The sequence below is a fragment of the Salvelinus sp. IW2-2015 genome, linkage group LG11, assembly GCF_002910315.2.
Source record: "Salvelinus sp. IW2-2015 linkage group LG11, ASM291031v2, whole genome shotgun sequence".
Taxonomy (NCBI): domain Eukaryota; kingdom Metazoa; phylum Chordata; class Actinopteri; order Salmoniformes; family Salmonidae; genus Salvelinus; species Salvelinus sp. IW2-2015.
This window is the reverse complement of record NC_036851.1, coordinates 14,958,504-15,030,592: the sequence shown is the minus strand read 5'-3', so window position 1 is coordinate 15,030,592 and position 72,089 is coordinate 14,958,504. Positions and strand designations below refer to the sequence as shown.

Sequence of the window (72,089 nt, the reverse complement as noted above, 5' to 3'; positions counted from 1 at the left end):
CAACATAGTCAGTTTGCTGTTTAATGTTTGATATCAGCTACTGGTAGCTAAGTTGCTACTAGCTAGCCTTGTTATTATGCCAATAGTTATCTAACCAATAGTAGCAAACCTAAGCCCTAGTGGCGTAGCTCGCGTTACCAACTTGATAGCTGTTTAATCCTCATTGTCACCTACGATACAGCCGGTTGGTTGCATACATTCGCCCGTATACCTTAAAGTTATAATGAGATTTGTCACATTAGTACGTATATTATTCATTGCAGTTCGAATAATTATCGAATTCATGTTTACACCTAGCTACACCACACAACAACCGCGCCGCAGGTTCGAAACTAAAAGTCCCCGCCCCTGCGTGTACGTAATCATCAAAAATGTACGTTCAGATTATCTCCTGTATGCTTTCTTTCAGTCTGATTTTGCCGTGAAGAGATACTCCGAGATTAAAACCCGTGCATTCTTTAAAACCTGAATAGTGTGTAACCGCAACACAAATAGCAGCTAGGCCCGTTGAAAATATGAACGAATCTTGCAATCAATGCCAGCAAAACCCTCGTGGAGTGAAAATATACGCATTCGGGAACGTATCAATACGAGCGAAAATGTGGAGAAAATACTTAATTCCACAAGATTCAATGATAGCGAAACAACTGGGCGTATTCATACGCCGATTCTGTTGCAAAACGTTTTTAAAACTGAACGACAACGCGAATTTGTCGAAAATAAACTCGTTTCTTGCAAAATGAAACGTGTACTAATGATATGTACCCCTGTACCTTCTCTGTCAGAAAATTATGTGCTAGCCACCCAGAGAGGGGTATTATTTACACAGTGACAGTAAACGGTTTATGATAACGTTACAACATTCAATATGCATTTTAACTCGACTCTAAGAAATTAGAGGTAGCTATGATTTAAGAATATTTTGTGTAACTACACGCAGGAAAATTCCTCAGCTGTCTTAAACATACCTATTAGCTGCATATCTAAGCAGCTACGTGATGATGTTCATAACTAACTCGAGTAGACCAGGCCTGTCGTTCCAATGTGAACCAAATTAATAGTGGGCAGAACAGCAAGGAGAGGGCAGAGCCAAGCAGGAGCTAGCGAGATCCTATTGGCGCGTTACAGGATGTATTGCAATTTCCGTTAGGGAACTCTTACTTTTGTGAAAGCGCATTGTGTGCAATAACTCAATTCGCCCTTGTACTCCCAAACAACGCAATTTTGAAACTTTGGCTGAGTAAGGCTACAAAACGTCCACTCTGTTCGTAACAATTGATTTTTGGAAACAGAAAACTGTATGAGATCACATGTTCATCAATGAGACATTTGAAGAATGTAGCAAGGCCAAATCCATCTCGTTCCATCTTCTCCCACTGCCGGCAACTGGCTTCCTCTCACCACCATATTTGGTAGTGAGTGAAACGCCAATCGGATGCTTCACATACATCTGGTGAATATCTGTCATTGTTCTATCTGTTGTGTCTCAGCAGATCAGGAACAGCTCAAAGAAGTTCAGCTCAAGTTGTTAACTATTTGGTTTTACATATTGCCATAGAGAATGATAGAGGCCTCTAGTGGCCAAAAGCTGTATTAGCATTGGCACCGCAGCGCCATTGAGCGCTTCCACCATTTATGTAGTCAACAGTGTGGACTCCAACTTCATTGGCTGATCCCTCCTGGTGCCCTGTTGGTCATGTCCAACGGGTCATCAGAGGGATCAGCCAATCGTGAAGAAGAAAATGTTACTTAAAATGGAGATAGGCTCAATGGCACTGCTCATGCTGTCACATACACCATAATGGCACAGGCACAATATGAGGCCTCTTTCCATCTCTAGAACATGTCACACAGAAAAACTGTCAGTGTATCATACTCAAAACTTGAGGCAGGATGCACAACAACACTATGCTCATACGGAAACTCACTGTTTGTAAGCAAAATGTTACCTCCACCCCTCTGTGATGTTGACAGACTTGGTATCTACTATCTTGTGTTTCAGGTGCTTCTCCGGTAGTTACTTAATAGCAGTGATGGCTGGGAGACGTCCAACAAACAGGGTGTACCATGGAGAATCCAACAGAATGGCACCAATGGACCGTCTCTGCAACGAGAGGACTGAAAGCCCACCACGGCCTGGTGAAGGCACAGAACCAGGTGGGCAAGGCAATTATAATGGTGGCATTGTGCTCCAGCAAGCAATGTCCACTTAGTCTACCTACTGTAGATGTCATTTACTACAGAACAGTTCCCTTTGGAAACAAAATCCAGTGATTGCCCTGAACAATGAAATGAATAGTTCTCTAATTGAAAAATGTGGCCACTTGAACATAGGCTAAATTGGCTGCTTCAATAATTCCTCCAATGAAAACAGGAATTAGATAAATTATTGGATATTGATATTTCGTATTGGAAATCGTTTAGAAAAATACTGTACAAGCCACATCGCTATGATACGCTAACGGCTTCGCTGTGTCATAATTTCCCAAGAAGGACAGCAGCAGTGAAAGAAACTGTTGCATCCAGTCGCCTGAGTAATGAGCAAACGGAGCAGCTGCTTCCCAACTTTCAAAATAGGGGCAAACGTTTTTGCACCCCACTTTCTTTTCTTTTTTTTATCAGAAAATCCTAATCCATTGTCATTTGTAATTTCTTAAATGAGTAATGTTTGAGATAGTATGTATTAAAATGGAAATTAACAGATTGCATTGCACCCTGTCCCCCGTCGCTCAAGATGAATGTTTTGACCACTGGAAAGTTTTGCTCACTAGCAAGCGCCACGATTTAGTTCAGTGCAATTAGAAGCACTAGTTGCGCTGCTGTGTATTAAAATGAAAAGGCACCTGCAAAAAGAAATAGTAAAAAAAAAATCTATTTTGTTGTGCTGTTGTACATTTGTATCGTTGTTTCATCATTTGAGCACGTGCATCATGAGCTAATCATTGTATAATACTTTGACTGTAGCTATGTATCGCGTAAATGGCCAATGAAAAAAGCACAGGATAATTTATACCTCCTTAAAAACAAACTGCGCTGCTTGGCTTGGTAATTAATATAGAAAAAATAAACAATTTCTACCCTCTTTGCATCAAATATGTATGCTACTGAGACAAGTCATTAAAAAAAATCATGGACTGTAACAGTGCTTCAAACAAAAGTGCCAAAAAAAGTCACTGTTGGGAAAAACAGAACGTCAATTAATGTGCTTGCTGAGAGTGAAGGAGTGCTGCATCAGATGACCGCCCCCACAATCACCCGACCTCAACCCAATAATTGAGATTGTTTGGAATGATTTGACCCGGCGTGAAGGAAAGCAGCCAACAAGTGCTCAGCATATGTGGAACTCCTTCAAGACTGTTGGAAAAGCATTCCAGGTGAAGCTGGTTGAGAGAATGCCAAGAGTGTGCAAAGCTGTCATCAAGCAAAGGGTGGCTACTTTGAAAGACTCTCAAATATGAAATATATTTGTTTCACACATTTTTGGTTACCACATGATCCATGTGTATTTCATTGTTGTTGAGTCTTCACTATTATTCTACAATATAGAAAACAGTACAAATAAAGAAGAACCCTGGAATGAGTAGGTGTGTCCAAAGTTTGACTGGTACTGCATATAAGCTGCCCAAAAAAATGCTCCATTTGATACTGATAAATAATAATTGTTTGCAATATTGTTTTTATGTGAACATGATCAATGACCAAATTTAATGCAAACTCCACAGTTTGTATTTTCAAGTTGACAGTTCTTGTCAAAGCCCTTCCAGATAACACTTTCATATTGAGAAAGAAAATAGTTAAAAGATAAATCAAGTTCACATTTGTAATTGTAGTACATTATTGTGGATCGCATTATTTGACAAAAATATGAAAACTCAATGTGCAATTAACCACTCTGCCTACATGACATATTACCTCAATTACCTCGACTAACTGGTGCCCCCGCACATTGACTCTGTACCTGTACCCCCTGTATATAGCCTCGCTATGTTGTTTTACTGCTGCTGTTATTATTTTACTTTTATTTTCAATTTTTTTACTTATCTATTTTTTATTTAACACTTTTATTTCTTAACTCTTAAAGCATTGTGGTTAAGGCGTTGTAAGTAAGCATTTCACTGTAAGCTCTCCCTTTGTATTCGGCGCGACTGTGAACAATAACATTTGATTCTTCTTGACCTACCAAGTGCAAAACTCTAATATTATTATTACAATATTATTCCTCCCATTTTAAAATTATCATTTTATGTGTTCCTGGCACATTCTTAACAGTTTGGCCTGTCAATCGAGCACTGTGGTGGGATTGTCAGAAGAGAGCAGGATATTGTGACAGTCACTGAGTTGTAGGGTTTTAGACCTGTCAATCAATCACTATGGGTGGGTTTTCGGGAAAGGTGGGGATGTTTGAGTCTGGTTCGTAGGTTTCAGACCTGTCAATTCATATTAGGGGTGGGATTTCAGGAAGGAGTAGATTACTAATCTAGTCATTAAAACACATTTCAATATAATGAGTTTGACAAAACCTACGAAAAATTATTGTGTTCTGTTCAAAATATGATTCCCCCTGTTAAGAAACACTGTAGAATTACAGGAAGTTTATTAAAAAAAATGTTATGGTGAGGTCCTTTTCATAAGGAGTTATCTCAAAGCTCTACTGAGGTAAAAACAAAAAACATTATATACAATAAAAACAACATTACATTTAGAATCACAAGGCTAAAATAGCAATAGTGCGCTAGTGCTCAATACATAGATTGAGACTAGGTAGCAGTGATGCTGGAGACGTCCATGAAAAACAGAGCAGAGAAAACAGAGTCCCGTTTTAAAAGTTCAGAGTGTCAGGGAGAGCATTCCATAGGCGAGGGCAAGGAGCAGAAGCTCGGTCCTCATAGTTGGGACGTTTGGGACTTGAAGCAGTAGGAGTGGCTGGAAGGAAGTGCAAAGTAGCTCGCTGATTAAGATATGGTCGCTGATTTGCTCACCTCACCCAGCTCAACCACATCTCCATCACACAGAACTACGACCTGGACCGCCTACTGACAGGCTCGAGCATCTCACGGACAACTGCTGCGTCTGTTGGACCGTGACCCGGCCTGCTCGTCAGCACTGTCATTGCCTCCCCTTGCCAGCTCCACCAGCACTTGGTCTCCTCCAGCCTGCAGGCTGCCAGACCAAGAACCTGGTCTTCTCATCCTCCTAGCTGGGATGCCTGGTCACCCTGGTACGCAAGAAGGACCAGTACCTGCACCATATGGACCTGCACCTGCTCTTCAACCTGGGGCGTCATCTTTCCACGAGGTGAAGGCTGGACGCCCATCTGCCACCCTAAGTTCAACACTGCTGGCTTCTTCCACACCCACCATTCTTACCTGAGCCGCCTCTGACCTTTGCCTCATCCTGTGTCCGCCGACCGGGAGAACTTCTTTAACCTTTTGATTGCAAGCACCGCTTCCTGGAGCGCTGAGCCAACGCACTGCCTACAAGCCTTGAAGGAGGCGTTGAAGTGCCCCACTACTCTGTCAGCCAGGTCAGCATCCCAGAGCTCAGGCACTTTCTGTACAAGTCCAAGACCTCTGGAATCTACACATGTGAGTATGACGGTTATGTAATGTACAACAGGTTCCCAAAAATGTTCCACTCAGGCCCCCTTTCAGTATTGGGAACATCCCTCCGCCCCCCCCCTGCATGCCATGTCTATTTCTATGGCACAAGCACTTTCATGTACAAACTGTTCACACCCCTCATTGGGAATATATATTCCTGCAATCTACACATTTTGTCATGGGGTGCAGAGCAAATGTAGCAGTTTTAAAGCAAATTTTCTTGCAATTCTATACATTTGCGGATGTCTAATGTGTGATATTAAAGTGACTCAAACATTACAACAAATTCTATGGGCTAAAAACCTAGCTAAAAATGTTAGCTGACATGGACTAGTTGATGTGGACATTTCTGACAAGTTATAAATAGCTCTCTATGGTATGTATGACTGACATGACAAGAGATAACACTACCCAATTTTTGAAATTGCTCATTGTGCATTCTACTATTAAAACTTTCAAGAGTAAGTTGAAAGCCGGACTGAGTTCCTTTAAAAATAAACAATAATACAAATATTTTTTTGGGGGGGTTGGGGAACACAGTTTGGAGCCACTGTGTACACCATCACGGCTTATACGTTTATAGCCCACAAAGATCTCCGCCACGGCACAACCCAAGGGGGGCGCCAACCGACAGGAGAGATCACGTCAGTACTCAACCCACTCAAAGACGCACCCCTCCTAGGGACGGCATGAAAGAGCACCAGTAAGCCAGTGACTCAGCCCCTGTAATAGGGTTAGAGGCAGAGAATCCCAGTGGAGAGAGGGGAACCGGCCAGGCAGAGACAGCAAGGGCGGTTTATTGCTCCAGAGCCTTTCCGTTCACCTCACACTCCTGGGCCAGACTACACTCAATCATATGACCCACTGAAGAGATGAGTCTTCAGTAAAGACTTAAAGATATGCAGCAGACATTTCTATTAATAACAATGCCGAAATCTGTGATGGTGTCCCAATTGCTATAAGATGATGATTATTTGAAACTGTAATAGACCTGTCATTGATTTGCCATATGTTAATAATTATAATGTGCCCTGCCAACGTATTGCCACGGTCCGTGCCATGGTAAAACGTGCACTCCTGTAGATCTAAAATAATTGCATAGTMAACGTTTTATCTAGGTGAGCCACACAACCAGAAAAACAAGGTGAAGCAATTCAGGCATTATTGAAAGTCASGACAATCCCTGTCCAAGAAGAAACATAATGTYTATAGTTGAGAAAATAGATTAAGCAAGCAGTAGGGATTTATAATTAAATGTGGAGTGGAGCTTTAGCTATAGGTACGTGATTACAACGTGGACGGGTACCTTCAAAATTATTCAGCAATCATAATTTATTCGAAAAACAGTTTCCATCATCATTTGTTGCAATTAAGAAAGCCAGACAAAATAAGAATCCACCCGTTGAGCAGATAAAAATGTCGATGTTTAGAACAGTTCTCTTATAGTTGCCGTTTCTATTACACYTCCTAATGTTGTTGTTTTTTTTGCGACTTGCTTTTGTCAAATAAACGTGGGTCAATGGAAACCTGCCTTATATTGTCAAAAGAGTCCCTAATGGTTAGCCCATTAATTGATGAAACCAAGAAAGATTAATCTCACTTTCTGACTGTAATGCAGTTAGCCCCATGCACTCTACTTACAGTATATGCACCTACTTTAAACACGTACTTCTATTAATTCCACTCTTTTGTTTATCAGCATACTCAAATGGGAAAAGTCTACAATGATTACTGTTGTGTTGCTCAGAAGAGTTGTTTTAATTATTATTTGTGTCTTTATTTGTTGCTTGGGTTTTGGATCAAGGATTTCACTGTCAAAGGTGATGTGCTTGGGAAAGTATCTTTATTTTAAGATGGGAATCTCTGAGTTGTCTGTAATAGTAGGATTTTTTAGTTTACATGCCTGCTCTGCTTGGTATAGTGGGCTATCAAAAAAGCTGAAAGAGAGAATGCAGGTCATGCAAAATAATGTTATCAGGTTTATGCTGAATGTCCCCGCTAGGACCCACATYGGGGTYCAGGAGTTCRGGGAGGTGGGCATGTTGCCTTTMGAGTCCAGAGTGGACCAACTTAAACTTAATCATATYTTTYACWTCTTAAATYATCYTGCCCCAGGTTARATGAAAAACCACATTGATATGGTCTATAACCAACACAGTCACAATACCAGAGCTAGTGTTATGTCTTGTAAACTCCCAAGAGTAAACAGTACTGRGAGGAGCWCGTTTTTCCATACAGGCATTTGTCTATGGAAWAGCRTTCCCTTSGAGATCAAGCACATAAAAAGTAAAAGTAGCTTTAAAAAGCAGGCATCGTTTTTCATTTGGACAAGGCTGTCTAAGTAAGGGAAACCACTCCACTGCCCCTTGTGCCCCCTACTGCTGGMCAGGTGTATTTATTTGAAGGATCGYTATGATGMGAAATTAATAGATTGTTTTAATGTGAAATMAATATGGTTTTGTWAGGTTAGGGAGAAGTGCAGTGAATAGTGKCACATTTTAGGATGTCAATATAAATGAATGTATTTATGGTTGTTTGTAATTTGTCTTTTCTTTTAATCATTATATGTGTTCTTGTTTRTACCATCGAGGACCACTTTAGAACAAGCGTTTTAATTAACACTTTCAAGTGATATCCTCTGGGTCAACATTGTACATTTTGTTGTATATGTCTGTTGCKCAAAATAAATTCAATACATCGGGTTGATAAATTTTGACATTCACAGTCAAGGTGATTCAAAAGCTTTCCCTTACTTTTCATGCCAAATTGCCTTTATAGTTGTGCTAATGGTGTGTGATGGCTGGAGCTTGTTAGAGTTTTATGGTATTGTAGCTGCTTCAAGTCTAGCTCCTAGATCTAACATTTTACCCATTTGTCTAGAGATTAATTGTCTAATATTATGATAAATAATCAAATAAATTATGACATTTCATGTGTACGTGTTCATCTCTGAATACAACACAGTGTGAGGATTTTGTCTGTAGGCTATCATAAGACAACTGGCATCAGATATGACCTTTGGTTTGATTTAGTAACTATTTAAGCGGCAATCTGCTTGCCTGGCTACCAGACTCCTTGCTCCGGCCAAACGCTAGGCTACGCCCAGAGACGTTAGTTTCTTCTACGCAATGAGCCTTGATCTGAGTACCTCTCCGACCCTTCACCGAATGCGAACACGTTCTGGGCCATCTGATTGGTCCAGAAACCGATGGGTTGGGCCATAGCCAGAACACACGTGGGAAAAGTGGTGGTTTGAAAATTCTTCATTGGCTTTGATACTCTGATTGGTTAGAGACGATCCAATCGCTGATTAATTTGTTTTGTACAACGCCCTTCTTGCCCTTCATCACCACAAACAACTTCAATGATGGCAGTCTCAGACTAAAGTATGTAGTGAACGACAGAGCAGCGGAAGATTTTAGTGTGAGTTGTCAGGCTAGCAATCTGCAGTAGCTACATCCATTTTTGGACTTGTAATATGAATGATCTGTACCCATTGATTCTTAAAGAATTTAACTTATAAATGCCCCATGAGCTTAGTTCAACTGTCGTATTCAATCTGAACACAAACTATACGCTTGTTTTACTCCAATGTTTCTAAACAAAGTAAATGTAAACAAACACAATATAGCTTCAAAACYTGGTTAAAACTATAATTTTGATATCATGGATGGTCAGTCCTTGCATCCATAGCTCTGTCTATAAATGTGATAGTGGTTACATTTCTCTCCTCAGCTTTTTAGCGAAGCAGTGGCAGGGGACACTTATTATTTTATCTGCTGTTGCCGCTTTAACCACATAGGCTACTTACAAGAGACAGTATAGACTTCATATGGGCAAATAAAATTCAATCAATAAAAAGGAAAGTTTTACATCTTCTTAAGTCTGAGGGTGGTTGTAACRTTCCAGACTTGGAATGGTATCAACATGTCACCCAAGGCTTTTACTTGCGACATATAATTAAATGCACTAAAGAGGAATAATGGGTACATATTGAAGATGCGCATGCTCATCCCCAGGATCTTTTTATGTGGATAAAGGATAAAGCTAAGAACATTAACAACTTCATAGTTAAGAACACTATAACAACATGGAWGAAAATTAAACGTATTCTCAAAAACCAATATAACACCCTAAAAACAAAACCTTAACAAAACCTTTCAGAATTCCCCAATACATTGYTCCACATTGAAGACTAAAGGCATAGAATCCGTAAATGACTTGGTAACAGGAAATACACGTATTTCCATGACAGAATTAAAAAGTAATTTTGGACTGACCAATAGTTTCAAATATTGTACATGCAACTTAAAAGTTACATATCACAATATTTTGATTGGAAATCTTTTGGACAACAGAGCAACCTTGAGGGACTCTCCYGAGGAGCAATGGAACTTCCTGTACTACTCTTGGCAGGAATCCAGATTATTTTAATGATTCTTATTCCTGTGTATATGAAGATACAGTATAAGTTAATGTATATTCTATATGTGATATGATCTTTAGATGGTATTTTTCATGATGTACAGTGTGACCTATTAAATGGGTCAAGATTGGCATCATACTCCTCAAGTTCATGAAAGGCATTCAATTGAACAGTTTTTGGGTGTCATCCATTCTCTTGCTGACTCGGGGAGTAGGCTAGGTATAGTAAGAGTCAATTGAATTCCMTGGTGGTGGTAAGTCTAGGATTATGTTTTCTCTTACAGTAAGTGCATGGACATGACAAGGATGTCATACAAAACCAGGGTGTCAGAGTTTAAGGGTCTGTATTTAATCAAGCAATGGTTTGTCTCAACCTGCTCAATTTGGTTTACACAGGAGCAGAGGAGGGTTTATTTTGATTCCAACATACAATAATCACTTATCACTAAATATATCCTTTAACTGTGTTTTCATGTGCAAACAGGTATCTAGACACAGATAAATCCATTGACCACATAATGCAAGCTCCACAACATTTTTCTGGCCTGGAGATACATGTATTGCCCAGTCCAAAGCAGAGACATTATTGTGTGTTCAAGTTATTTTTCTTATCTGCTTGGGGGTAGTTGTCACGCCCTGACCTTAGAGAGACTTTTTTATGTCTCTTTTTGGTTTGGTCAGGGTGTGATTTGGGTGGGCATTCTATGTCCTTTATTTCTATGATTTGTGTTTCTATGTTTTGGCCGGYTATGGTTCTCAATCAGGGACAGCTGTCTATCGTTGTCTCTGATTGGGAATCATACTTAGGCAGCCCTTTTTCCCACCTGTGATTGTGGGTAGTTATCTTCYTTAGTGGCACTATAGCCCTGTAAGCTTCACGGTTGTTTCTTCGTTTCTTGTTTTGTTGGCGACATTTACTAAAATAAAATAAAATGTACGCTCACCACGCTGCACTTTGGTCCACTTCTTTCGACGGCCGTGACAGTAGTTGATCCCATTTGRACACTTTCTTTATATCTCACATGATCCAGATTACATATCCATAAAAGGGTGATTTAGGCTTCATCAAAATTCTTTAGTTGTCACCTTATATTTAGCAGTAAGCCAAAAGTGTCTTTGAAATCTTATTTGAGTCAGAAAAGGATGTTCATATGATAGGGAAGATATATAAAATCTTGCAGAGAGCATATCCAACTAACAATATCTTAGAACAAATATATAAACTATTGGAACCAAGACTTAAAAAGAACTGATGTTGGCACAAGATGGAGGGAAAGTTGGAACATTTTATCCAGTATAAACTAATGTATAGAATGTATTATACAAGAGACAAAATTCACAAATTCTACAGCACACTAGTAGTAATGTCTTAAGTGTAAAACCAATAATGACTCAATAATCCATGCTTTCTGGGAATGCTATAAAGTCTGGAAGTTGTGGGTGGAGCTAGAACGTTGGCTSTCAGAAGTATTACCAAAGATATTTATCGCTAACCTAAGACAGTTCACCTGTGTCATTTACTGTGGGAGAAGCATAGTGAGCAGAACAACAAGGAGGTGGGCAAAGCCAATCACMAGCTTCTGAGATCCAATTGGCGTGTTGTAGCATGAATTGCATATTTCRATTAGGGAACGCCTCCTCAGTGAAGTGTGCATGTGCACAAACTTAATTCAACCTTGCACTCCTAAACAACAATTATTATTTTTGTTTTACTTTGGCAAAGCGTCAAGTCTATAAAACTTAGTGCACTGTGTTTGTAACAGTTTCTAGTTTTGGAAACTGAAACATTTATTGAGATCAGATGTTTCATTGATGAGAAGATTTGCAGAATGTTGGCCCAGTTTCAACAAAATCCATCCTCTCCCATTACCTGGGACTGGACTTCRTCTCACTACCATATTTGATGGTGAGAAAAAACTTTCTTCTGCTTTGGGACTGGACCCCATTCCACTATTTAGCCCTATCTAATCCTATTCCAGGCCAATGTTCTGCAAGGACAGAACACTACCACTTAACACCCCCAACAAATCTTCTGCAGTAAAACTTTGCAATCCCAAGTAATTGTCTACAGCTGCCACCACAACCTCAACCTCTATAGTTCSATTTCTGCAGTACTGTTGACAATCATGGCTATGAATGCTAAGAAACCCACCTGACCGAAGCACATATTATTCCCATCCCTCTCTATTGGTTCTCTGACTATTCACAGGAATCCTTTCAGGATCCCTTACCCTGTACCCATCTTCCTCTACCACTCTCTTCACTGTTTCAGCATATGACACTTTCTGTACTACTCTGACCCTGGTAACCTCAACCTGCCTTTCCCTCACRGGACACCTCTGATCTCCAGCCCCATGGGTACCCCCACAGCTTACAAACACACAACTTTCTCCACCGATACTACACATRCCTTAATCTCATGCCCTRCCYCACACTTCTCACATCTAGTAATCTCCCACCTGCACACTGCTGCAACATGAACATAAGCATGGCACCTAAAACACTGTAGTATTTTCGGAACAAAAGCTCTCACAGGATAACGAGAAAACGTTCTAAACGGATGCTTCAGCTTTATAGCCATGTGACCTGTCTGGGTTACCCCTTCTGTCTGTGGTATTACAATGCATATTTCAAGACATGGCATATGGGGGTGTAGTGAGATACCCAATGGGCTGGATGATTTTCTTCTCATCACACATCTTGAAAAAACTTTTACAAAAAACTTGGAAGTCAATCAATCCGCCATCATTGACACAATGGAAAATCMAATGATTTATTATTGAAATATTGAAATAGCATGAGTGGCCAAGGAAAAGTAATTGGTACAATTTAAGGCCAAGTGGCAAACAATAATGCAGGCACTAGTGATAAGGGTGTTTAGGATATATGTATGTGTATATATATTATTTATTAGAAAAATAAATAAAAACACATTTCAACCACACATGTGGATACAATGTATGTAAAAACCATTGAATTTAACACAAAAAAGTGTTGAAACGTATTTACATTGTGGTCCTCTTGTTAACAAACTACATCATCCATCAATGAACAACAAATTAAATATAGAAAACGAATGGAGTTGAGGCAGCTTGGAAAAGTCAGTATGGCTTGAGCAGAGGGTGCATCGATGGTAAACCTACATTAGAGCCATGGAGCAAGTCAGTCTGTCAGACAAGCCAGGAGCTCTTCATCAGGGCCCATGGCTTTGTCCAACATTCCCAGTTCCTTCAGTACCGCTCCTCCCTAGGTAGCTGATCCTTCATTGCCAACAGTAGCACCCAACTGGGTGATTTATCGGCTGCAGTAAAGAACCAGAAATTCAACCACACATCAGCGGTGGTCAGGAACAGTRCCTCTGCCTCTCTAACATCTCAGACACAGCCATCTTCACCTTCCAACCAGCAGGTGTGACAAAGAAGCAACAGCTGGTCAAATGGATTTAACATGAAAGTCTTTTAACTTTGACKTTGAAGACCACCACATATCAAGACAGATGTTTTTTTCTCTAAAAAATAAAGTCAAAATAAAAACAAATAAAACTAAGTTTGAATGATACTGATGGTAACGTTGTTACATCTAATGCCTGTTGCCTGAGGCTGATGCCATGTAGGTGTTTGTACACTTGTACACATGCATATACACATACTCACATTCAAGCGCACACACGTGCACATGCACAGACGCACATACAGTACACACATGTAAATAGTGTCATACATGCACTGGAGCGTATTCAGTTGGCCTTGTTGTTAGGGTTTTTGCAGTCCTTCATGTTTTTTTGTTTTGCATTGTTTTATGTTTTTCTTAGTTTTTCTCTTTTGTTCATTTGTTGGTATGTTGGTGCATTGTGGGACGTGGCTGGGAGTGTCTTGGAGCTGGGTAATGGATTCATTATTTTATTTTTTGGGGGGGGGGGGGCTGTGTGTGTGGGGGGGGGGGGGGTCGTTTGGTTGAGGGGCAGCTCTCGGAAACTGTGGTGGGGGGCTGGTGGTTTGGAGCTTTAGGTCGCTAGGTTCGGCCCTCGTTTGATCTTTGTGGGAGATCTGTCGACGTGCCCTTGAGCAGGGCGTTGACCCTGGATGCTTCTGTGGGTCGCTCTGGATGGGAGTTAGATGACTGAATGTAATGTAAATGTTGAGTGACTTCACTGCAAGTAGATTGTATGTTTTAATATTCAACAAAAAAGAGATTTAGCAATGAAAAAATTATGGATTTGAAAGTTTTACAATTTTCTTTTTACAAGAGCTCTCAGCCTAGCTCTAGGCGATCTCATGGCACCATGTCAACCACCGAACCCAACGCATGTAAGCATGCGTGTCCGGCCAGATGAGATGTAGTCATTGTTTGTGTSTCTGTAAATTGTTGTTCGTTTGTATCTGGAGTGTAACAAACTATTATGTAAAATAAAAAGAAATCGTATAGATTTTGTTTCTTTTTTTGTAAGATTTTCATTATTCAAACAACAAGACCGAAACAAAGTACAGTAGGCTTATAACCATTMATGTCCAACCAAAATGTCCGAATATATCCAGCAAGAACTGGCAAAAATGACAATTACTATTTTAGAATAATGAAATTGGAAATAAATGTTTTAAGTGAAGTGGCAAGCTGCATTATCTACTTCACTGTCATTTTATGCACTTGGAAGTTGGCACGCTGTATTATGCGCGAAGAGGAAGTGAATGCGTGCGCTCAGTTGAGGAGTACAGCAGACCATCTGGTGCACCGCAGTCTATGATTCACCTTTCGCCTGGAAATAAAAACTGTTTTCATTGTTTGAAAATAGCGTAGGCTACGCATACAGCTAATTCTCCATGAAAATAAATATTGGTGAAGGGAAAACTTTTCGAAGTCCGCGCGTGGTCAAGGAATTGTCAATTATGCTGTCAAGAGGACAKATCTGAGATTCGTGACGTTTGTGCATTACCTCAAACAGGTAAGTAGCGAAAAGTTATGGTTTAGTAACATGCATTACATAATTTTGCAGAGAGTTCTGAGTTTCCTCGTTCTTTGTGGTTCTCACCCAAATACTATATTGTGATTTTTAGACATCATCGAATATATTCAACTTTATAGTGGATTAAAATGTATATTGTGAACACTGATTGATTTAATAATCTGAAACATTTCCAACATGGGGTGCTTCAAACGTGTCTACTCCATTCTTTCTGTTTATATGGTATTCTATATTCTGTTTATATCTACTCCACTTGAATGACAGAACATTTATTCAGTTTGTTGTTTTTMTCAGTCTTTGAATTTGGGTTGATAGTTGCTGAAATCCCAAAATGATATATTACCAGTGTATTGATTACGACCGTATGTGTCGACCTGGATTTACGAGGAATTGTGTACCTTGTCATAACTGTTTCAATATGATATACACATGGCATTTCCTGCAAGCCAGATAAGCTCATATTGCGTTGTTCCATGTTTAACAGGGTGTCTGTGTGGAATTATAAACCTATTAATCACGTCTCTGTAGTTTTGGATAGCTAAAACATGCATTAGCGCTATTGGACATGTTCACAGGCTCAGACAGTAGACCAAGCTGCAGAGACAAATCATYGGTTTCTCAGAACTACTGAACTCCACTCTATTCATTGATACATATTGAAATGCTCTACTCTTCAAATGACCTTTGTAGAAAGCACCTGAATGAAGATAATGCTATTTGTGACTTTTCAATGACCAAGACCAGATTGCAATGCGTTGCATGCCTACCTGTAAATGGCAATGAATGGAAACTACATTTCAAACCTTTGGTTTATTAACCATGAGCATGAAGAAAGTCACTCAGTCCTTACACCCATGTCCCTGCTGCTTTTAAACACTAAACCTCTGTTTGTTTGACATGAAGTTGCAGGTGTTAAAATGTAACATGTATGCCAATGCTATTCTATGAATTATTGATGTTGTGTATACTGTATATGTATATATATATAAATTAAGATTTCCAACTTTTCATCAAGTCTAAAGGCTAAAAACTTTATTATAGGTATTTTTTTTACTGTATCTTGAAGACTGTTATATAACTGCATTATAATGCTTCTGTTGTTGAAATTCTACAACTCGTTTTTTGAGAAGTCCCGCTTTTCATGTCTGACTTAAGAGGCACGTATTGTATGACCATCAGTCCGTGTGCATCTTTTCCCCAGAAAGGCATGTAGTGGTTGTGACAGGAATGCAAAGTAGAGAGGCCCAGGTCCCTGAGTGCTACCTGTAACCTGGCTGTAATATGTCCGGTTAATCATCAACCCAGGGGATGTGGCTCAATGCAAATGCACAATGTCAGGGACATGGAGTGCTCTGGTCAACTTCCCGGGACATGGAGTGCTTTGGTCAACTTCAGCAGTAGCTACATGTATGTCATGTCATGGCTCAGTATTGATTGGCAATTAGAATGTGTTTAACCCATTCATCATTTGAACGTAAAGACCTCTAGGGAAATTAAAGCTTCTAGGGAAATTGCTATTCTCTTGCATTAGAAGATGTCTGGATTATTGATCTGTATTGCACTGGAAAGACAGAGGGTTTGAATTACTTTTACCTGCTTTGTATGAGAACATGGCACAATTTGGGGTAGATGCTTCGACACTACTAGGGCTTTTACATTATTAGGTTGTMCTTTAGCAATGCATTTTCAAGCTCAAAGGACAGAGCATGACATTTTCAGGCACTTTGAAATACTTCAGATTGTTAATTAAAAAAAGGCTTTRGTATGTCATGATGGAAGAYGTTTCACAGACACATACTGTGTAATACCAACACAGCTCTCTTTGGCTACCGGTATCTAAACATTTCCTATTAGGCTGTTGTTTACTATGAGACAGCGGAAGCTTTTAACATCGCTTTCTTATGACCACATCTCTTCATCACTGTCTCTCTCATACTTGTCTCGACCAGAAAGTACTATACTCTACGTTATTTTAGATAGAATCCCATTATGTTTATAGCTTAGGAATCATATTGATTTCGATCTTGTGGACAGTCAGGACCACTTTAATCATTTATAATTTTTTATTTTCCTCAGAGATCTGCAGCTGGTCTCAATAAGGATGACATTGTCCAACAATCAGACCTGGAGGTAACGCAAGGACGTCAGTCTCCCCTTCTCTCTGCATCTGAGAGTGGAGATGGTCCACTGGGCCACACAGTGGTTGACATGTGTCTGGCTCCAGACTGTCTTGACCTCCACATTGGACACCTGCCCCTCCACAGCCCCTAGCCCTGTCAACTTCTCTGTGGTCTACACCATGCCCTTCTTCCYAACAAAGAGCCCCATCCAAAACATAGTGACCAACTCAATGTACCAGGAAGTGTATGTGGCATCTCAGAATGTGATCGAGYCTGTGAACATGAGTTTGGAGAAGGTGTGGGAGCTTCCTACAGGCCCAGTGGGCAGCCCTGAGTGTAAGATTTGTGATTTGTGTGACGTTGACAAGGATCCCAACTTCCTAGAGAACACTGACAATGAGGTATTGTTGTTGGATACATTCTTCATGTATTTATACTCTTGTGGGAGTTCTCAATATGGTGTATGCCATTTCCACCAACTTAAGACAGATGGACAACCACCCAATAAGAATTCATCAAAATGTTTATTCAGAAAAGAATCTAACTCTGCTGCCTATTGTCCTGACTGCCTTGCCAGCCCGCTGGGCACCAAAGTCACCATGGTGGAGGAGGGACAGACTGTATACTTTTTTGTGGCTTCCACTGTAAATYACAGCGTGACACAGAGATATGACAGGAAGTCCATATCAGTGCGCCGACCATTGGCGTCAGAAGACGGTTTTTACAATGACGTGCGGGGACTYACCGTTCTGCCTAGCCTGCGCAGGACCTACAACATTGAGTATGTCTACAGCTTCTTCACCCAGGAGTTTGTCTACTTCCTGTCCGTCCAGAGAGAGAGCCCTGACCAAGAGTTCTCCCCGTTTCAGACGCGGCTGGGCCGCCTGCCGAGGAATGAGTGGGAGATGAGGAGGTACCGGGAGGTGGTTCTGGAGTGCCGGTTTGAACCCAAACGGAGGAGAAGGAACACGGTAAGCGGGAGTGAGGCCTTTAAGGATGTGGTGTACAACGTGGTGCAGGCAGCCCACTTTGGGAAGGCAGGCAGTGAGCTGGCAGATGAACTAGGGGCAGAGGAAGAGGATGACATCCTGTATGGAGTGTTCGCTGTCACAGATGACAATGGGGTCACAGAGCACGACTCAGCCCTCTGTGCCTTTCCAATGGACAACGTGAACAAGGCCATCGATGACGGGGTGGATGACTGCTGTAAGTCCGGCCCAGAGCAGCTGTCCCGGGGACTTTGCCACTTCCAGGCCTGCGAGAGCTGTCCTCATGAGGTGAGTTCACCAGCCCACCAACTCAACACTCACTCACACAGGTTGATCCAGAGAGGTGTTGGTAAATTGTGTTATATACATTATGCGTACACAGTCTGTTCAGGTTGTCTTCACAATGCATAGATAGCATGAGAGTTATTCCRTTACTTCACTTTAATATTTGTGACAGACTGGGTAAACGTTAGTTAGGCTACTTAATAGGGGTGAAACAGTTCACAAAACTCGGTTCGGTACGTTACTGTACTGTTTTTACATGGTTCGGTACGGTTTCGATACATCGACAAAATAAATGCCTGAGAAATATGTCATTTGTATTTAGATTTTTCATTTATTATAATAGTAAACATGGGTAGCTTGAATTCCCAGGAGAATATGGAAACAAAGGGACAACAAAAAACAGCAGTGCCTGCCTTATAATATGAAATAATATAGTCATTTAAAACAGAACTTCAACAAGACTGCTTAGTCCAGCAGCATATATCAACATTAAGTCACATAGCAGTGCTCTAAACAAAATAGGACCACTTGAGACTGGTTACTTGAAAAAAATATATATATCAGATTTTCTAGTTTTTATTTAAGAAGATTAGTCTATCCACATTATCTTTAGTGAGCACAGATCGGCTTACTGTGACAATGTCAGCTGCTGTGGAGAATACCCTCTCGCTAGGGARAGAGGTCCCAGGCACAGCCAGGTAGCGCCTTGCTAAAATGGCAACATGAGGGTATGTTAACTCTTTGGTCTTCCACCATGTAAGTGGATCAGCATCCAGAGGAATAAGGTCCACTTCACTGTATGAGGTCACCTCCTCCTCTATGACCTTGACCTTTGACTTGGTTCCCTGCTCCTGGGTCGTGAACAAAAAGCTCAGCCATGGCAGACTTCTTTTCTGGTTGAGAACCCCTGTTGTCTGTTATCTCTGGAGAGGGGTTGGCTCCTGTGGTATCTGTGGCTTGACCCTGCAGAATTAAATTAGATGAAAACCTCTGAAGTGGCTTTAAAAATATGATTTGTTGTTAGGAATATATATCAGACACTATTATGACAATTACAATTATTACTTTATAATGAATTGTTAAATCACTAATTAATAAAATAAATGTCACATTAACAAAATAAATACAATACCTGTTGTATATTGGTCACAATCTCTGCTGTGAATTCATTGTAGACTCTCAGACGAGCAGCAGCATCCAGYTGCAGCAGGGACTTGAACCGGGATCCAAAGCGGTGCTCTTGTGTAAGAAGTCTTGAACACCAGGGTCAGCATACTAGGCTCCAGGTTAACTCTGATAGCAGTCTTGACATCCCTTACRSCGAGTTCATCTTCCTCAGATGCCACCATTGATTTCAGGATCATTGTGTTCATAGGCAGGACCATCGAAACTGATGGAATGCTCTCAGTGCATATCAGTGTTGTGACTGTTTTGAGAGGTTTGCACACTTTGATAACTTCCTCTGCTAGTCTTATGTCATTTTCAGACAAAGTCACAATATCTTTGACATTCTTCCTCACAGCTTGATCAGTCATTGTAGAATACACCGCAACTTTCTGCTCAAGGTGTCTCTCAAACATGTCATGGCTTGAATTCCATCTAGRAGGGACATCCTGGATTAGTTTGTGGTTTGGCAGCTCCAGCATCTCCTGTTTTGTCTTGAAAACATGTGCAGCAGTTGTGCTTTTATAAAAGAAGGATACCACCTTCCTGATCTTTGCTAGGAGGCGAGAGACTGGATTCACCGACGTTGCTTTTTGAGATGCAGATTAATAACGTGAGCAAAGCATCCCATCTGTGGCCCCAATCCAGCTAGTGCAACTGCATTTACAATATTTCTAGTGTTGTCAGTGGTCACAGGAATCGTTACATTATCCCTCTCCAACTTCCACACTGCAACTACTTCCCTTAGCTCTTCCCCCAAGTTTACACTGGTGTGACTCCTCTCAAGGGGACGTYTTTGAAGGACATGGCTTTTTATCTCCCACTCTGCCGTAATGAAATGAGCCTTACAGTAAAATAGCTCTAGATGTCCAACTGTCTGTGGTTAGAGCTACAGACCACGTTTCTGACAACTCGCTCTCAAGTTGTTTTTTAGTTTTTTTGTATAAGGCAGGTATTAATTAATTAATTAATGTCTGGGCAAAATGTGTACGGGAAGGAATAGTGAAGTGCGGCTCGACCACTTTAAACATGTTTCTGAACCCTGCATTCTCTACCACAGAGAAGGGTCTCATATCTGCCGCTATGAATTTGCGAAGGGAGTCGAAAAGAGAACACACAGAAGGCTGTTGTATAAAACACCTGTCTCCGGATACATCTTCAAACTAAGGACAARCATAGCATCCATGACAGAGAGGGAGAAGCGTTCATCCATGTATACGGGTAAAATAGTCTAGCTAGCTACATTTTCAGATATTATGTTTCTAATTTGGTCAGAAAGTRGTTTTCATTGCAAGTTAAAGCGTACTGTTAGCTAGRTAGCTAACGTTAGCTTGCTGGCTCGCTAGCTAACGTTACGTGTATGATCTGTGTAGTAATATTATTCGTATCTCAGAGCCATTTGCATTTCTAGTTAATGTAAACTCACCCCATTCCGTACAAATGTGCGTAACTGCGACATTCAAATGAGGCTACAAAGAAAACTAATGGGACTGTAGTGACTGTGTTGACTTCAAAATCTGGGGTGTGAACTACGTTTCTATTCAAGCGTTGATCGACATGGTAATGGCTCTATAGTATTGGAGAAAAGTTGAAAAAAACTGACCCTCTGTTACATCTTGATGTGTCATGTCGTAACGTACAGCACACGTACAGCACGCATAAAGCAACTATTTCTGTCTTACAATCTCTCTCCACCAGGTGTAGCACATCTCTCATCGTTTAAAAACAAGAAATGGACAGTGAGGGGGTAAGGGGGGGATACCTAGTCATTTTTTTCGTCATCATTGCATGCGATCATCATTCTCAAAGCCGCTGTTTACTTCTAAGATCACTTTAGCACCGCCCTAAAAAAAACGATTCAAATTCGACACAAACCTTCAAATAGGTACAGTGGGGCAAAAAAGTACTTAGTCAGCCACCAATTGTGCAAGTTCTCCCACTTAAAAAGATGAGAGAGGCCTGTAATTTTCATCATAGGTACACTTCAACTATGACAGACAAAATGAGGGAAAAAAAAATCCAGAAATCACATTGTAGGATTTTTAATGAATTTATTTGCAAATTATGGTGGAAAATAAGTATTTGGTCAATAACAAAAGTTTATCTCAATACTTTGTTATATACCCTTTGTTGGCAATGACAGAGGTCAAAGTTTTCTGTAAGTCTTCACAAGGTTTTCACACACTGTTGCTGGTGTTTTGGCCATTCCTCCATGCAGATCTCCTCTAGAGCAGTGATGTTTTGGGGCTGTTGCTGGGCAAACACGGACTTCAACTCCTCCAAAGATTTTCTATGGGTTGAGATCTGGAGACTGGCTAGGCCACTCAGGACCGTGAAATGCTTCTTACGAAGCCACTCCTTCGTTGTCCAGGCGGTGTGTTTGGGATCATTGTCATGCTGAAAGACCCAGCCACGTTTCATCTTCAATGCCCTCGCTTGATGGTACGCTTTGTTACTTTGTCCCAGCTCTCTGCAGGTCATTCACTAGGTCCCCCGTGTGGTTTTGGGATTTTTGCTCACCGTTCTTGTGATCATTTTGACCCCACGGGGTGAGTCTTGAGTGGAGCCCCAGATCGAGGGGGATTATCAGTGGTCTTGTATGTCTTCATTTCCTAATAATTTGCTCCACAGTTGATTCTTCAAACAAGCTGCTTACCTATTGCAGATTCAGTCTTCCCAGCCTGGTGCAGGTTTACAATTTTGTTTCTGGTGTCCTTTGGACAGCTCTTTGGTCTTGGCATTAGTGTTTGGAGTGGTGACTGTTTGAGGTTGTGGACAGGTGTCTTTTATACTGATAACAAGTTCAAACAGGTGCCATTAATACAGGTAAGAGTGGAGGACAGAGGAGCCTCTTAAAGAAAGAGTTACAGGTCTGTGAGAGCCAGAAATCTTGCTTGTTTGTAGGTGACCAAATACTTATTTTCCACCATAATTTGCAAATAAATTCATAAAAAATCCTACAATGTGATTTTTCTGGATTTTTTTCCTTCATTTTGTCTGTCATAGTTGAAGTGTACCTATGAGAAAATTACAGGCTCCTCTCTCATCTTTTTAAGTGGGAGAACTTGCACAATTGGTGGCTGACTAAATACTTTTTTGCCCCACTGTATGTAATGACACATTATATAAACTCTTTATAGTGTTTTATTTACATTTTAGAGGCGATAAGGTGATAAGTTGGYRAGATCGAGTGAAAAAAGCAATTTTCCCACACGACATCTGTCCTTCTCACTATAACGCATTAGTTTCGCTTCCCCACCCGCCATTTTTAAAAAGACCGCTCATTGCCTGCTTGAATTATGCAGAAACGGCAGTGTTTAGGTCATGTAATTGATTTTGTTGGAAAGGGGAGAAATTGTGCTTTACAATGGTATTGACATTACAGTTGATCTGGAAGTATTACGTTTTTGGGGCGCTAAAATAAGGGCAATTGTACGGACCAAGGCGATGTACGAGTTTACGTGAGTTRACGTTACATGTATAAACAAAAGACTCCATCCACTATGCAAGTAACCATTTCACTGTACCGTTTACACCTTCTGTATCCTGTGCATATGACAAATAAACTTAGATTGTATTTGATATAGTGTGTGTTTACCATAGAAGGTAATGTGAAGAACAACATGACCTGCACCAAAGTCAAATTAGGATAACGTTTTAGGTCAATTAGGATAACGTTAGGTCAATGAGACAGTGTCCAAGATCTAAAATTCTCCGGTAGGATGCCCTGCTTATATTTAGTCAGTCAACACCTTTTAAAATTTTACTACATAAGACCGAATCGAGACAGTCGGTCACAAATGGTAGGCTTACCACATAGATCGGCATTCCTAAAATACTTTTGAACGTCTTTTTTTGGTGCAGTCCGGACAGGCCTTGATTTCCACGTTTCGTTCAGATTTTGTCCGTCTGGACCAACCTTGATTTGGCCCAAACATAGATGTCTATAAATGGCGTCTTTTCAGCTTTTATTGAGAACTGAAAATGAGCCTGATTTCAACGTCTGGAAAAATATTTTCACATTCATTCAGAACCTAAAGTGAACCCAACTTTAATATCTGGAAAAATACGTATTTTAGATATCTTTTCAACGTCATTTTGCTTACTAGTAGGGGCGGCAATATATTTGTCTTGACTAGGACGGACCGGCCCTGAGCCTAGATGCGTTACGTACATGTCTGGCTGGACTGGTTAAATGGAGACTTGGATGTCTGTTTGTGATCCAGTGATAAAATAAAAAAAACAACTGTACAAAAGTATGAAACAGTGTGAAGGATAATGAGTGCACCAGGAGACAGGTGTGAGCTATTTTCCAACCAGGAAGAAGTGGACTCTCCAGAGGAGCAATGGAACATCCTGTACTACTCTTTTGGCAGGAAACCAGATTATTGCAATGACTCTCATTCCTGTGTATCAGTGGAGGCTGCTCAGAGGAGGAATGGGAGGACCAGGCTCCTCAGTGAATTTCATAAAAATGAAAATAGTGAAACATAAAAAATATGTCCTTTTTAGATATTCTAAATATACTCACGTCACCAAATAATTGATTAAAACACACTGTTTTGCAATGATGGTATACAGTAGCCTCAATAGCACTCCGTAGGGTAGCACCATGGTGTAGCCAGAGGACAGCTAGTTTCCGTCCTRTGTGTACACTGACTTCAATACAAAACCTAGGAGGCTCGTGGTTCTCTCCCCCTTCCATAAACTTACACAGTAGTGATAACAACTTCCAGAGGACGTCATCCAACCTATCAGAGCTCTTGCCCACCCAATGAAAGGATCAGATAATTAATATAGTACAGAAAGCACAAGCTACAGCCAGCTAGCACTGCAGTGCATAACATGTGGTGAGTAGTTGACTCAAAGAGAGAGAAAGACAATAGTTGAACAGTTTTGAACAAATTAATTTCTTCAAAAATGAAGGAGAAGCAAGAGAGAGAGAGAGAGAGAGAGAGCTAGCTGTATTTCGTATATTCACTTTCACTTTCTTAGCTAGCAAATGCAGCTAGCTTGTTTAGCCTACTCAAACACCTGGCTCAAACAGAGAGCGATGCTATGCTACCTAGCTGGCTATGGCTATCCAACACTGGAATTCTTCCAAGTCAAGTTAAGCTTAACTTTAATGCATTGTCACTGGGGCCCGCCGATGTATTGTAACTGCTAAACTGCTTGCAAACTGTACACTGTACTGCATGATTGTAGCGGCTTTACTAACGCATTAGTTCTAGTAGCTATGTTAGCTAATATGGTGACCACGATGTAGGCTGTGTGTAGCGGTTAGAGGTTATTARATGAAGGTTTGGCTTGGAAAGTTTTTTTTTGCCATGTCACAGACAGCTGATGTGTTGTGCACTGAAGTCCACAAGCGACYGGAATAGGTGAGAGGAGGAGAGCGCGTAGATGTGAGAAGGAATTATCCCAATGATAAAAGGAATCATGCTATTTGTATGTGGCTGCTATGAAAGTGAACTGTGTTTGCGTGTGATCAGGGGTGTATTCATTCTGCCAACTCTGTTGGAAAAAAGTTTCTTAAACGGAAGCAAACGGAACGAAACGGGGATAAACATATGTGAATTTGTCCAAACGGAATGAAACGGGGATAAACATACGTGAATTTGTCCAATAGAAACTCTAGTTTGCAACTGTTGGACTAATGATTACATTCTAGATCAGCTAGATGCAGGCAAGATTGTGCAAGGCAGTATTGAATGTGTCAATGTCTGTCACCTCGATTACTCAAATTTCTCTCAACCTGTGCACCTACACTGAAAACTTTAATTCATAGGCTCGTTTGTCACAACCTCATGATGGGTATAGACAAAATTTGAGTAGCATGTAGTAGCCTAAACCTATCGATGTTACATTGAACTGGGTGAATGGAGTATGAATGACAGTCATCCAGTATGCTGTAATAGAAAGAAGGCCATGCTCCRAAAAAATTATTGTCCTCCCTCATCTTATATGACACCGACCGCCACTGTAGGCTAGGTATAGTAAGAGCCAATGGAATTTCTTGTGGGTGGTAAGTAAAGGATGATGTTTTCTCTTACAGTAAGTGCATGGACATGACAAGGATGTTAAACAAAAGCAAGCATGTCAGAGTTTAATGGTCTGTATTTAATCACGCAATAGGTTGTCTCAACCTGCTCAAATTTGGTTTACACAGGAGCAGAGGAGGGTTGAAAGGAAGGAGTTATTTTCATTCCGACAGCAATCCCTAATCACAACAACAAAAAATCCTTTATCTGTATTTTCATGTGCAAACAGCTATTTACGCACAGAGAAATCCATTGACGTCATAATGCAATTGCTCCACAAAATGTTTCTGTATTGCCTAGTCCAAAGCAGAGACTTTATAGTGTGTTCAAGTTATTTTTCTTCTCTGCCTTGGGTAGTCGATCCACTATGCACACATCCTCTATATCTCACATGATCCAGATGACATATCCATAAATAGGAAACTGTGATTTAGGCTTAATCAAAATTCTTTAGTTGTCAGATTACATGTATATTTAGCAGTAAGCCAAACAGTGTCTTTGAAATCTAATTAGGCTGTTATCCTTTTTATCAGGTTCAGGATAGACAAGGCCATGACACAGTTGTAACATGATTCCTGTAGCAACCAATAGCATTCACTGGCTCTTGACTCCTCTAGAGAGCAATCCATGTGTTTGGAAGCTTTTTTTGTGGGATGGAAAACTGCTTTATGGAAAAAACACACAACATTTTGCCAACAAAAGAATTCAGCCAACACAAGAAAACAGCTGAAAAAGAACATGATTTTGGACAGAGGSCAGCGTATTTGGGAGTTAGTTAGCTTTTAAACTCGTTTCTGGATATGCGTCTTTGAATAAACCTCTCATGGAAAGGTGCCTTTGGCAATGTTTTATTGTCAGTCAAATGAATTGTATGCATCATTTATCTGGGAATGAACATGTTTTAATACTGTGAAATTGAACTGCGTGTCTGCCATAACGACCATTTACATTTTTGACTGTTCTTTTTACATTTTTTATTTACTCAGCAAATAGCTGAAAACGTGCCAGTGAGTGTTACTACTATGAGATCACATTTGACTCCCCAAATATTCCCTGACCTCTACAGATCTCTGGTTCTGAGATTCTTTATGGGGGCTAATTTGAATTGGCATCAACAGCAGATTTTGAGGGATTTTTACACCTGTACCCCAGTCGACCAACGTAACCGCAGTGAACGTGACTCCGAGAGGGATTATTGTTTCACAGTACTTGGCTMTTTCTTTGTGTTTTCACAATTCAGGACAGGAGTGGCCTGCCAGCTGGAATTTACCGGAATCTCCCTCCCTCTCCAACATTAGCTCACAGCTGCTACCAATAACCCTGCTTCTCACAAGAACAACTACACCTCCCATGAGTGTCATTGTCTATGTAATTATTGTATAATTTGATGCCTATTTATGTGTACCTTTACTGGCTCCTGGCATTGAGTGCTTATTGTTGTCTGGTCTTTGCTACACTGTCTACCTCCAGCATGCACAGATGTTATGAAACCATGGAAACAAATCCTCCTTCGCCAACCTTTTTTTAGTACAGTATTGTGGGAGAAAACATATACATATAGACAGTCAGAAAAATACACTGATAAGGCATATTCCATTTTGGCATCATTATCAGTAGTACAGATTCTGATTCCCAAATAGCACTAACAGTTCTGTTGAACCTGAACTAAGTAGCGAGAGCTATGACTCACCATGGGTCTTTGGCATCTGAGATCGGACGCCATTGTGGTTCATTCAGGAAGCTGAAGCAGAACAAAGGTTTCCTGGTCCCATGAGGAAGGTGGGCAAAATCAGTCAATATAGTTGTACAGTCTATAGCTGATATAATACTATCAGAGCTGTGGAGGAACTCATTGGTCAGTGTGTTCTCAAAGTGTTTCCTTATAAAGCATTACACAAGCTAGGGTGCATTTGCTTTAAAACCTTTTCTTCCTTTTTCACTTGGCATCAGGTAAACTGCTCACCCACTTCCTTGTTCCTAGAACATCTGTTTACGAAACAACAGCAGTAGGCTATAGTGCCTCAAGGCCTGATGTCAAGTACCAGATATAATACCCTACATTTACTATTGCACTTTAACAGGTTGTAGCTAGAGAGCTTTAAAAAAAWWAAWAAATATGAACACATTGTACATGGATCAAGATAACACTAAATTACCAAAAGCAGAAAAAGTATTATCTAAGTATTGTGTAAGTAGTTTTGAATATGTTATTTGAATAGCACAAGTAGATTTATTTACACATGCCCCTATGAGTCCTTGGTTTGCAGCCCAGAATTATTCTGATTAATCTTGACCAGAAAAAACTCTGGGAGCTAGGGCCCAATTATTTTCCTGGCCCTACTCAGAACGTACATCATCTCCCTATTTACTATGCCCTATCTCCCTGTGACCAGAGCATGGAGAACAACGCCACCTGCAGGGACCACCCCACCATGGTGTCTAAGCCCTATTACAGAGTGGACCTCTTCAACAGGCAGATGAATGACATCCTGCTCACCTCCCTGCTTGTCACCACCATAGAGAACAAGACAGTGGCACACATTGGCACCTCCACTGGACGGCTCCTCCAGGTATGGAGGGGGACAGCTCACAATAGAGTGTGATCCGGATCCATATGATCTAATCCAAGATGGAGTTAAATGAAAAATGTGAACATACTATAGTTCTGCTCTTCTTCGATAGATTATTAACGATCTGCTCTGTCTTTTTGGCAGCTTGTTTTGAGAAGATCAAGCCCTATTATCTTTGCCAATTACACCTTGGTAGAGAACCAGAGGGTRTCCTRAATTGCTGCTGTGTACTCGTCAGAATCTCTACTGTTTGTTGTTGGAGACAAGGTTTGGAAAAGCCAGTTCAAAATCAGTTACAGTTAGCAAACACAGCAATCAAAGTGACTCTTTGATTGAATCAAAGTTAATCAAATCGCTCTCTTTGGCTGGCAGTTGATCCAGGTGCCTCAGAGGGGGCCAGGCTGCCAGCACTTCATGACCTGTGCCATGTGCCTGATAGCCCCTGAGTTTATGGTCTGTGGCTGGTGCTCTGGAGAGTGTTCCTGGGAGGAAGAGTGCAGTGGCCGCTGGAGGAACGAGTCTTGCCCCCCTGGTATTACCGGGGTGAGAAGAACTGGGGAGAGGGATGTGTTTGTTTTGTGCAGGGAGGTTTGGATTGGAGAAATTAGCTACCCTACCATACAATGGATCTTACTGCTGGCTAGGTTCTATGTGGAATAATGTGTTGATGAATTCAAAGAAATGCCATTAGTCATATGCATGTATGGTTATCATAAAGATATGTTTGAGATTGTCCATAGTCACAGATTACCTGGGCATAACCATAACGTGACCATAACTTTGTATAGTATTTGTATGTTGTGACGATGATAGGTTGTGATTGAAAGTTCACATGCTGAATCTGTTTGTTCCTGTTTGGCCTAGTTCTTCCCTAAGACAGCTCCCCCTGATGGTCAATCAGAGCTGACTCTGTGTGGCTGGGAGTTTCAGTCTCCCCTGAGACCTGCCATCAGCTCCAGAACCCACCTGGTGAGACTGGGACAGACAGCCTGCGCCGTGCTGCCACTGAAGAGCAACAACACACAGTGAGTACCACTCACAATGACAGAGGGTCGGCAACATCACATCCACCACGCTGACTGTCAACACGGGGGCCCCTCAGGGGTGCATGCTTAGTCCCCTCCTATACTCCCTGTTCACCCACGACTGCGTGGCCGCGCACGTCTCCAACACCATCATTAAGTTTGCCGACGACTTGATCACAGACGATGATAAGACAGCCTATAGGGAGGAGGTCAGAAACCTGGCAGTGTGGTGCCAGGACAACAACCTCACCCTTAACGTCAGCAAGACAAAAGGAGCTGATTGCAGACTACAGGAAATGGAGGGCAGAGCACGCCCCCATTCACATCGATGGGGCTGTAGTGGAGCGGGTCGAGAGCTTAAAGTTCCTCGGTGTCCACATCACTAAGTATCGCTCATGGTCCAAACACACCAACACAGTCGTGAAGAGGGTACGACAACGCTTTCCACCCCTAAGGAGGCTGAAAAGATTTGGCATGGGCCCTCAGATTTTCAAAAACTTCTACAGCTGCACCATTGAGAGCATCTTGACTGGCTGCATCACCGCTTGGTATTGCAACTGCTTGGCATCCGACCGCAAGGCACTACAGAAGGCAGTTTTTAAGGCCCAGTACATCACTGGGGCCAAGCTCCCTGCCATCCACAACCTCTATACCAGGCGGTGTCAGAGGAAGGCCCTACAAATTGTCAAAGACTCCAGCAACCCAAGTCATAGACTGTTCTCTCTGCTACTGCATGGCAAGTGGTACCAGAGTGCCAAGACTGCTGAATGGTTAATCAAATGGCTACCCGGACTATTTGCATTGACCACCTTTTTATTTGCACTAACTCTCTTGCACCGGCTGTATGCACACTCCCCGGACTCTAACCACACACTCACACATACAACACTGAGACGCCAACACGCACGCACGCACGCACGCACGCACGCACGCACGCCACACCAAACACACACACACACACACACACACACACACACACACACACACACACACACACACACACACACACACAACACACACACACACCACACACACACACAACACCACACACACACTCACACATAGACACGCTTTCACACTCTTCACATACGCTGCTGCTACTCTGTTTATTATCTATCCAGATTGCCTAGGGACTTTTACCCCTAACTACATGTACATATTACCTAAATTACCTCGACTACCTCGTACCCCTGCACATTGACTCAGTACTGGTGCACTTTGTATATAGTCTTGCTATTGTTATTTTATTGTATTACTATTTCCTTTCGATTTTGTGCACATTTTTCTTACTTTTTAACTCTGCATTGTTGGGAAAGGGATTGCGAGTAAGCATTTCAGGGTTAAGTCTACACCTGTTGTATTCGGCTCATGTGAAAGTTGTTAATTGTTATGAGATACACAGTGGATCATATTAGTCATATTGACATATAGGTTTATTATATGTACAGGAGGTAGGTTTTACTCAACTAGAATCGGCCATTAAGGAAACATACTGTAGATGTTAACTCAACTGAAACGGGTTGAGGTCTCATGGTGATTTATGCTTCATTTTTTTAATTTGATGTTAGTTTGACACTGTTGTTGTGCCGCTCCTTAGCCTGGTGTGTAAGATCCACTCTGGCCCCATTGAGCTGTCCAAATCAGTTAACATCACTGTGGAGGTGCATGAGGAGAAGGTGGAGGGCCGCTACTCCATCGACGGGAAATCAGAAATGCCAGGATTTACCTTTGTGGTAATTTGAATCTACAATTGATTGCACTACCTAGTTTCAGTTGGGTGACTCATTTGATTATGTCTCTGTTAATAATAAGATGTATTATTGCATGTAACAGAGACATACTGTAAATATCAAGTGAGTTTGGAAGTATCCTCTGTTGTACATACAAAGTCACCACCACTCTTTCAGGGGCAATTTATGAATGGCTTTAGGATTAAATTGGTGACATTTTGCTCCCTCTGGCAGATTCCCAACATCACAGAAATCCAGCCCAACTACGGGCCTCGTGTTGGGGGAACTCTGATTACTGTGACTGGGCCTCACCTGGACGCTGGGAAGAACAGGAGGGTCACTCTGAATGGAGATCCCTGCCCAATCACCAGGTGGATGTAGTTGGGTCGTTCCACCAATTCGGTGCATTTTGAGATGTGTAACTTGGTGAAAAAAACTGTTGATTTCACAAATGTTTTACATTGTCATAAAGCGCATGTTCAACTGAATGAAAAACAAGTTTTTCCATCTCAAGAGGTTAAATAACAAAGTTACTATAAGAAGGGCATATTAAATGCCAAATAAAGTAACAGGGTTGACTGTAACAGGGTTGACAATTTCATCTTAAATCAGCCCCTTGTGATAGGGGAAATGGAAGCTTGTGATGTGCAACAGGGAGGGAAATTGAATCCAAGCTTCACCCCAAAAATGTAATTGTTAAAATATTTCTAGCCTGTCTGTCTATGGGTAACAGGGTTGACTTGTTATGCTTGGCCCACAATGTTTTCCACCACAAAACACCAGAAAATTMACAAATTAGTTCACCTGCTTTTACACTATGATTTGACTATTAGATGTTCAATGTTTCTTTTGAAAATAATATTTAAAATGGAATCGTTTAACCATATTAAAACGAGAGTTCAATTCACGTAACATGGTTGACCTTAAAAAATGGGATGAATCACTAATCAAATGAATCATTAATCACATGAAAGAAATAATAATCTTCAGAAATTACTTTGTCAAAGAAACAAAATAACTAAGGCTTTACAATTATGATTTTGGCCCGTTAGCAAGTCTTTATTCAAATTAAATTAAATTTTCCATGTGGTCTATGTTAAAGGKCACTTAGTTGAATATAACAGGCTTTTAATTTCAATTTCAATTTTGGTGCAAAATGTCTAATTAAAATATCAAAGGATGCAAAGGCACTCATTTCGTGGAAGGATCCAGTTATTGGTTATGTCATTATGGCTCTCCTCCCAAAGCCTGTTTCCTCTAACCTGTACTTCTAAAATACCTGCCTGTATGACATCATTTACTGTCGACTATTTACATGTGTGAGCCCCATGCTTGTCCCAGCATGTGTGTGTACAGTAATCGCAAACTGATCGCAATCTGACTGTGCTCGGACAACTGTATTATTATATATATATWTTTTTTTAACCGTTCAATTACAGGGAGTGAATGAAAAACTAGTGGTTGTGATGACTAACTCAGTGTGGTGTATCCTTTTTTTTCTTTTTACATTTACGTCATTTAGCAGACGCTCTTTCAAAATATACATATCTTCTAAGTAGTCTTTTTCATGTTGTGGGGTGATAATGTGGGGTGATAAACACATAAAGCCACATGTGGAGTGGGGTGACCATAAGTCCTACAGTATGACCTGTAYGAGTATACTAACCCTGGACTTCCTCCCTACTTCACCTGCCTCCAGTGTCACAGCACCCAGAGGGAACATGTCCTCCATCATCTGTCTGTCTCAGCCCATCGCGGAGGTGAGGGACGTCCCTCTCAGTGTGTTCATAGACAAGTCCCCTGTCCTCACCACCAAAGTTTTCTACTACAAAGAGAACCCAGAGGTCACAGCCGTCCTCCCAGACTGCAGTTTCGACAGGTAGGCCAGCCTTTACAATCTGTCACCATCTCAACCAAAATAAAAGGTGGATAGATCTAAGCCCTGCTGGTGGGTTTCTGTAGAATCTGTTATTGTCACTCGCTCCACTCTCCATTGTTTTTCTCTGTCGACTCCAGGGGGTCAAAGATAATCATTGAAGGGAAGAACTTGGACTCTGTTTACAGGACCATCATCCGCTTTAAGCCCAATGAGGGCCACCTGAAGCCTGTCATCAGAGTACGGGCCAATAAAATATTATACAACCACATACTGTATACATGATAGAGATAAAACATATTTTTTTTCTCATGTAATCAGATGCATACAACTCTTTTATAATTCCCTCCAGGTGTGCAAAGGCAAGTCTTTGCCTACACGGATGGAGTGCATAACTCCTGCTCTCCCCCGGGAAGAAACAGAGGAAGGGGAGCTCTCCTTTGATATGGATGGAGCTGTTGGACTGTGGAATGGAGAGTTCTCCTACCACCCCTATGGCGAGCCCATACCCTTTGAAACTGATGGCCATGTACTTAGGCTGTACCATGGACAAGATGAAGTGTCACTGCATGTAAGTGCAACAGTGCCATAACAACACACCTTATTAATGTCTATTTGACTGCTACTTACTGTCAGAAGGAGTAGGAATATAGTTTTATATTGCTTACATATTGTTTAAACATTTTCAAGAAGGAAAACTCAGAAGTCTCATTTTCTTCCTCATCACAGCACCAGAAACTGAACCTTGTGAGTTCCTGCATGACAATCACTATGACAGTGGGAGGAGTGGATTGTGACGCGAAAGTCCTGGACAATGAAATCACCTGCAGGATCCCCAGAAACGTAACCATCAGTGAAGGACTGCCTGTGAAGGTTTGTTGGTTACTGGACACTATGTTGTGCATTCAACATAGAGTATGTTAACAATAAACATCCTACTATTGGGCTGTACTTGGTTGTTTTCCATACATGTGTGGTGAAATTACAGGAAAACAAGACAGCGGTCTCTGGCAGTAGTATCTGACCATGCCGACCATAACTTAGTTAAAAAAATATATGTCTGTATCTATGTGTGAATGTGTTTTTTTAACTAGGAAATAAAATCAATCAATCAAGACCCACCCACTGTCTCTCCTTCCCCAGATCTCCATCAATGGGCAGGTTCACAACGTTGGGGCTGTGGTCCTGGTCAGTAATCACTACATGGTGGGCATCGTACTGGGGATACTGGGGGCCCTGGTGGCGGGGGCCGTGCTGGCCTTCGTAGTCATGAAGCACCTGAGGAAGCAGAAGAAAGGTGGGGTTCCCTGTCTGTCTGGACTTTGATCAGGTCATCTTACACAACCCCATGACTGGTAATGAGGATGTCTTATGCAACTGGTTTAACGTAGGACATCTACAGCCTTGCACAGTGACAGTGGTAGCTAACATTGTCTTGCTGACTTTTGATGCATTTTCCTACTCCCGTGGTGTAGTATCCTTAAAGGCTTCTTAGAGTTACGACTCATGAGACTTAAGTACGGTTTAGTATTTAATTGTAARTTAGAATTACATTCTCCAATGCACCTGGCTTAAGCTACCTGAAGCTTTCTTAATCATAGTWATATAGGCAGACATAGGAAATAGCTACGGATAGCGGGAAGCAAACCCCCGTCTTGAGTCAATACTGTCATCTATTGGTAAACATAAATATACCAGGTTACTACACCCCCCCCCCCTTTAAAGCTAATAACCCAATTTCATTCCTTTCTGAGCTATGCTATTTTCTTATTTACATTTTTTCAAAAATGATCTCCTTTAGGATCTGAAAAAGTCTGGCGGATGTCTCTCTCTAATAGAGCGTCTCAGAGGTGGTGTAGCTGGTGCCACCAGATCTTCACCCCTTGATGGTGAAACAAAGTCCTTTTGTGGAGACTTCACAGGAGGAGGTCGTCCCGGACTGGTGCTCTCAGGAAGTTGAGCATTGTTGGTCTCAGGTYGTTTGTCCAACTGCAACTCTGGGGAACGTTCCAATGTCCTGTCCTGCTCGTTTAAGAATTGATCCAGATCTCCGGATGGAACTGGAATTTGAGCTCGGATCTGATCCACGTGTCTCCTTAGTCTTTGTCCACTTCCGATGATCACAGTATAAGATACTGGTCCTGAGCAATCCTCAATGGTAGCTGGAATCCATTTAGGACCAAACCCATAGTTTCTTGTATAGACATCATCTCCAGGTGAGAAACTTCTGAGTTTGGCTCGGGTGTCATGATTACATTTTTGATTCCATTGCTTTTGTTGTATTTTCATTTTCAGGTCTGGTCTGATGAGATCCAAGGTTGACCTTCACTCCTTGACATCAACATATCTGCAGGTGACACCCAGTCGTAGCTTGAGTAGTAATCCTGTAGCTAAACAAGAATCTTGACACCTTTGTTTCAATGCTGGGCCCTTGCATCTTCCTCATCCCCTCCTTCAAGGTCTGAACTGCACGTTCTGCTAATCCGTTTGAAGATGGGTGAAAAGGGGCCGACGTTACATGCTGAATTCCATTTTGTTTCATGAAACTTGTGAATTCAGTGCTTGCAAAAACAAGTAGCATTGTCACTAACCAACATTTGAGGCAATCCCATAACACTGAAGCTTTGTCTCAACTTCTCAATCGTAGCGTACGATGTTGACGTGTTCATGGGGTAAACATCCATCCACTTTGAATGAGAGTCAATCAGCACAAGGAACATTTTTCCTAGGAAAGGTCCAGCGTAGTCCACATGTAGTCYTGTCCATGGTTTTTCTGGCCATTCCCATGGATGTAATGGCGCGGTGGGGGGGTGACTTCCTGTTACTCTGACAATCTGCACACCGGCTAACCTAATCTTCCACATCGTGGTCCATCTTTGGCCACCAGACATATGACCTCGCTAGGCCTTTCATTCTCGACATACCTGGATGCGACTGCTGCAACAACTTTAGTAGCAACCCCCGCCCTTGTGGTGGGATAACTACTCTTGAACCCCACAGAACACATCCATCTAGAACACTCAATGCCAAGCGGCGAGTGTAGTAAGGCATGATCRGAGGCTCGGTCACTGTAGGCCATCCTCTCAGGATAAATTCATGCACTTGTGATAGCGTCACATCCTTTGAAGTCCATTGCCTGATTTGTGCTGTTTTCACCYGTGCATCATCCAACACATCGATCATCAAAACCTGGTCATTTTCTTCTTCCTGAATGATGATTTCTGGAACGGGCAGCCTACTCAGAGCATCAGCATTCCCATGGTATCTACCTGGTTTGTAAATMATTCTGTACTCGTAGGCCCTGAGCCACACAGCCCAACGTTGAACTCTTGGAGAGACCATTTGTGGTACTGGCTTTTGTTCATGGAACAGAGAAATCAGAGGCTTATGATKCGTCACAATAGTGAATGTTCTCCCGTACAAGTACTTGTGGAATCTCTGTATTCCGAATATGACAGCCAGTCCTTCCTTGTCCAGCTGAGAGTACTTTTTCTCCGCTGGCGACAACATTCTTGACATGAACCCGATAGGTTTCTCTGCACCATTCTCCATCCGGTGGGATAGCACTGCCCCCACACCATACGATGAGGCATCACACGATAAGATGAGATCTCTGTCTGCTGAGTAGTGCACTAGCACTTCAGCTGATTGAAGTAACACCTTTGACTTTYCAAAAGCTTCTTCCTGTCTTTCTGACCATTTCCAGGCCACATCCTTCCTTAGCAGTTGATGTAGAGGAGCTAAGAGGGTAGAGAGGTTCGGGAGGAAGCGATTATAATAATTCAGTAAGCCTAGATAGGCTTTCAGCTCTGTAACGTTTGTCGGAGCTGGAGCTTCCACAACAGCCCTCACTTTAGCTTTGACAGTGTGTAACCCCTTGGCATCCACCTTGTGACCCAGGTACTGCACTTCATCAGCTAACAGTGTACACTTGCTCCTCTTCAGCCAGAGACCGGCGTCCTCCATCCTCCTCAAAACTTTACCTAAGTTTCTGAGATGTTCCTCCTTCGTGACTCCCGTGACAAGAATGTCGTCGAGGTAAACCGCTACCTTGGGTATCCCCTGCAGAATTCCCTCCATAGTTCTTTGGAAGATAGCTGGTGCAGAAGACACCCCYAAAGGTAAGCGTTTATAGGTAACATCCCTCTGTGGGTGTTTATGGTCAGGTGCTTCTGTGAAGCTTTATCCATTAGCACTTGCTGATATGCGTGACTCATGRCCAGTTTTGTAAACTGTTGCCCTCCAGTTAACGTTGAAAGCAAATCCTCCACTTTGGGTATGGGGTACTGCTCCATAGAGAGGAGACTCTATTTACAGTCAGCTTATAGTCACCGCATAATCTGATTGAACCATCTGGTTTTAGTATGGGAACAACTGGTGCTGCCCACTCYGAAAACTTGACAYGTACAATCCACTTTAGGCTTCATGGCATATGGAACTGATCTTGGCCTATAGAATCTGGGAGTAGCATCAGCAGCAACATGAATGGTAGCTTGGACCCCTTTTAATGTCCCTAGCTCTTCTTTGAAAACACACTCATGCTTTGAAAGCACCTGCTGTAGTGTCAATGTCTCTGTGGTGACATGTTTGATTTCATCCCAGTTCAATTTTATTTCCTCCAACCACCCTCGTCCTAGTAAGCTGGGGCCAGTACCTTCCACTACTAAGAGAGGCAGACTTTTCTTTTGTCCATGATATTCCACTTGAACATCAGCAACTCCAATRACAGTGATCTTCTCCCCTGTATACGTTTTGAGTTTAATGGGGGTGTCTCTCAGTTTAGGCACTTCAACGGTTTTCCACTTCCTATAGAATTGTGACCTGTTCATCAGTGTGACACTACATCCTGTGTCTAGTTCAAACGGTACCTTAAATCCATTTATTCCCAATTCCACAATGAAAGGCTTCACCTTCTTCATATTCGCCCCCTGTACACTGTACATTGAGAATGCTTGCTCTGCYTCTGCGCACTCACTTTCTATCACTTGATTAYAGCGGTGTCTGGAGGTATTCGGTTTTCTGTCCYTTCTCTTTTCTGCAGCTGACCACTGAAAACTCTTGTGACATTTCCAGACTCTCAGGTGGAGACCCGTTTGGCCCAAAACCACAACCGCTCCAACAGCAGTAGTGTGGAACTGTCATCTGTAGCTGACTACAGAAGAGGTGAGACTCTAATTGGCTAATATACGTATGTTGTGTCTCGATCAGTTTCTATTCTTTGGTTTCAACAACAGTGGTTGAAGTCTACAAATACTGATGCATGTGCATTATCTACACATACTAATGTATGTACTTTATCTACACATACTAATGTATGTACATTATCTACACATACTAATGTATGTACTTTATCTACACATACTGAAGGAACTCTACTGACCTTGCCCTTTTCCACTSTAGTAGTCKTGCCTCAGAGGCCAAGTTCGGCTCTGGGAASCCCAGTGGTGTTCCCCAGTCTGGCCTACCCTGCAGGCAGAATGGACCCCACACTCACCCCCCTCCTGCCCCCTGAGAAGATCTCCATCTCCAGCTTCAGACCAGAGCTCCTGGACGAGGTGAAGGATGTACTGATCCCAGCAGACATGCTCATTGTCCAGCGTTGCCAGATCATTGGCAAGGGTCAGTCTCATTATAGTGTGTACAGCACTATACATAGAGTGCTTTTTAATTGCGTTTTTTAGACAACAATCAAATGCACATAGGCTACTACTCCCATACCTTTTAGTCTCTGTTATTATACCATATAAATCWAATTGGCCATTTTAAATAATAGGGACTTAAACCCATCTCATTCCAATTATAATGTTGTCTTATCTCCCTCAGGTCATTTTGGCACAGTTTACCATGGCTACTTCACAGACCACAACAACAGAGAAATCCATTGTGCTGTCAAGTCATTGAACAGTGAGTATCTCCTTCACAATGTTCTAGAGCTGAACCAGGTGGACTGAGCATTAGTCACCTGTACATGTGACCAGCTGGGTAAACATGAAACAACCCTGCTCGTGTGTGGGGATAATTGAACATGCAAACTCGGTTAAATGTGGTTTGTTTAAGGTTTTTAAGCTTTATCTGTAAATGTTGACTGTTCATAAGAAGTTTTTACGTTAATATGTGTGTGTATGCCCTGCGTACGTACATGCGTGTGTGTGTGTGTCATATCAGGGATAACAGATGTAGAGGAGGTAGAGCAGTTTCTGAAGGAGGGCATCCTGATGAAGGGGTTCCATCACACCAACGTTCTCTCTCTGCTGGGCATCCTGTTGCCTCAGGAGGGGCTACCCCTGGTGGTGCTACCTTATATGAAACACGGGGACCTCCGCCACTTCATACGCTGTGAGAAAAGGGTAAGGAAGCGACAAAACAATAACTACCACCTGTTCACTTTGARCAGCATACAAGGGATTCCCTTAACACCTCAATGATACAGTGTGTCTCAAGGCTTATGTGACAGACATTATTKTTGTGTGGTATTGATTCTTCCTGTAGAACCCCACAGTGAAGGACCTGATTGGCTTTGGGCTTCAGGTTGCCAAGGGGATGGAGTACTTAGCACATATGAAGTTTGTGCACAGAGACCTTGCAGCACGCAACTGCATGTAAGTCAGGGTTGAGCAATCAGTTCAGTTCTCTGTAACTGGGGCTAGTCYCCAATTTAAACTATACATTAGACCTGACATAAGCAAACTGATTATATTTTACTTAGTAATGCTACTGTACTATAGTTGCAGGCTTGCTTTCACAGATCACCAATCTGGGGCCCTTCTGTTTGCCCTTGTTATTGTCTGTGCAGGCTGGATGAGTCGTACACAGTGAAGGTGGCAGACTTCGGCATGGCCAGGGATGTGTTTGATAAGGAGTACTACAGCATTCAGGACCACAGGAAGGCTAAGTTACCAGTCAAGTGGATGGCCATCGAGAGCCTCCAGACACAGAAATTCACTGCCAAGTCAGACGTAGTAAGTGAAGGAATTACTTTCTGATAACACAATAAGAATTAGGCAGCATTTGTGGAATTAGGACTGACAATGTTGTTACTTGAATAATTATAGTGTTTATACACAGTAATAAGAGCAACTTTATATTACCCCCAAATCKTTTCTCAACAAGCTAAGTTTCCCATCATGCCCCCCCTGCAGTGGTCCTTTGGTGTGTTGATGTGGGAGATGTTAACGAGAGGAGCAAGCCCCTACCCAGAGGTGGACCCCTATGACATCACACATTACCTAKTGAAGGGCAGGCGACTCCCCCAACCACAGTTCTGTCCTGACCCTTTGTYAGTAGTGGTAATGATAGTCTAGTGACGTTTCATTTAGTTGAAAATTCCTCATATTAGAACTCAAAAGAAGAAGAAAAGCCCTGTTCAAAGTAAATAAATATGTCTATAGTAAATATTGTGGAAACAAACATGGGTCTCAATATCTCAAATATGTAAAAGCCATAAATCACCTCCATATCGCTTTTGCTTAATCATTTCGGTCTGTAAGTTGAAATGAGTACATAGCCTGTACAATACTATTTTATTTCAGTTAAGCATTTMGTAGGAATTATACTCCTATTGCTAWAAGAAAGCACCACATTACAGTTTCTCTCAAGACAATGTTTTGGAACAATGTTGTTGATTTTCATTTAATCAAAAGAAACTGTATGCAAAAAGATTAACGCAACCATATCTCTTGAGTCCAAGCAGACAAAACAGAAAGTTAGTCTCACTTTTTAAAATCCCAGTAGATCAATACATTTTCTTTGCAGTCACTAAATCATGATGATCTCCCGAGTGGCGCAGCGGTCTAAGGCACTACATCTCAGTGCTAGAGGCGTCACTACAGACCCTGGTTCGATTCCTGGCTGTATCACAACCGGCCGTGATTGGGAGTCCCATAGGGTGGCGCACAATTGCCCCAGGTTTGGCCGTGATTMTAAATAKGATTTRGTTATTAACTGACTTGCCTAGTTAAATAAAGGTTAAAATWAAAATWAAATAAAAAATGATKAAAATTGAAAGTACAACTATCCAAAGGTGCAGAATTATGGGCAATTACTCTCCTTTTTAGCATATTTCACTTAACAATTTCGAACATATCAAATGTAACATTATTCCTGGTAAAAAAATAAAAATAAATAAGCACATTGGGTAACTTTTTACATTAAGTTGCCCCTGTAAGGCCACATAGTAGTTACATAGGTATTACTATGTAATTGCATGGTAAAAGGGTTGTAGCAGTATTACACAATTGGAACAAGGAACGTGTAATTACACGTCCACTTGCTGAAAGGTTATTCCACATGTGTAATTTACACGGTCCCACTTGCTGAAAGTTATCCACATTGTGTAATTACACGTCACCTTGCTGAAAGGTTATTCCAACATTGTGTAATTACACGTCCACTTGCTGAAAGGTTATTCCACATGTGTAATTACACGTGTTCTTTCCACTTTTGCTGAAAGGGTTCTATTCACATGTGTAATTACACGTCCCGTACGCTCCACTTGCTGAAAAGGTATATCCAACATGTTGTAATTACAACGTCCACTTGCTGAAAGGTTATTCCACATGTGTAATTACACGTCCACTGCTGAAAGGTTATTCCACATGTGTAATTACACGTCCACTTGCTGAAGGTTATTCCACATGTGTAATTACACGTCCACTTGCTGAAAGGTTATTCCACATGTGTAATTACACGTCACTTGCTGAAAGTTATCCATGTGTAATTACACGTCCACTTGCTGAAAGGTTATTCCCATGTGTAACGGCAGCCTTCTCCTCTTCACGAGAAGAGAGGGTGTAACAGGGATCGGACCAAACACCGCAGTCGTAGCCAGTGCTCAACATGTTTAATAAAACGAAACTGTGAACACTTACAACGATACAAAATAACAAAATGTGGCAAACCGATACAGCCCATTCTGTGTCAGAGAAAACACAAAGACAGGAAACAACCACCCACAAAATTCCCAACACACAACAAGCCACCTAAATATGATTCCCAATCAGAGACAACACAAAACACCTGCCTCTGATTGGGACATATTAGGCCAAACATAGAAACAGACAAACTAGACACACAACATAGAATGCCCACCCAGCTCACGTCCTGACCAACACTAAGACAAGCAAAACACACAAGAACTATGGCAGAACGTGACAACAGGTGTAATTACATGTCCACTTGCTGAAAGGTTATTCCACATGTGTAATTACAGATGTTATTTACTGAGCCTGCGCAATACTATTTTATTTCAGTTAAGCATTTTGTAGGACTTGTACTCCTATTGCTAGAAGAAAGCACAGTACAGTTGTTCTAAAAAAAACTATTGTTTGGAACAATGTTGTCGATTTTCAAAACACAGAACTKTGTGGCCTTTTGCAAAACAGTAAATGCGTTTTCAAAATGRAGTTGCCTTCTCAAAACAGAAATACATTCATCAAAAATATATTATACTGTRAAAATTGCAAATACATTAATCAAAAGAAACTGCATGSAAAAAGATTAACACAACCATATTTATCTCTTGAGTCCAAGCAGACAAAACAGAAAGWTAGTCTCTCTTTTTAAAATCCCAGTAGATCAATACATGTACATATTTAYATATAAATGTATTTACTTAATAATACATGTATTTACTTACAATACATACCCAGCTCAACGGGTATACTGAATAAAGTGAAATGTAAGAACAGTGTAGTTACATAAGATATACTTGTKATTTTCATGTACCAACCCAGGAGCTAACAACTTCCAATGTAAAGTGAAACCCAGTAGGGTATAACCTTTATAATTACTATGTAGTTAGAATGAAACAACCTTTACCAACAATAAGATAACGAGGAGAAATTAAGGGACAGGAGAACATTATTTAAAACCCTTTTAGTTACATTGTACTTACAATATAACAATCTTTAACAACCAACTCTGTAATTACAATGTTGTTGCAATGGATATACACGTATTTACTAGGTACTTACCCAGTAACAAGCAATTTAATGTAAGTTGTATAGTTACGTTTCAACACAGATCCAAAAATGCTTGTACGCGATTGAGTAAAACTGTAAGTGCTATATGTAACTCTCTCCAGGTATGCCATCATGCTGCAGTGTTGGGACCCAGACCCAGAAGTGAGGCCCAGCTTTGCCACGCTGGTGTCTGCTGTCCTGACCATCCTGTCTGGCCTGGAGGGGGAGCACTACATCAACCTCAAGGTCACCTATGTCAACCTGGACCAGCCGCGCCCCTATCCCGCCCTCACCGAGTCCGCAGACGAGTGTGATTCCTCAGACACTGAAGACACACGATCAGTGTCCTCCTGATGTCACATCAGGACAGGTACATGTAGTATGGTTTGGTGCTATGAGCACAAGGACCTCAWAAAGTCTAACTATAGATTGTTGATTATCTTTAACTACCTAGTGTCGATAGAAAGCAGCTGCAATGCACAAAGTCTAAGGGACTTGAAAGTTCCTCCCCAACTCACATTATAGTATACTACCTGGCAAAGTTCTTTGTATTATAAGAGCGGATGTAATGTCCATTTGTTTTCTCTTAATTGTTTTTGAGATAAAGTAKTTATACTGTATCATTTGGATCATACTTTTGCAAAACAAAATGGACCCTAATGTTTTAACAGTGACCTGTCATTGTTACTTTTATTTCATGTGTGACCTTCCTGGTCCCGTCCCTCAAGTCAGTGAGTCAACACAGGAAGGAGCAATGGATGGATAGTTCATTTATTTTCAAAGCTGCAATGATGGGACACACACAGTATGGATGAATGGTCAGTAGTCTACGAGATATAAATAGCACTCCTAAAGAAGATGCATTTTCGAGTTAGCTACCAACGTCAAAGTGGGAATTTTAGCTAGCATAAAACCCACATGGAAAACTGAGATTCCGCAAATAACAAATATAGAGTGGCTTATTTAATGCCAAGCCAACAACAGTAGTTACTAATAACAWAAATTGCTTGTGTACGATGTAAAATCTGGATTTTCTTATGTAATGTCAACTTTATACATTTCTATCCCGGGAACATTCAATTTAACTCACCCACAGAAATTCTCCATAAATCTGCTGTGGATTAACCAGAATCCCATGCATTTATCATTGAGTGTATTAGACAATGTAAACACACTAATCTACCGGGAGGTGGCGTAATACACATTTTATTCAGGAATTTAACAATTGAATTGCACCTTTACACATGCACAATGTGTTTTAGATAGAGTGTAATAAATTGACATATTTATTCTAGATTCTTCGTCTGTCAWTTAAGTAGTATTTATTTTTTAACATGAGCTTCTTCCCATGTGGCGGCTTCATCCATTGTTACTGTARACTTACAGTAACAGAGACAAATGAGACTTGTGTAAACCATCACTGGCAAACCCTCATGAGTTGTCCATCAGGACTGTCATTGAGCAAGACTTCCACTAGAGGCTAGTGTTGTACTAGATTTGTAGAACACCGGAGAACTATGGCAAAAACACAGCACTTTAATATGTAAATCACACATTTTCTGAACACCATAAAGTAAAATAGAGACATCTCACTGAAAAACATGTATTGGTGTACATTCCATATGCATAACATCCTTTCCTTACTCTCAAATTGCATATCTATCTATCTTTAAGACTGATCACAGTGMTCAGTAGCTCATGAGTTGTTTTTGTAATGAATAAATGGGAAGAATAACCATAAACCACTCATCCAAAGACGAGCTGACTTTGTGGAAAATAGCAGCAAAGTTGAGAAAGAAGTCACAATAATCCCGCTTCTTGCACACAAAAATAATCAAAGACAAATAAAACCAGAGGGAAATAAACATCATAAAGTTTTCTTTATTTCCAAGCTACCAAAGAACAAAAAGTGAATTCCCAGATGGCGGGGACTTTGATTCGTTCTGAGAGAAGTGCACATCGTCGAAAATGTGTCTGGGTACTGTGGAGGGCAGAACCCTGGGTTTTACAGAAGGAGYGGATGAAGAGCCTGCTCTCTCTCTCATCGCACTGCCTGCCTGCCTGCTTGCGTGCGTGCGTGCGTGCAAAGAGTTACAGTCAGTGTCAGAATGGGTAATTATTAATAAATGGGTCTTAAATACATCTAAAACCAAAAGCATTGTATTTGGTTCAAAGCATTCTCTTAGACTTAAACCTCAACTTGAGTTGTGCATAAAGGGTGTGACCATTGAACATCGGATCCTAGGAGTAACAGTGGATGGTCAGTTATCATGGTCAAGTCATATTGACAAAGTTGTAGTGAAGATAGGGAGAGGTATGTCTGTTATAAAAAAGACGTTCTGTGCTTTTGACACAAAGATCAACTTTGATTCAGGCTTTGATCTTGTCCCATCTTGATTACTGTCCAGTAATATGGTCAGGTGCTGCAAAGAAAGACCTAAAAAAGTTGCAGCTGGCTCAAAACAAAACAGCACGCCTTGCCATTAACTGCAAACACAGAACTAACATCAACAACATGCATAATAGTCTTTCATGGTTGAGGAGAAATGTACTTCTCATATAGTCTTTGTAGCCTGTTCCTGCAGTCAATGGCCTCACGGGTGGAATGTTGTTCATATTTTTCATAGTTTCATAATTAATACAGATTACCCCAACAAAAATCTGGTGTTGATGTCAAATGGTTTTGTTATATTTCTCTTCTTCTGTGATGTATATAAAGTGTAATATTGGGATGCAAACTCTGTCGTAGTACGGGTGTCTTCTTTTTATTAAGCCCAAAACCATTTGTGTGAGGTGCATACTTTTGTTTCAAAGTAGATTTGTTTAATCACTCTGTGTCACCCTGATTTATCCCACTGCACTAAAAGGTTAAGAAACATTTGAGTGTTGAAAATGCCTAACTACTTGTATAATCCAATTGCATACACTTCAAACAGACATACATACCCCACCAGACATGCCACTATGGGTTTCTTCATGGTACCCAAACCAAAAACAGATTTAATGCGTCCCTCAGTTATCTATAGAGCCATGCCATCGTGGAATGCTATGCCACCAGAGGTTACTCTGCCACCAGAGGCAAGTTTAGCTTTAAAAAACWGATAAAATCATCTTGTGTCACAGCGCCTCTCCACTTTCTAATACCTAATTTAACTGTACAGTTACAGTGCATTTGGAAAGTATTCAGATCCCTTGACTTGTTCCACATTTTGTTACGTTACAGCCTTATTCTAAAATTGATTAAATTGTTTTTGTTCCTCAGCAATCTACACACAATACCCCATAATGACAATGTGAAAACAGGTTTTTGGAAATGTTTGCAAATGTATTACAAATAAAAACCAGAAATACCTTAATTACATAGCTATTCAGACCCTTTGCTACGAGACTCGAAATTGAGCGCAGGTGCATCCTGTTTCCATTGATCATCCAATGTTTCTACAACTTCATTGGAGTCCACCTGTGGTAAATTCAATTGATTGGACATGATTTGGAAAGGCACACACCTGTCTATATAACATCCAACAGTTGATAGTGTATGTAAAAAAAAAAAACAAGCCAGGAGGTTGAAGGAATTGTCTGTAGTATCGAGGCACAGATCTGGGGAAGGGTACCAAAACATTTCTGTCGCATTGAAGGTCCGCATGTACACAGTGGCCTCAATCATTCTTAAATGGAAAAGTTTGGGATCCACCAAGAACCTTCCTAGACCTGGCCACCTGGCCAAATTGAGAAATTGGTGCAGAAGGGCCTTATTCAGGGAGGTGACCAAGAACCCGATGGTCCCTCTGACAGACCTCTAGAGTTCCTCTGTGGAGACGGGAGAACCTTGCAGAAGGACAACCATCTTTGCAGCACTCCACTGATCAGGCCTTTATGGTAGAGTGGCCAGACGGAAGCCACTCCTCAGTAAAAGGCACATGACAGCCCGCTTGGAGTTTGCCTAAAGGCACCTAAAGGACTCTCACACCATGAGAAACAAGATTCTCTGGTCTGATGAAATCAAGATTGAACTCTTTGGCCAGAATGCCAAGCGTCAGAATGCTTCATCCCTACGGTGAAGCATGGTGGTGACAGCATTATGCTGTGGGGATGTTTTACAGCGGCAGAGACTGGGAGACTAGTCAGGATCAAGACAAAGTTGAACGGAGCAAAGTGCAGAGAGATCCTTGATGAAAACCTGCCCCAGAGCACTCAGGTCCTCAGATTGTCGCGAAGGTTCACCTTCCAACAGGATAACAACCCTAAGCACACAGCCAAGACAACGCAGGAGTAGCTTTGGGACAAGTCTCAATGTCCTTGAGTGGCCCAGCCAGAGTCCGGACTTGAACCCGATCAAACATCTCTGGAGAGACCTAAAAATAGCTTTGCAGCGACGCTCCCCATCCAACCTGACAGAGCTTGAGAGGATCTGCAGAGAAGAATGGGAAAAACTCCCCAAATACAGGTGTGCCAAGCTTGTAGCGTCATACCCAAGGAGACTCGAGGCTGTAATCGCTGCCAAAGGTGCTTCAACAAAGTACTGAGTAAAGGGTCTGAATACTTTTGTAAATGTGATATTTAAGTTTTTTATTTTTAATAAACTAGCAACAATTTAAAAAAAAATTGCTTTGTCATTATGGCTTATTGTGAAAAAGTGGAGTGGAGTCTGAATACTTTCTGAAGGCACTGTGTAAGAATATTAATATGTATAGTGTGTAAAAAGTATTTTGGATGTCTCTTGGTGTCTTTACACTATATAACTGTCTATTGTTTATTTTGAATTTAATGTAATATCTTGTGGTGTTCTTGCCTATAACTGTTCTGTACTTTGTCATGTATTTGTACATTTTATGTGGACCCAAGGAACAGTAGCTGCTGCATGTGCAGTAGCTAATTGGGATCCTAATAAACTAAACTAAACAGATTAACTGTCACGATCGTCTAAGGTGGAAACAGTAGACCAAGGTGCAGCGTGGTGAGCGTACATACTTCTTTATTGTAAGATGTCGCCAACAAAACAATAAACATCAAAACGAAAACGTGACGCCAACGTAGTGCTCACAGGCAACTATACATGGACAACTACCCACAAATACAGGTGGGGAAAAGGCTACCTAAGTATGGTTCTCAATCAGAGACAATGATAGACAGCTGCCTCTGATTGAGAACCACACCCGACCAAACACAAAGAAATACAAATCATAGAAAAGGGAACATAGAATGCCCACCCAAATCACACCCTGACCAAACCAAAATAGAGACATAAAAAGCTCTCTACGGTCAGGGCGTGACATTAACCCTCCTGCTGCGTACCGATCGAATTGGACTGATTTACAAGTTTTCTCGGTCATTTAATCTGATTGTTATATGGTTCCATGACTTTGTCCACACAGGGCATCTGAACACACAAAATACATTTATGATTTTCATTACATTTTGGGTGTTTTCTTAACTTTTGTACACTTGTGGTGTTCCCGGTCAAAAATTACCAGTAATTAGAAATTAATGGGTGAGACTACAATTAGTGTATACAATTGAGTTCAGGCACATGCCCATTCATCAGATGGGCACACTTCCTCTCCCAGACCCCCACATGCATGTGTGTTTGAGCGCATACGGGCACACACACACAACTCCCCTTCGTTGATTCCATGGCAACCCCCATAGGAACCTTTCCCCAATAGATTTTTTCCCCCACAGGAACCACACCTGTTGGCATACTTACAATCGCAACATTCTTTCAATGATATATAGAACTTTTCTCACAGCTCTTGTGTATAAAGCTTTTTTGAGGACTTGCTCACAATTCATTCTGTGGCAGCACAATGACCAAACGATATACTGTATGTGAGGCTCTTGATCATATCCTTGATCATAAGTCAGTTAAGAACAAATTCTTATTTACAATGACAGCCTAGGAACAGTGGGTTAATCGCCTTGTTCAGGGGCAGAACAACAGATTTTTACCTTGTCAGCTCAGGGATTCGATCCACCAACCTTTCAGTTACTGCTCAGCCCAACACTAACCACAAGGCTACCTGCTGCCCCAATCATGACATTGGTGAGGAGGAAAGAGTCCTTGTTAAACTTTGACACAAAGTAGTCTGTGATAAATAGCACAATATGTTTCATCTGAGTTCTTGTTATATATTTTTTTATTTATATATATTTTTTATTTAACCTTTATTTAGCCAGGTAAGCTAGTTGAGAACATGTTCTCATTTACATCTGCGACCTGGCCAAGATAAAGCAAAGCAGTGCGACAGAAACAACAACACAGAGTTACACATGGAATAAACAAGCGTACAGTCAATAACATAATAGAAAAAAAAGTAAGTCTATATACAGTGTGTGCAAATGGCATGAGGTAAGGCAAAGTAGCAAAGTAGCAAAGTAATTACAATTTAGCCGATTAACACTGGAGTGATAGATGAGAAGATGATGTTGAGCAGATGATGTTGTGTAAGTAGGGATACTGGTGTGCAAAAGAGCAGCAAAGTAAATAAAAACAATATGGGGATGAGGTAGGTAGATTGGGTGGGCTATTTACAGATGGACTATGTACAGCTGCAGTGATCGGTTAGCTGCTCAGATAGCTGATGTTTAAGGTTAGTGAGGGAAATGTAAGTCTCCAGCTTCAGCAATTTTTGCAATTTGTTCCAGTCCCTGGCAGCAGAGAACTGTAAGGAAAGGCGGCCAAAGAAGGTGTTGGCTTTGGGGATGACCAGTGAGATACACCTGCTGGAGCGAGTGCTACGGGTGGGTGTTATCGTGACCAGTGAGCTGAGATAAGGCGGAGCTTTACCTAGCATTGACTTATAGATGACCTGGAGCCAGTGGGTCTGACGACGAATATGTAGCGAGGYCCAGCCGACTAGAGCATACAGGTCGCAGTGGTGGGTGGTATAAGGCGCTTTGGTAACAAAACGGATGGCACTGTGATAGACTGAATCCAATTTGCTGAGTAGAGTATTGGAAGCTATTTTGTAGATGACATCGCCGAAGTCGAGGATCGTTAAGATAGTCAGTTTTACTAGGGTATGTTTGGCAGCATGAGTGAAGGGGGCTTTGTTGCGAAATAGAATGCCAATTCTAGATTTGATTTTGGATTGGAGATGCTTAATATGAGTCTGGAAGGAGAGTTTACAGTCTAGCCAGACACCTAGGTATTTATAGCTGTCCACATATTCTAAGTCAGAACCGTCCAGCGTAGTGATGCTAGGCGGGTGGGCGGGTGCGGGCAGCGAACGGTTGAAAAGCATGCATTTGGTTTTGCTAGCGATTTAAGAGCAGTTGGAGGCCACAGAAGGAGTGTTGTATGGCATTGAAGCTCGTTTGGAGGTTAGTTACCACAGTGTCCAAAGAAGGGCCAGATGTATACAGAATGGTGTTGTCTGCGTAGAGGTGGATCAGGGAATCACCCGCAGGAAGAGCGACATCGTTGATAAATACAGAGAAAAGAGTCGGCCCGAGAATTGAACCCTGTGGTACCCCCATAGAGACTGCCAGAGGTCTGGATAACAGGCCCTCCGATTTTACACACTGAACTCTGTCTGCGAAGTAGTTGGTGAACCAGGCGAGGCAGTCATTTGAGAAACCAAGGCTATTGAGTCTGCCGATAAGAATACGTTGATTGACAGAGTCGAAAGCCTTGGCCAGGTCGATGAAGACGGCTGCACATAACTGTCTTTTATCGATGGATAGTCAAAATAATTCAAACATTACGCTTTTTTTACTCAAAAATTAGTTGTATGAGCTCAGGTCAATGAGGCCTACAGGCCATAAATAGCAAATAGAAGTTCAAAACGTGTAATGGTCACAAGAACTTAAGTTGATAAAAAGATCTAACACAACATTAGATGATAATATATGTATTATTATGGATTTATAATCAGCTATAATGGGGCAGTCATTTTGGACCGGGAACACAGAATAAATTAACATGAAACGAACACAACAGAAGGGTTAAAGAAGTAGGTTACTTAAGACAGAAACGATAGGAGGGAGGTTGGTCAGGGAGGATGGGTGGGCATATATAGGTTGTACAATATCTTTAATGATTCAACAAATGCTATAGACATAGTATCATGCACTGCAGTATGATTATAGCGTAAGCTAGTGTAAACACTGTCAGGAATGGAGGTTAGTTAGGTAAGTAAGTGCTTAGGTGCACAGGTAAAAGGTACCCTTCCACATCCACATCTAGGAGTCAGCAGCCAGCAACTACCCGTGATAAGTGAATAATTACGCACCATGCGGGTGATTGGGGAGTGTTAGGTGAATGCAGAGCAGTGAGGCTGAAGAGTCTCTGGAACTTGGCTTTGTTTATATTTTCAGTGTCAGAATGCCATCTTTTTGTTTATTTGTTTATTTTTTATTTTATTTAACCCTCATTTAACTAGGCAAGTCAGTTAAGAACAAATTCTCATTTACAATGACGGTCTACCCCGGCCAAACCCTAACCCGGACGACGCTGGGCCAATTGTGGGAGCCGCGCTATGGGACTCCCAATCATGGCCGGTTGTGATACAGCCTGGAATCGAACCAGGGTCTGTAGTGGCGCCTCTAGCACTGAGATGCAGTGCCTTAGACGGCAGCGCCACTCGGGAGCCCAATATTGTTTTATTGTCACCCAACTGAACATAACCTGCTTGGGTTTCCCGACTGTTGGAGTCCGGACAGAGCTGTCCATGGACCCTGGTGAGTAAGCTGTTGGCTAGACACATGCATCTAACACCCTGTCCCCGGACTCTTACTTTAACGTTTTAAATGCACACATTCAGACAGGTTCAGTTAGTTATGCCTAGAACCCTAGACACAGCGAGAGTAGACATTTCAGAAGGCTGGCTAGCTGATTTCGTAACAATAATTCCACATTATCCATGCGTTTGGCCAGTTCCTGGTAAATCAAGGTTAGTTTCTTGCGGCACAAAGCAATGTGTCAGAATAGAAGTCAATAATGTAAGAGGTATGGTGAGTGACTGACAGTGTTGATCCAGCTGTCCATCAGTAGTGTATAGGCCTCTGACAGAGCCTGCCTAGCTCTGCTGATTGGGGCTTGAGCTCAACAGAGCAGATGAGAAGAATGCACACTGTTAGGACTATGTCAGTACTTCATCTGGAAGAAGACTTAACTCCCCAGAGAGATCCAGTCTGCATCTTTAATACAAGCCATGAATAATTTACACATTTTTTGAAAGGGGAGCAAAAAAATCTAACCTTTTCTCCAGACCGTGTTGACAGCAGAGAGGAAATTCACTCTGACAAGCCGATATTGGTCCAGGGTCCGGGAAGATGGGTTTGAAATATGGTGATGTTAAAAGCTATTGATTTCACAGCAACATGTCTGAATTCTTTGCAGCAAGAGGTCAATAAATCGTATTGTTAATTTCTTTGGAAACACTTTGCATGGATTGAGAGAGAAGAGATGTAAAAACAATTAAAAGTGTAAAGAATCCGGTTAGGAATAGTGTTTGGCACCTAGAGCTTTAGGAATATACATATTTTCTTTGAAATGTTGCATTCTAGGTGAAAAAAACATAAACAGTATGATTTTGGTGAATGGAAAGACACTGTTTGCTTAGTGTTTGCAAAGTTCCAAATTATATTTTGTCTCAGCTTTTGAAAGTAGTTTTCATTTTCCAAATTGATTACCTTTGAAATCCTGCTCATTACAGTTAGTGGATTGGGAAATTGGAATCCTAAAAGCAGACACAGACAAATCAATGATTAATACCGTCTCTCCCAAGTAAATTATTGCTTATGGTAATACAACTTATCTGATGCATTCCGAAGAAGTACCATATATTTTCCTTAAACAGAAGGTCTCTCAGTGGTTCTGACCCATCTGTCCTCCAACAATACTAGTCAGAGTTGAGCATTTTCCTCCTCTTTCCAACCCTCAAATGGACTTGGCCTGGGACTTCATGGTATGTCCCAATCGAAGATGGAAGAGCAGGGCTAATGATTTCTTGCTGACATCAGTCTTTAACAAGCTTCATCCCTGGACAGCAGTAAATCCTCCACAAGAGTGTGAATAGTTATTCAGGCCGATTCTCACCTCAAGTAGTAGTGTTTAAGAAAGAACATGGGTTGTGTTTAAAACACTGCTGTGTCTGACTCACTGTAAGAGAAGGGTTTAAATCCAACCAAAGCTCATGAAGTTTTGACTGCAAGTTTCTGCAGTTGCTCTTCACCAACTTCATCCTGCTGCCATCACCTGCATTGTGGGAGGCTCTATTGTCAACCGATCATTAGGGTGTTTTTGTTTGACTCACGTGAACGTGACCAAAGACATGACTGAAACAAGAACCAATTTGCTGTGATGTGTACAGTTGATATATACTAATAAATGTGATATGAGGTTCTCTCACTAATTGATTGTACAATGTGTACACATAATATTATATTATGATTTCAGTTTGTGAGTATGTTAGAACAGCGATTTTTCAAAGGGGGTGCGGGACCTCCATTGTGCATAATAGTAAAGACGTCATTTAACTGTAAAAAAATCTATTAACTTTTGGCATGAACAAAACGAGGCATGATGTTTTCATCTGATTGTCAAACAAATCACTTCAAAAAGTAGGCTACCTGCGCACGTTCAATCCACTTTATATTGATTCCAGCATCTAAAACAGTGCACTGTGCATCCGCCATTCATCTTAGAACACTGAAAGTGTAATGACATTCGGCAATTTCATTAGGCATACTTGTATTCTGAATTGATTTATGTGTCCACTGCTGTCTGCGCTCGTCATGGTCCCAAACCAAATTTTATTTGTCACATGTGGTGAATACAACTGGTGTAGACTTTACCATAAAATGCTTGCTTAGGAGCCTTTCCCAATGATGCAGAGTTTAAAATAGTAACACTAGAGGAATAAAATAAAATACACAAGAAGGGAGCTATATACAGGGAGTACCAGTACCAGATCTATATGCAGAGGTACAAGGTATTTGAGGTAGAGATGTACAGTACATGAAAGCAGGGTAAAGTGACTAAGCATCAGGATAGATAATGATAAGAGTAAAATAAAGAACAGAGTAGCAGTAGCAAATGATGAGTGTAAAAACTGTTTGCGTGTGATTGTGTGTGTAATGTGTATGAATGTGTGTTTGCATTGTGTCAGTATGTGTGGTGTGTTACAGTGCCTTCAGAAAGTATTCATACCCCATGACTTATTCCACATTTTTGTTGTGTTACAGCCTGAATTCAAAATGTATAATATACACATACATACATACATACATACATACATACATACATACATACATACATACATATTTTAAGAATGTGAAATGTCAGAATAATAGTAGAGAGAATTATTTATTTAATCTTTTATATCTTTCATCACATTCCCAGTGGGTCAGTTTACAAAATTCAATTAGTATTTGGTAGCATTGCCTTTAAATTGTTTAACTTGGGTCAAACGTTTCGGGTAGACTTCCACAAGCTTCCCACAATAAGTTGGGTGAATTTTGGCCCATTCCTCCTGACAGAGCTGGAGTAACTGAGTCAGGTTTGTAGGCATCCTTGCTCGCACACGCTTTTTCAGTTCTGCCCACACATTTTCTATTTGATTGAGGTCAGGGCTTTATGATGGGCACTCCAATACCTTGACTTTGTTGTCCTTAAGCCATTTTGCCACAACTTTGGAAGTGTGTGCTTGGGGTCATTGTCCATTTGGAAGACCCATTTGTGACCAAGCTTTAACTTCCTGTCACGCCCTGACCTTAGAGATCCTTTGTATGTCTCTATTTTGGTTGGTCAGGGCGTGAGTTTGGGTGGGCATTCTATGTCTGGTGTTCTATGTTGTTCTATGTTTTGTATTTCTATGTGTTTGGCCTGGTATGGTTCCCAATCAGAGGCAGCTGTCTATCGTTGTCTCTGATTGAGAGCCATACTTAGGTAGCCTGTTCCCACCTGTGTTTGTGGGTAGTTATTTTCTGTTTAGTGTTTGTATCACCTGTCAGAACTGTTTCGGTTATTCCTTTTGTTATTTTGTATTTAGTGTTCAGTTTCAAATAAATAATATGAACACGTATCACGCTGCACCTTGGTCCTCACCTTCTTCCTCTGAATGCCGTTACACTTCCTGACTGATGTCTTGAGATGTTGCTTCAATATATCCACATAATTTCCCTTCCTCATACCATCTATTTTGTGAAGTGCACCAGTCCCTCCTGCAGCAAAGCACCACCACAACATAATACTGCCACCTCCGTGCTTCACGGTTGGAATGGTGTTCTTTGGCATGCAAGGCTCCCCCTTTTTCCTCCAAACATAACGATGGTCATTATGGCCAAACAGTTCTAATTTTATTTCATCAGACCAGAGGACATTTCTCCAAAAAGTACAATCTTTGTACCCATGTGTAGTTGCAAACCGTAGTCTGGATTTTTTATGGCAGTTTTGGAGCTGTTGCTTCTTCTTTGCTGGGGCCTTTCAGGTTATGTCGATATATAGAAGACTTGGTGCTCCGGTACCGCTCCGGTACTGCCAAGCAGATTTAAGTCAAAACTAACTCGACCACTCAGGAACATTCCCTGTCCTCTTGGAAGGAAACTCCAGTGTAGATTTGGGCTTGTGTTTTAGGTTATTGTCCTGATGAAAGGTGAATTTATTTCTCAGTGTCTGGTGGAAAGCAGACAACCAGGTTTTCCTCTAGGATTTTGCCTGTACTTAGCTCCATTCCTTTTATTTTTTATTGTGAAAAATCTCTCCAATCCTTAATGATTACAAGCATACCCTGCTGGCCACTTTTGATGTGGAGAGCTTGTACACTAACACCCCACACACTGGAGGCTTGCAGGCACTGCAACACTTCCTTCAGCTCCATCCAATGATTGCATCTTACAAATGACTGAACTGGTATTATCCAATAACTACTTTGTCTTTGAGTCAGACTTTTTCCTTCAGATTCGGGGTGTAGCCATGGGCTCCCCCTTTCCCCCCCAACTATGCAAACCTGTATGTGGGACAATTTGAAGAAGCACTCCTTCATAAAACAAAGACACACCCCATACTTTCTAAAATACTCCTATGGAAGAGATACATAGATGATGTCTTTGTGCTCTGGGAAGGAAGTCAGCAGGAACTAAATGAATTCCAAACTCTACTGAACGAGAGCTCTGAATACCTCAAATGCACCACGCAGACTGATGAGAGAAAAAATTACCTGGACTTATGGATTATTAAAGAGAATGATGCATTACACACAGTCTTATATACAAAGCCCACAGATCGCAATACCTTGCTATGTGCGGATAGTATGCATCCCCTTCCCCTCAAGAATGGTCTACCATATAGCCAGTTATGCAGGGTTTAACCAATCTGTGGCTACCAGACAGATTTTGACAGCAATGCTAAAAAAAACCCCAGATACATTCAAAATGAGAGGCTACAAGGACAAAACTCTTGATGCTGCAATGATGAAAATATCTCAAAAACCAAGAGAGGAATTACTAAAAACTCAACCAAAGAATAAAAACAACGCAACCGTCTTTTGCACTAAGTACACCAAGGGTTCGGAGAAAATGAAAGCAATCCTGATAAAGTACTGGCATATTCTGCAATCAGACAAAAAATTTAAAATAAAAGTCGCACACTTCAAGGAACCCCCACTGGTAGTCTATAAGCATGGTCGCAATATTGGAGATAGTTTAGTGAGATCTGACCTGCCCCCTGAGCCCACTCAGACACTCTTGACACCTATCCCAAATGGGAACTACAAATGTGGCTCATGCGGACAGTGCAATAGCACTATAAAAACGTCTTTCTTCAGACACCCACATACAGGTCGAAAAATCCCTGTTAGGGGTATCATCTCATGCAAGACCAAAGGAGTAATCTATCTCATCACCTGTTCATGTGGAAAAGCCTACAAAGGGAGGCTTACTGGATATCCTATCTAAAAACATTGACCCCTAGTGTTCTAAATATTGACTTTGATCTCAGCTTCTTATGAACAAATCTTTCTTTTATGAACAAGTCTTAGAAATTGATATATTCTTGTACGCTTATTAGCGTACATCTAATATGTTCCCCCTGTTGATGATGCTCATTATATATTAAGGTTGAACCAAAAGATTACATGTACCAAATATGAAATGAAATACGAAACAATTATGTGAAATTGAATTAAACAATAATGTATGTTGATGCTAATATGATGTACAATATTCAATTATGTTTCTATATGATAACAATAGCATAATACTTTTAATATGCCATAATAAATAAAAAAACATTTTCACTAATTAATTTTAATTAACTTAATCATTATGACACACCCTCACTATTGTCATTGGTTGCACTAATTGTACTGTTTGTTTATATAACCTGGTTCAAGTATTCATGACATTACCCTGAGGAAGGCACAGTGATGCTGAAAAGTTGGTAAATACGCATTAAATTGCTGGTATGGAGTGTGCGACTTTATTTTTGATAGTTTATAGTTTATTCACCATTAGTCAGCGCCTCCACACAAGCAKATTTTTCTGGGTGTGCGCCAGCTCATGTTTTTTAATCTACAAGCATACCCATAACATGATGAAGTTATAGTCAAGGAGTCAAGGACCATATCACCTCCACCCTACCTGACACCCTAGACCCACTCGAATTTGCTTACCGACCCAATAGGTCCACAGACGATGCAATCGCAACCACACTGCACACTGCCCTAACCCATCTGGACAAGAGGAATACCTATGTGAGAATGCTGTTCATCGACTACAGCTCAGCCTTTAACCACCAAGTAGTACCCTCCAAACTCGGCATCAAGCCGTACGAGCCACCTGGGTCTCGACCACCCGCCCTGTGCAACTGGGTACTGGACTTCCTGACTGGCCGCCCCCAGGTGGTGAGGGTAGGTAACAACATCTCCACCCCCGCTGATCCTCAACACTGGGGCCCCACAAGGGTGCGTTCTGAGCCCTCTCCTGTATTCCTGTTCACCCACGACTGCGTGGCCATGCACGCCTCCAACTCAATCATCATTTGCGGATGACACTACAGTGGCAGGCTTGATTACCAACAACGACGAGACGGCCTACAGGGAGGAGGTGAGGGCCTCGGAGTGTGGTGTCAGGAAAATAACCTCACACTCAACGTCAACAAAACAAAGGAGATGATTGTGGACTTCAGGAAACAGCAGAGGGAGCACCCCCTATCCACATCGACGGGACAGTAGTGGAGAGGGTAGTAAAAGTTAAGATCCTCGGTGTACACATCACGGACAAACTGAATTGGTCCACCCACACAGACAGCGTTGTGAAGAAGGCGCAGCAGCGCTTCTTCAACCTCAGGAGGCTGAAGAAATTCGGCTTGTCACCAAAAGCACTCACAAACTTCTACAGATGCACAATCGAGAGCATCCTATCGGGCTGTATCACCGCCTGGTACGGCAACTGGCGAGGTCAGTACAGGTGCATCAAAGCAGGGACCGAGAGACTGAAAAACAGCTTCTATCTCAAGGCCATCAGACTGTTAAACACCACTAACATTTAGTGGCCGCTGCCAACATACTGACTCAACTCCAGCCACTTTAATAATGGGTATTGATGGAAATTATGTAAAGTAAAAATGTATCACTAGCCACTTTAAACTATGCCACTTTATGTTTATATACCCTACATTACTCATCTCATATGTATATACTGTACTTTATACCATCTACTGCATCTTGCCTATGCCGTTCTGTACCATCACTCATTCATATATCTTTATGTACATATTCTTTATCCCTTTACACTTGTGTGTATAAGGTAGTAGTTGTGMAATTGTTAGGTTAGATTACTCGGTTATTACTGCATTGTCAGAACTAGAAGCACAAGCAGTTCGCTACACTCMCATTAACATCTGCTAACCATGTGTATGTGACAAATACAATTTGATTTGATTTGATTTGATGCAGCCTCCACTATGCTTGAAAATATGGAGTGTGTCACTCAGTAACGTGTTGTATTGGATTTGCCCTACATAGCACTTTGTATTCAGGATATAAAGTGAATTGCATTGCCACATTCTTTTTGCAGTATTACTTTAGTGCCTTGTTGCAATCAGGATGCAAAAATCATGCTACCACTATTATTGTACACAGAGTGAGTCCATGCAACTTATTATGTGACTTGTTAAGCAACTTTTTTTTCTCCTGAACTTATTTAGGCTTGCCATAACAAATGGGTTGACTACTTATTGACTCAAGACATTTCAGTTTTAATTCATTTGTTTAAAAAAAATCTAAAAACATAATTCCACTTTGACATTATGTGGTATTGTMTGTAGGCCAGTGTAATCGGCCTGTGTGTAGCTGGTGTGGAGGACTCAGGCGCAGGACAGCAGATATGAGTAATGAAGTACTTTACTCAAGAATACAAATATATACAACACAATAAACTAGCCCACAATAACAGACCGTATACATACAAACAATCACTCACAAAAACTATGGGGGAACAGAGGGTTAAATAATGAACAAGTAATTGGGGGATTGAAACCAGGTGTGTAAAACAAAGACAAAACAAATGGAAAATGAAAAGTGGATCGGCGATGGCTTAGAAGGCCGGTGACATCGACCGCCAAACGTCGCCCGAACAAGGAGAGGGACCGACTTCGGCAGAAGTCGTGACAGCCAGTAACAAAAAAATCTAAATTGTATCCATTTTAAATTCAGGCTGTAAAACCACAAAATGTGGAAAAAGTCGAGAGGTGTGAATACTTTCTGGAGGCACTGTGTGTGTGCATATGTAGTGTATGTTAATGTGTGTGTGCATATGTAGTGTATGTTAATGTGTGTGGATTTTGTGTGGGAGTGTCAATTTAGTGTGTGTGAGTGAGTGTGTATATGGCGTGTATACTGTATATAGTCTAGTGAGTGTGCGGAGGAAGTAGGGGTGCGGTTATGCAGCAGCACCCCCTGCTGCCACATACCCGCACCCTACTTCCTTCTTCTCTGGGTAAAACATATGTTTATAAACAATGGCAACACTGCCATGTTGATCTGAGCCTTGCTGTTAGAAAACAGACTTTCGGCTGTCGCTGATGCACCTCCCCCGACTTCACTCCTCGACTGTTGTCTACAGTCGGTTGCTTTAGCCTTACCACTCAAATGCTCACAATATCTGCGGTGATGCTTGTGGCAACATCATGCCAAGTCGAGGTTTATTTGATCATTTAAAGGTAAATGTGCACCGCCTGATTCAAAAGCTTGAAAATACCATTAGAAAACAATACTTACACACCATTACATTTTGCCCCCCAAAAACTAAAACTGAACATAATTCATGATGGTTTTCATTATATTTTAGTTTGTTTTGGAGATAATCGTTTTCAAAGATAATAGTTTCAGTACGGTTTTAGTTTTTCAAACAGGTTTGTTAATTATTTTATTTCAGTTTATTTCAATTTTTTATCATGATTAGTTTTCATTTTTATTTTAAGTTTGCTATAATAACCTTGCTATACATGTGCTCAAATGGAGTCAAGGACAGGTCAAACTGACCACCTGGTTCAGTCTGCCCCTTGGTCCCAATCCATACATTCTTTATAATGTACACTGTATCTTGTTTATGATATGGCCGTGCAGCTCTTTATGTCATGAAAAGCCTGTTTTATTAATAATTACTGACACTGCTTACCGTCCATGCTAAAGTACAATAACCCCCAAGCGAGCAGCTCAGCATGTAACTGTTTGGGGCACTGGAAGAATAATTTACAATGGCAAACACTTAGTCACTCACCATCTCATTGGCTTCACAGTGACCTAAAGGGTGGTGTTTGTCACAACAACAGGACTGAATCACCCCAGAGTAAATTATCTCGCAATAGCACCGTGAGACTGCCTGTGCTTCACACGAACTGAGCCAGAAGACATGTAGCTAACATGTGCAAAAATGTTGTCCCTGTGCTCATCCGATTATCTTTCAATAATTTTGTTCTACAATTAACACATAGGGATTCTAAGCTCTTATATACAAACTTGTGCACACAAGGGTCCAGTATGATAAGAGTTTAATACAATGGCAGCTGAAACCAGCTACTGAACAAGCCCTATAATTACAATCCAGTTTTTGAAGATACCTGTGCAAAATTAGACTTTATCACGGTACTGTATGTGATATGGTTCTCCTGTGATAAGTCAACCACTCCCCATCTCACAGGAAATGGTTTCAGTAGGCGAACAGAATTTGCAACAACATCCACATTATCCTCACATCACCTCAGTGCCAACGAGAGTATTTGCTAATGGATTATGTTGAGTAGCAGATACTCATCTGCTGTGCTGGAGGTCAGGGTTTGTTACAGAAATTGCATGTAGACAGTCAGCCTTAGCATGAACCTCCATCTTATTACAGTGAATCAGAATGACCTCAGGGAAAAATGCAAGAATGGAATTCAAATGTATTCAGCCAGTAAGACTTGATTGTTTCAGAGGCGTATGGGTATATTTGTTTGAGGCACTGGTTTGTTTTTTATCCTTTAGAGGCCTGCGCCTGTGGAAATATCTGTGGAAAAGTAAAGCCAGACAGTCAGCACTGCTCAAGGTTTCAGATGTTTTTCTGTAATCAAAAGAACTTGTGTGTCGGCATTTCAGAGTAAGAGAGAGTGAGAGGCAGAGAGAAACACCAAAAGAGTCTGCTGAATAAAAATGTTCTCTCCTGTACACCCTTTGACGAGCTGAGGCCAGAATGTTACTTTCCCTTCAAATTCATAGAGTGATTTAGGAAAATTACAATTGGCTCAGAACAGGGTAGAACAGCTGGACCTTAAATGTACATGGAGAGCTAACATTAATGAGATGCATGTCAATCTCTCATGGCTCAAAGTGGAGAAGAGATTGACTTCATCACTACTTGTTTTTGTAAGAAGTGTTGACAAGCTGAATGTACCGAGGTGTCTGTTTAAACTACTAGCACATGCACTTTACACACACGTACATTGTAATATTGTTGTGTGGTGGTATCATACATTTTGTGTTTTGGATATGTGGTGGTGTGACCGTGTTARAGTGCCTTGCAAAAGTATTATCCCTCAGCGTTTTTCCTATTTTGTTGCATTACAACCTGTAATTTAAATTGATTTTTATTTAGATTTCATGTAATGGACATACACAAAATAGTCAAAATTGGTGAAGTGAAATTTAAAAAATAACGTGTTTCAAAAAAATCTAAAAAGATTCTAAAGCGGAAAAGTGGTGCGTGCATATGTACCCTTTGCTATGACGCACCTAAATAAGATCTGGTGCAACCAATTACCTATAGAAGTCACATAATTAGTTAAACAAAATCCACCTGTGTGCAATCTAAGTGTCACATGATCTGTCACATGATCTCAGTATATATACACCTGTTCTGAAAGGCCCCAGAGTCTGCAACACCATTAAGCAAGGGGCACCACCAAGCAAGCGGCACTATGAAGACCAAGGAGCTCTCCTAACAGGTCAGGAACAAAGTTGTGGAGAAGGTCAGATCAGGGTTGGATTCTAAAAAAAATATCAGAAACTTTGAACATCCCAGAGAGCACCATTAAATCCATAAAAAATGTAAAGAATATGGCACCACCACAAACCTGCCAAGAAAGGGCCACCCACCAAAACTCAAGGACCAGGCAAGGAGGGCGTTAATCAGAGAGGCAACAAAGAGACCAACGATAACCCTGAAGGAGCTGCAAAGCTCCACAGCGGAGATTGGAGTATACGACCACTTTAAGCCATACACTCCACAGAGCTGTACTTTACGGAAGAGTGGCCAGAAAAGAATAAGCGAACATGTTTGGTGTTCGCCAAAAGGCATGTGGGAGACTCCCCAAACATCTCTGGTCAGATGAGACTAAAATTGAGCTTTTTGGCCATCAAGGAAAATGCTATGTCTGGCGCAAACCCAACACCTCTCATCACCCTGAGAACACCATCCCTACAGTGATGCATGCTGGTGGCAGCATCATGCTGTGGAGATGTTTTTCATCAGCAGGGACTGGGAAACTGGTCAGAAATGAAGGAATGATGGATGGCGCTAAATAGAGGGAAATTCTTGAGGGAAACCTGTTCCAGTCTTCCAGAGATTTGAGACTGGGACGGAGGTTCACCTTCCAGCAGGATAATGACCCTAACCATGCTGCTGAAGCAACACTTGAGTGGTTTAAGGGGAAACATTTCAATGTCTTGGAATGGCCTAGTCAAAGCCTAGACCTCAATCCAATTGAGAATCTGTGGTATGACTTCAAGATTGCTGTACACACACGGAACCCAACCAACTTGAAGGAGCTGGAGCAGTTTTGCCTTGAAGAATGGGCAAAAATCTCAGTGGCTAGATGTGGCAAGTTTATAGAAACATGTAGCTGTAATTGCTGCAAAAGGTGTCTTATTAGTTTCACAATAAAACATATTTTGCATTTTCAAAGTGGTAGGAATGTTGTGTAAATCAAATAATACAAATCCCCCCAAAATCTTTTAATTCCAGGTTGTAAGGCAACAAAATAGGAAAAACGCCAAGGTGGGTGAATACTTTCGCAAGCCACTGTATATGATGTACTGTTTTAGATTTTGTTTTATGTGTAATGTAAGTGCCTTAATGTGTTTGGACCCCAGGAATAGTAGTTGCTGCCTTAGCTAATTGGGATCCCTAGTAAAATACAAAAAATTGGAGTACATTGCACCATAAAATACAGGAGATACATTATAACCATATATAGACTGGATTGATTTTGGAAGTTTAATTTCAAGCTGAGACATTTATTATGGAATAAAAAAAACATAAATCATGTGGATGTTCCCAGYGGACTGGACTGTCTCTTTAAAGGAAAGTATACTTTTTTACAACCAAATCTGTATTTTGGATGTAAATGGCATGCTACGGAAGTGTTTGCTATTTCACATGTTTTTGAGCAATTTATCCCAACAAGCGATTGAATGTCTTATCCTCATTCTGCAGTATGAAAAATGAATAATAATAATTTTAGGTATGGACACGCTCTCAGTATAGTGATGCAGGTCTTTATATGTCATATGCATGTAAATTTTGGTGGGTCAAACAAAAACATTTTGGGGATGCATGCCAGCAAAACCACTACACAACACTAAACAATAGATTAATTGCACTATAACGGTGACAAACGGTGCCCACAAACTGTTAGGGCCTACATAAAGCTGTCCCAACAGCAGTGCCCCAACACCTTACCACTGCTACACCTGGCTATCAGCAGAGCCTTGTCTTGCGTTWAAAAAAAACATTGCTGATATGGCTGACTTGCTTAAAACAATGTGGTTTCTACTGACAATTCAGACAAACTATGGCATAAGGGGAAGACAAGCTTATAAGAGACAATCCGTAATTTCAATTCAGACATTAATGAGCAAGCTAGGACGGATGTGGTTAATATAACTATTTGTTCAGCACTTTTGAAATGTACAACGACATAATTCAGAACATAGGCTGTGTTCTTACAGTGTTCTCCCTGTACACTAACTCAGAACCGTATGATAAATAAAGGTGACATATAAGCAGACAATGAATGCTCTTACAATATTCAATGATTACATTTCTCTAAAACAGGTTATATACTTGTGCACCACCAAGTTAGAACAGTAGGCAAAATTAAGAGTGGAAAATAGACCAAATTATTAGTGTGAAACACATGGGCTACTAACGGTTTACTACACAACATCCACTTAGTATTGCTTTCTTAGCTACAGTATACATTTCTCCCTGGCATATTACATAATTTATGCAGCAGCATACAAGACATTTTTGGACCCACCTTGTTGTGCTGTGCTCACTTGAACAGGAAGCGATCCTCTGTGGGCAAATGTTGTAATTAAAGTCTGGAATTCTCTGGATTTATGGTGCTTTCAAGACAACTGGGAAAAAACAAGGTCAAATCCCGATGACGTCAGTGATCTTCAGGTCGTAGCTCTAGAAAGAGGCCTGAGTTCCCGACTTACAATTCTGAGTTTGATGACCGTTCAAAACGTATTTTCCCAGACGGAGCTAGTTTTTTCCCAAGATCCCAGTTGTCTTGAACTCACTGATGCCAGATTTCCCAGTTCCGAGTTAAGTTGTTTTGAGCGCGGCAGAAATCATGCTGGATTGACAGCATGGCCAATGTTGAATGTTTATAATTTTAAGCTTGGAAAAGAGACCCTTAACCCTTGTGTTGTCTTAAGGGTCAAAAATGACACGCCACTGTGTTTAACAGCAGAGAAAACCCCCTAAATTATATTTTTTCAACTTGAAATGTGATGACTTTTCCTAGAATGACCCCAACATTAGAACAAGTGAAACATCGCCTTTGTTCATATTTCCATGAAAGCTGTACACCACCAGAGTACAAAGATTGTCTTAGGGTCATTTTTGACCCGGCAGATATAAAATAATTTACACACCACAAAAACACACACACACAAACACTGAGAAATTGAGATTATGTGTGCTACTGATTGAACTCAGCCAGCACCTCCTGAAGAGGAAGATCACCATTTTTGGCACAGTTAGAAAGAACAAGCCTGAGCTTCCCCCTGCACTCCTCACAACAAGGGGGAGAGAGGCCTTCATCAAAGTTTGCCTTCACCCCCACCACCACTCTAGTTTCTTACCGCCCAAAGAGGAACAAGAATAATGGTCCTCCTGAGCACACTGCACAAAATGGCTGAGATCAGTGATCGTGAGGGCAGGAACCCACTACAACCACAACAAAGGAGGCGTGGACAACCTGGACAAGGTGGTTGGAATTTTCAGCTGCAGGAGGATGACTGCCCGCTGGCCCCTGGTCATCTTCCATAACATCATTGATGTGTCCTCGTACAATGCCTTCGTGATATGGAATAAGGGCTGTTCTCTTCTTAACTCGGAGTGCCTGGACACAGCCCTTGGTATATTGGCTATATATCACAAACTCCTGAGGTGCTTTATTGCTATTATAAACTGGTTATCAATATGTTTACAGCAGTAAAATTAAAATGTTTTGTCATACCCGTGATATACCACGGCTGTCAGCCATTCAGCATTCATGGCTCAAACCACCCAATTTATAATACATACTATTAGCTAATTTTAGTATACTGTAAACGAACGCTATCCTTTCAGTTGAGCGTACTAGCTCTTCGCCTGTCTACCAGAAGTTGATGCTGTTGCTATGCAACCTCTTGCTAACTAGTTAGCATAAATGACTAGTTAGACATTTTACGACTTCGGGTGTGTTCTTAAATTCAATCTGGAGTGCCAGAGTGTGCTCGTAAATTCAGCGCGTTGTCAGATTGTCCGTTTGTAAATTCAGAGCGTTTCGCTCTCGGAGTGCACACTGGACACTCGGCCGAGGAGTAGGGTTGATTTGAGCTTTCTGACCTTACAACGGCAGTCAAGCACCCAAGCTAACGTTGGCTAGCTTGCTAGCTACTTCCAGACACAAATGAGACCACTCTGACCATTTTACTCATCCTAGCAGAGCTGGTTAGGCAGTTTATGTTATCCAAAGCGTTGGTGACTGTGCTGCTGGCAACAATTTAATTATGCTTTTTTGCCGACGTTTACTGACACGGCCATATTTAACAGGTGTCGAGCTCTACAACGACTATACCATTTAGCTAAACTAAGAATGACGGGAATAATTAAGTCAATAAACATTGGGAGTTATTTAGATTGCATATAGTTAATGTACTGGCAAGTTTGATGTATAAGTAGCCAACTAACGTTAGGTAGCTAGCTAACATACCAGTACTGCTGTAATGATATGCTATGTGGTTCGTAAGGACAGCGTAGCTAACAAATTGTCAGCCAACATAACGTGTAAGGTAACTTATTTTAAGTCATTTATTACATTCCTCAACATTTTCTTAACATTTGTCATCATTAGTTAAAGCAATGAATTTGTATCCGCTCTCGTATTTCGGCTGCATATTTTCCGCCATTTTCTTCAAATCTGAAAACGATGTGAAGCCACGCCCATTTCCGGAAGAATTGCATTATGGGCCCTAATTTATGGAAATAGTGTCTTCTGCGTGTATACTTCAGATTTTGGCGAATTTAGTACGACATCCGGGAACTTTTGGTATACTAACTATATCCATACTATGACCAATAGGGAAAGGGCAAGGGGGATACCTAGTCAGTTGTACAACTGAATGCCTTCAACTGAAATGTGTCTTCCACATTTAATAAGCATACTATATACTCAATTCACGTCACAAATAGTACGGTTAGTATGAGTATTCGAACACAGCTCATGTTTGTATGTGGCCACTGGTTAGCTAAAAATGTGGGGCTCAAAACAGGTGAGGCTGTGACCCACCTGCCCTGAATGACGGGTCGCCGCTGGTTGTACATGAAACTCTGTCATTCCTAACTTTATCCACAACTGTCACGACTTCAACCGAGGCAGGCTCTCCTTCCCGTTCGGGTGGCGCTCGGCGGTCGTCGTCACCGGCCTACTAGCTGCCACTGACTCTTTTTCCTCCCCCTCCTTATGTGTTTATTTGTATCACCTGGTTTGGGGTAATTGGCAATTAGTGTGGCTTTATTAGCCAGCCAGATTGTATGCTTCTTTGTGCGGGATTGTTCGTCTGTTGCTGTGGATTTCGGGAGTGGGTTTATTATGATGCTACTGGCGTTTGTCTCCCGTGCTTAGCAGACAGGTGTTTATGACACCCAGTAAGTCCGTGTTGGACATTTTGGTTTGCCGGTAGGCATTAAATATCACCGCATTGAACTCTGCTGTTCCTGCGTCTGATTTCACACCCCACCGACACCCAGGTCGTTACAGAATCCCGCACCAATTTAAATGGAGTCAGCAGGAGCAGCAGCCAACCCTCTCCCATCGATGGAGGAACGGGTTCTCCACCACACAACTGTCCTCCATCGGATCGGATCCGCCATGGACCAAATGATGGAGAGAATGGAGCGATGGGAGAGGAGTGGGCTCCTCTCTCCACCTTCGGCTCCCCCCCCCAGGACTCTTCACCCCGGCTCCAGCGCGCTCCGTCTTACGTCCCGAGGGATTATGATGGAGCAGCGGCAGGTTGTCAGGGGTTCTTACTCCAACTGGAGCTATACTTGGCCACTGTTGCCCCACTCCCTCGGGAGCGGAGAGGTGTGAGTGTCCTCGTCTCCTGCCTAACGGGTCGTGCTCTGGAGTGGGCCAACGCAGTCTGGAATGGCCCGGACCCGCGAAGGAGCACTACCCGGAGTTTACCCGTCGTTTTCGTGCCGTGTTTGACCACCCACAGACGAGCCGAGCGGCGGCGGTGAGAGACTATTTCATCTCAGGCAGGAGAAGAGGAGCGCACAGGATTTCGCGCTGGAGTCCGGACCTTGGCCGCGCGGATCAGGGTGGAACGACAGGGCCCTTATTGACCACTACCGGTGTAGTCTCCGGGAGGACGTCCGCAGGGAGCTAGCGTGTCGGGACATCGCGCTTTCTCTAGAGATAACTCTATTGACATGTCCATCGACTGGATACTCTGCTGGCTGCCCGCGGGCGTTCGGAGAGGGTCCTGTGCGTTCCACCACCCAGCGCCCCGGCTCCCATCCCGATGGAGTTGGGAGGGCCGCGCCTAGGGGTACCGGAGGAGGAGGCCCCCCCTGCACCAACTGTGGTCGGAGAGGACACACGTTCGACCGGTGCTGGGGGGGTCTGTCTGGGAGTCGAGATGTCAGGCGGAACGCTTCTCGATCACCCCAGGTGAGTCAACCAAACTCACCCAGAACCCCCTGTTGGTCACATGTTTGTCTCAATTTTTTTCCTATTTTTTCCCCTCTTCCCAGCATAGGGCACTAGTCGATTCAGGTGCAGCTGGGAACTTTATGGATCGCGGACTCGCCCGTAAGTTGGGCGTTCCGCTTGTGCGATAGATTCTCCTTTCCCGTTCACTCCCTAGATAGGCGGCCATTAGGGTCAGGGGTGGTCAGGGAGGTACAGTTCCCCTGGACATGGTAACGCAGGGGAATCATAGGGAACGTATCAGTCTCTTTATTATTGATTCGCCTGCCATTCCAGTGGTGCTGGGTTTCCCTGGTTGGCCCGGCACAATCCCAATATTTCGTGGAGACAGGGGGTTTCCAGGGGTGGTCAGAGGAGTGTTCTGGAAGGTGTCTGGGAGTTTCCATTGGTGCCACGTCGGTGGAGAGTCCAGCCAGGACCTGCCAGAGTCCTCAGCCAGGACCTGCGAGCCCTCAGCCAGGACCTGCCAGAGTCCTCAGCCAGGACCTGCCAGAGTCCCTCAGCCAGGACCTGCCAGAGTCCCTCAGCCAGGACCTGCCAGAGTCCCTCAGCCCGGAGCTGCTGCCCTTATCCCGGAGCTGCTGCCCCTTATCCCGGTGCTGCCCTTATCCCGATGCTGCCCCTTCATTTAGGTGGGTTTAGTTGGAGGGTGGTCATTGGGAGGGGGATACAGAAGCGGGGAGTGACTATGGTGGTGTGGGGACAGCGTCCGGAGCCTGAGCCACCACCGTGGTCAGATGCCCACCCAGACCCTCCCCTGACTTTGTGCTGGTGCGCCCGAGTTCGCACCTTAAGGGGGGGATGTCACGTTCCTGACCTATTTCTGTTAGTTTGTTGTATGTGTTTAGTTGGTCAGGACGTGAGTTTGGGTGGGCATTCTATGTTGTCTGTTTCTATGTTGGTTTAAGGGTTGCCTGGTATGGCTCTCAATTAGAGGCAGGTGTTTGGCGTTCCTCTAATTGAGAGTCATATTTAGGTAGGTTGTTTCACAGTGTTCGTTGTGGGTGGTTGTCTCCTGTTTCAGTGTTTGTCGCACCATACGGGACTGTTCGGTATGTTTGTACATCGTCATTTTTGTGTAGTCTATTTTCCCTGTTCGTGCGTTCTTCGTGTTTTATTGTAAGTTCGTATGTCTAGGTTTGTCTACACATTCGTTTTGTTATTTTGATTAGTTAATTCAAGTCTAGTTCGTTTTCTGTCTTAGTTGTTTGGTCGTGTCTTTATTAAATCATGTCATTTCACAAAGCTGCGCCTTGGTTCAATCACTACTCCTCCTCTTCGGTTGAAGAGGAGAGGACTACCGTAACAACAACATTATATTTAATTTTGTGTTACTCAAGCCTTTCCCCCTACAAGCTGTGCAGGTCGGTGTGTCCATATACTATACAGACACCCCTGGCTAGCACAGCTCTTGTATAGGAAACAAATTGTAATACAACATTGCGGAAAAAGTTAATAATGACACAATTTCATGTGTACAACATCTAAAGACCTACATGACTATACTGAAAGCATGCACGTTTCTAAAAGACTTTATATATATATATATATATATATATACAGTGGGGAGAAACAGTATTGATACACTGCCGATTTTGCAAGTTTTCCTACTTACAAAGCATGTAGAGGTCTGTAATTTTTATCATAGGTACACTTCAACTGTGAGAGACGGAATCTAAAACAAAAATCAGAAAATCACATTGTATGATTTTTAAGTAAATAATTTGCATTTATTGCATGACATAAGTATTTGATACATCAGAAAAGCAGAACTTAATATTTGGTACAGAAACCTTTGCTTGCAATTACAGAGATCATACGTTTCCTGTAGTTCTTGACCAGGTTTGCACACACTGCAGCAGGGATTTTGGCCCACTCCTCCATACGGACCTTCTCCAGATCCTTCAGGTTTCGGGCTGTCGCTGGGCAATACGGACTTTCAGCTCCCTCCAAAAATGTTCTATTGGGTTCAGGTCTGGAGACTGGCTAGGCCACTCCAGGACCTTGAGATGCTTCTTACGGAGCCACTCCTTAGTTGCCCTGGCTGTGTGTTTCGGGTCGTTGTCATGCTGGAAGAACCAGCCACGACCCATCTTCAATGCTCTTACTGAGGGAAGGAGGTTGTTGGCCAAGATCTCGCGATACATGGCCCCATCCATCCTCCCCTCAATACGGTGCAGTCGTCCTGTCCCCTTTGCAGAAAAGCATCCCCAAAGAATGATGTTTCCACCTCCATGCTTCACGGTTGGGATGGTGTTCTTGGGGTTGTACTCATCCTTCTTCTTCCTCCAAACACGGCGAGTGGAGTTTAGACCAAAAAGCTCTATTTTTGTCTCATCAGACCACATGACCTTCTCCCATTCCTCCTCTGGATCATCCAGATGGTCATTGCAAACTTCAGACGGGCCTGGACATGCGCTGGCTTGAGCAGGGGGACCTTGCGTGCGCTGCAGGATTTAATCCATGACGGCATGGTGTGTTACTAATGGTTTTCTTTGAGACTGTGGTCCCAGCTCTCTTCAGGTCATTGACCAGGTCCTGCCGTGTAGTTGGGCTGATCCCTCACCTTCCTCATGATCATTGATGCCCCACGAGGTGAGATCTTGCATGGAGTCCCAGACCGAGGGTGATTGACCGTCATCTTGAACTTCTCCATTTTCTAATAATTGCGCCAACAGTTGTTGCCTTCTCACCAAGCTCTTGCCTATTGTCCTGTAGCCATCCCATCCCAGCCTTGTGCAGGTCTACAATTGTATCCCTGATGTCCTTACACAGCTCTCTGGTCTTGGCCATTGTGGAGAGGTTGGAGTCTGTTTGATTAGTGTGTGGACAGGTGTCTTTTATACAGGTAACGAGTTCAAACAGGTGCAGTAATACAGGTAATGAGTGAAGAACAGGAGGGCTTCTTAAGAAAAAACTAACAGGTCTGTGAGAGCCGGAATTCTTACTGGTTGGTAGGTGATCAAATACTTATGTCATGCAATAAAATGCAAATTAATTACTTAAAAATCATACAATGTGATTTTCTGGATTTCTGTTTAGATTCCGTCTCTCACAGTTGAAGTGTACTATGATAAAAAATTAGACCTTACATGCTTTGTAAGTAGGAAAACCTGCAAAATCGGCAGTGTATCAAATACTTGTTCTCCCCACTGTATATATATATTTATAGCCCCCATACTGAAGAACGAGGATGAGAAAATCAACGCTGGGTTAAGTTTATCAAAAACAAGTCAAATCGCAAAAAAAATGTCTGGACACTAACTATTACGTTCATTTTTAATTATGGTATCTGGTCTTGCTGTTGCTCGTTACTTGCCTAGTGCCTCAGCCCCTGTCCGAGTGTGGGCTTGCAGAGAGGGATAAGAGCTCTTACCTCTGTTATGTGGAAATGGCTGCCTACCTCTCCTGACACATCTGTGGAGTGTCAGAGCTATATAGGTGACCGTTACATAAGGCATTCAAACAGTCCTCTTCTTTCACCTTATTATTACAAATAAAACCTTATTATTACAATTAAAATGATGTGTGTTTACTTCAAAATATGTACAGTATTGTTAACCAGTTTAATTCTTGATGTGTTCCCTATTAAATTGTAGTTGTTATCTTGATGATGTGTCAGTTATAGCTGTAAAGTTTTGATTGGTGTTGG

At 41.8% G+C, this 72,089-nt stretch overlaps 1 pseudogene; it reads left to right on the top strand.

Moving 5' to 3' along the window:
* Positions 1 to 14,759: 14,759 nt before the first annotated feature.
* On the top strand, positions 14,760 to 47,650 carry LOC111969863 (macrophage-stimulating protein receptor-like; annotated as a pseudogene).
* The last annotated feature ends 24,439 nt before the right edge of the window (positions 47,651 to 72,089 follow it).